This window comes from Oncorhynchus clarkii, unplaced genomic scaffold, assembly GCF_045791955.1.
Source record: "Oncorhynchus clarkii lewisi isolate Uvic-CL-2024 unplaced genomic scaffold, UVic_Ocla_1.0 unplaced_contig_13575_pilon_pilon, whole genome shotgun sequence".
Lineage (NCBI taxonomy): Eukaryota > Metazoa > Chordata > Actinopteri > Salmoniformes > Salmonidae > Oncorhynchus > Oncorhynchus clarkii.
Window position 1 is genome coordinate 4,965 of NW_027258335.1, and position 72,089 is coordinate 77,053.

At 42.0% G+C, this 72,089-nt stretch overlaps 2 protein-coding genes across 3 annotated transcripts in view; one reads left to right on the top strand and one right to left on the bottom strand.

Annotated features, from left to right (window-relative positions):
• LOC139396695 (uncharacterized) overlaps positions 1–6,888 on the bottom strand; it is a gene marked incomplete at its 3' end in the record, with an annotated part of 10,128 nt that extends 3,240 nt beyond the window's left edge. The window contains exons 1-14 of the mRNA XM_071143643.1: positions 6,883–6,888; positions 6,387–6,530; positions 5,711–5,872; positions 5,472–5,571; positions 5,124–5,344; positions 4,318–4,474; positions 3,906–4,117; positions 3,487–3,607; positions 2,970–3,166; positions 2,741–2,855; positions 2,364–2,533; positions 2,171–2,268; positions 1,879–2,009; positions 1,361–1,550 (exon numbers count right to left, since the gene is read on the bottom strand). Coding sequence (XP_070999744.1) covers positions 1,361–1,550; positions 1,879–2,009; positions 2,171–2,268; positions 2,364–2,533; positions 2,741–2,855; positions 2,970–3,166; positions 3,487–3,607; positions 3,906–4,117; positions 4,318–4,474; positions 5,124–5,344; positions 5,472–5,571; positions 5,711–5,872; positions 6,387–6,530; positions 6,883–6,888 — 2,024 coding nt within the window. The remainder of the gene's footprint in view (positions 1–1,360; positions 1,551–1,878; positions 2,010–2,170; positions 2,269–2,363; positions 2,534–2,740; positions 2,856–2,969; positions 3,167–3,486; positions 3,608–3,905; positions 4,118–4,317; positions 4,475–5,123; positions 5,345–5,471; positions 5,572–5,710; positions 5,873–6,386; positions 6,531–6,882) is intronic.
• A 29,891-nt stretch (positions 6,889–36,779) lies between these two features.
• Positions 36,780–49,230, top strand: LOC139396696 (TAR DNA-binding protein 43-like). Of its 2 annotated transcripts, XM_071143645.1 has the most exons (6): positions 37,063–37,799; positions 45,925–46,088; positions 46,197–46,337; positions 46,461–46,631; positions 46,735–46,850; positions 47,717–48,019. In XM_071143645.1, exons 1-6 carry the CDS (start codon positions 37,559–37,561, stop codon positions 47,778–47,780), a joined length of 897 nt encoding a protein of 298 aa, XP_070999746.1. In that variant the 5' UTR covers positions 37,063–37,558; the 3' UTR covers positions 47,781–48,019. The 2 variants fall into 2 exon arrangements, with proteins under 2 accessions (XP_070999745.1, XP_070999746.1); XM_071143644.1 differs by having other exon boundaries at positions 36,780–37,799; positions 46,735–49,230.
• Positions 49,231–72,089: the final 22,859 nt, after the last annotated feature.

Here is a 72,089-nt window from a genome sequence, read left to right on the forward strand (position 1 = left end):
TTCAACCCGCGCTGACCTCAGTCCAAGGCGATTTTTCTATAGGCCGTTTCAACATTAATTTTGCCTCATTCACAAAGGGCGCCCATTTCACTGTTGCAGACCATTTCGATTTGAGAATTTAATGAGCTGGACAAACTTTCCTTCAAAAGAAAGCCCAAGCACTTCCCCAGATCAAGTATACAGTCCTTGCACATTTATTGCCTTCATTACAATTAACTGTGAACATGCCTATCAAAGTGTCTTATTTTCTGTGTAACGTGTTGTCGTTTCTGCTGTAGCGTACCGTTAGTATAATGTACTCAGCGTTTTATTAATGCATTCTGATTCTTGCCTAGATTGTAATGGACACGTGTGTAAAACACTTGAAGTTGGTACTGAATATGAGCTAATGCCAACGCCATACAATGCAGTCAGGTTCATGTACACGCATGTCAGACTTATGGTGATCGCAACTGGAGTACCCCATTGTCTTGAATGCACTGAAATCGTTAGTTGATTTGAACACGGCATCAGAGTGTAAACTATGGTACCTCAGGGTTGCCAGATCAGACCCCCCCCTTTCCAGGGGTATATAGCTTAGAGAAACTGTCTTCCGCCATTTATTGTTGATAAATTCCCAGATCTTAGTAATATTTCCTGCATCATCCTCTTCACAATACCTTCCCCCAAGGACTTAACCCCCAATAATGGATTGTGCTATATCTTGCAACTCTGTTTAGCTTTCGTGCTACGGTTGTATTTGGGGAGGTGACAACAATTGGCTTTTGGAATAGTTACCTGTAAACTACTTGTCATGTGTACGCCGTAACAAGTACAAAGATTAGTCACATGCTGAAGTGGCCAAACTGAGTTAAGATCTCAGGCAACGGGCGCAGTGAACAGCATTCTAGGAGTTCTTGCTTGACAAACATGGACTCCATACTTTCTAAACTAGATTACTAGAAACTAGACAAGTCAACCTGTTATTTAGACTAGATAACGTTAACATTTATATGTTTTACAAGCAAAGGTGGAATAAAGTTGTGAAGACCTTTATTTCTCATCAGTACAAAACATTTCTTAGATGCTTTTCAGACAATGCGGTTTAGAGTCGTTTGATGCAGCTCCAATGATACACTGCAGGGATTACTCAGCGATAACACGCGCCAGATTCTCTCATAAGTGTTAAATTGGGTGGAGATCTGGTGACAGACCGCACATGGCTCACATCGTTTTTAAGCATTGTGACCACTCGACCTATGGATGGGGGCATAGCCACGGTAGCCAAAGTAAATGGCCTGCCAAGCATGATAGGTTGCTAATTACTCAGGAACCACACCTGTGTAATAACACTTGTTTAGGCCCAAAAACAACATGTTACCCATTAATGATGAGATTCCACCGGGGTCGGGAGTCGCGGTCTTCGTTGAGGGTGGCCCAGCAGTGGTCAAGCACCAGCGCTACCTTGGGATCAGAGGACGTGGTCAGCTCCACCTCAAAGTGCAGAGGCTGTCTCAGGTACCTCACCACTGGATAGTCCTCCTCCTGGTGGAACGTGTTATACGAGGCGTCTGGAACACAGAACAAGACAACCGGGGGTCGTGTTCAGTGGGCACCATCTGAACTTGTCCATTAAGAAATGCTCGTTTATCATATCCTGTTGTGCCCCGATGAACACAAGCCATTTATAGCAAACACTACCCACCCCCCACCAGAGGCTTCTAACAAATTCCCAAATCCGCACCTCACCGTTACTCCATAGCCACACCTGTAGATCTCAGAAAGCAAGAGGAATATCATAAGGCTTAGATTTTTGGGAATGGTTTTGTAAAGGAGACCTTCCAAGATACTTTTAGAGGCTAGGGGTCAAGTTGAAATTCTGAATTTGTGCACGCTTACCCTGAGCGAGTCTCATTCTGACCATTAGCCGACCCGTCCCAGTCGCGGCAAAAGGCTCGTTGTCACGCGGCCTGGTCAGGAAGGCCAATGTGCGAGTGATGTTGGCCACATAGTAGCAGGAAACCTTTAACCTAAAAAGAGGGATGTGAGCAACTTCAATAGGGGAAACTTCAAGCAGTGGAGTGGACACTGGTAGTAGAGGCCCATTTTCCCTGTATACAAAGTATTGAGCAATTGGTGAAGAAAAAAAATGCCCTATAACAGCTACAATTGTGATGCGTAATGCACTTACTGATATTCCTCCTCTGAAGACGTCGTGGCATTCCGCTTCACCTCAAGTTCATCTGGCAAGGAGATTTCGTTCTCATACAGCATGACATTGTTGATAAACTATGTAGTAGAGGGGAATTGCTTATTACAGCCTGCAGAAGCAAACAGTCCGTAAATACACAGTACCCATCACCTCAGGGTAATAGTCATTTTACCTTCCTGGTGGTGCCACAGGAGTTCACAGTGAAGTGGAAGTAGGCGACGCGATCGTCACTGTAGGTGGGACCACAGGCGGGGTCGCTCAGGGTCAGCTGACCGGGGTTCAGACCGGGAGCAGACTCCACCTTCACCGCCAGCGCAGTCATCGTTCCGTTAGAGAAACACTCTTGGAGGTAGGGGAGCAAAAGACCTGGGTTCTGTATTTGTTACACTTATTGAGCTTGCCGAGCACAGTAGAACCAATGGAATAGCACCAAAAGTGCAAACCATGCCCATCTGGCACTACTATTAGACTCACAGTATTTGCAAGGAACCCAGGTTTGGTAACCATGTTAAACGACTATTTATCAGAAGTAATTGTTTGAGAACCAACCAGTCAGCGTTTTGAGGAAGCTGCAAGCCAGGGAAAAGTATTTGATGGTCATGTTGTTGTAAGGATTCAACAGAGCCACATCCAGTCTGCTCCTGACAGAGGACGAGTGAACTGACTGGGAACCAATGGGAGAGTTCATTAGTCCAATATTGTATGCATGTACACAGGGTAAGGAAAGCGAGGCTAGCTGCAGCAATTTAGGTTAACATGTTTTGGGAGAGAGTCGTACCTCAAACACTGCGTCCGGCGAAGAGAAGGGCAACGTGATGGTGAAGTCTGTGTCGCCCTCTGTTAAATACTGTTGAGCAAACTCATGGTTAAGCAGCCGCTTGCCAACCAAGACCACAAAAAAGGGCTCTTGGTTCCTGTAGTCCACAGTGATGTGGAAGTTCTCCTGATCACAGTTGCCAGTGACTGAAGGTGGCACTACAAGGACAAACAGGGTTGTGTTCATTAATTAAGCACAAAAAACAGGAAGGTACTACTTGAACTTGTCCAAGACGAAACCCTTGTTTAGATTGCAAAATGTTTTGCTACGGTGGGACTGAATAAAAACGATCCTGGCAAATCAGGAACAGGACAACTGGGTCCAACTACTCTAAAGCTTAACATTTTCTTTGTAGAGAGACCGCATAGGAAAACCCTACAGTATGGCTAGTTGGGCTTTCACTGCCAATTTCCTTTCAGGGCAATCATTAACGAGAGGAAACCATTCAACAGTAGTTTGGAGTAGTCCAGAGACATACCAATGTCCAGCAGTACAGCGTCCACAACGGCAGAGTGAGAGAAAGGCGCGTACTCTGGAAAGATGACCAGGCCGTAGATCAGCTGAAGAGTGAAGGTTGTGACACCTTGTTCCGCCCTTCTCTGTAGTGAAGTTAAAAGCATCGGTCAATTGGGCAGCATTATTGTTGTAACAGAACGCTATTCAACATCAACTGACAACTAAGTACATATGGGTACTATTAAAACAAACTATTTACTTAAAGTAACGTTGCCCTCATTCCTCTACATCAAATGCACACAACTGCCAAAATAGTGGAAACACTTGAGTAAATGAGGGATACAAAATACATCTGTGCCATTATTTATATTTTGTTGGTGGCCCACTTATTAGGGCATGTACAAATCACTGCGTGTGGCTTTGCATTTAACAGAAACACACCTCCTTGAAGACCACCGGGTCTGAGAAGGGCACCTCCAGCCTGAAGGTCTTCAAGGTGTTGTCCGGGGATCTCTGCTCCCGAACATTGAAACCCCTGGCGTTGCACTCTGCAACAGTTAGCACCATGGTGGGAAAGGTGATGTTCAGCAGCTCCACATCAAGGTTGAAGGTCCCCAACTCAAGCACAAACACTGCCTGCTCAGGAACTGTGTCTAAGGGCGTGTCTGTTCATTGGCAAACAAAGGAAAACATTTTGAAATGCGGTACAATGGAAGTTGAACATTTACATTTGTTATTGGGTAAGTCCAGGTATTGCCTCCCCGTTTCAGTACATTTCCTTCTGTTTTGTGCCTAATGAACAACCCAGGCATCCCAAATTACCATAGGCACTATTTAACTAAACCAGACTCACAGTTGCGAACTTGTGGAGGCCTGGCCATCAGAGGTGTTGTGATAGGGAAGAGGACTTTATAGCTGGTGTCCTCGTGTGCGACCTCCTCGATCCACAGCAACTCAAGCATGGGCTCAATGGTGTAAGTGACAAAGTACTGGTCATCCTGAATATGGCTCTGTAAGGGAGACGAGTGATGCAGTCAGGCTGTAATACACAATTGGAGTGCAAAAAAAGGTAAATGTTCCTTATGAGCCAGACTGTTAAATACAATTATTCTACCGCTTGTCTTTTTGCCGCTCGTAATTTAAGACAAAATATCCAAAGGAAAGTATTGGTTACCAGACTTTAGAGAGCTGGTAGGTGTATGGTTGTCAACTTGCATTTCCGGCGGTGTGCATTTTCAGAGCAACTGACACGTAAAGTAAACACTTGCACAATATGTAAACAGCAGCCGAGTGTTCCTTGCATTCAGTTGACAGTGGCAAAGCTACCGGCTACCTAAAAAGTCAGGTAAACAATACTTTAGTGTGGATATTTGGTCTCAAATTTCAAGCGGCTAAAGGACAAACTGCAAAGACAAGCGGTAGAGTATGTTTAAATGTAATTTCATGCAAAATTCACACAATTCTGCAATCCATTGTAATCCATTGATTAAGCAGACAATTGCTCAATAAGAAACATTTTACACAAGACAACCTTTCTAGGAGTTTACCCATGAGAGATGGCAAAGGGTTACTGCAAAGCACTGACAACTGCTGTAGTAAAAAGGGCTCTACAAATAAGACAGAAATTAAACAGGAACATTTTACTAATCCAATGCGGACCTTGAAATAGCCGCCAACCGCCCCCACCGGAATTTCAACAATAATATGAGCCTCTGTGACTAAAACAGAGTAGTTTCTGGCAGCCATTTCCTCAGTGTCCAGCCTCTTAGCGTCAATTCCCATGTACACCTCCAACATGGTGAAGGCATCAGAGGAGAAAAGTGGGTCTATGTGCTTGGGCATGTACCAGGTGATCACTTCTGGAGTAAAGGCCACTGCCTCTGCAGTGAAACAAGAAGCCAAGGGCACATCAAAACAGAACATTTTCCCAACTGAACACTACATGAAAGTCTTGTCTGGAGCCAATTAAGAACTGGGCTTATAGGATCTTAAATTATTACACTCAACCTGGTGTTGGACAAACAGCTGTGGCATCTACTCGAGTAACCAGCCACTTCTGCTCAAAGAAGGTTGAGGTTGAGAGCACCCGCATCGGAACCCCAGCTACCTGTTCAGGGGGCAACCACATCAGGGCCATGTTCAGTAGGGCACACCGTATTAACAATATGTTGCAGAGTTCAGGTAGGGCCACCGTTTCCAAATGTTTGCTCTACTGAACATGACCCAGTTCATGGAGGTCAGCTTACATTCTGGAGGTATGTCTCCTCTGCATTATGAGGGCTTCTTAACACCAGCCGTGTGGGAGTGTTGGCTATTGCATAGCCCTTTCTTTGGACCTCATCCACATTCATGACATTCTTGCTAGGACTAAAGACGACTGCTGTCATTTTGTATCCTGAAGCAACAGCCTGTCTCAGGAAATGGAAACATGAATTAAACAAAATTGTCAACAAACGCACATTGTTTAGCGCCATCCTGTCATGTTGTAGTGAAATTACAGAAACTGAAATATGGCTACCTCAGCTCCTCTACGGAAGTTGCCGCCCTTTGCTTTCGGGCCCCCAGTGGTCTGTTCGGGGACGGTTTGGATGTCTGGAAGAGTCCTTCTGACAGACACCTAGAGAAGGCCATTATTCCCTATGCATTTTCTCCCTCCCATACAATAGGAAATCAAGGGCCAGTTCTCAATCTGTCCACTCCCCTCCTTAAATGCATTGAGAATAGGCCAAAATTCCTCACCTCTAAAGTTCTCCTATGTGCATTTTGAAGAGGCGAGTGGAATTGAGAGTCAAGACCTCTAGGTTGTGTTGCAGAAGAAGTGAAAACACTGGACAGTTGTAGCTCTAAGACAGATCATTTATACAGGCAGTACGACAAGCGCGACTGTAAACATGTCCATTGGGGCATGCTCTGCTCACTTGCCTCCATGTAGTTGCGGTCACACAGAATCTCTCGGGAGGTCCAGGGGGTGTAGCTACAAGTTTTTCCCACTCTATACACAGGGTCTTCAGTCATGTGGTTTCCTGGCAGCCTGAACTGCATGACCAAGCTGAACATCTTATCATCCTAAAATGAAGGGGGAAGAGAAAAAAGCCTTCACTATATTGCAAAAAACTAAATTCAGGTGACATTCATGCAAGTTATAGACTGTGGCAAAATTGGCTATATGAATGCAGCTGCCACTGTATTGAAGCCACACTACAGGAGAAGAGCTCAATAGTTCACATCACTGCAGTCTGTATCAGAAAGTTGGCTGGCCCTCTGAAAGCCCTCCATAAACTTCTGCGGTACCTTACGTCATCGTTAACTAAGAGGTAAGAGACCCAGACCCAGGGGTGGCTAACAATGGAGATCCTTTTGATATCCACAGAGTTAAGTCAAACTGCGTCGATGTTTCTGGAACCGTACTTCTAATAACCTCCATGCGCTAAATTGTATGTATTAGCACCTCTACGGCAACAACTCAGGCTTATTGAGGACCTTTTTACTGAAGAATGTGTTTAATTATTTCCATCTAGTGATGCAAATATTGACTTGTATCTTTGTGTATACAGGGCTCATCTGCAAAAGAGCCTGGTCTCAGCATGACTCCATGTCAAAGGTAAATAAAATTACATTGCTACAGTACGAGTTGCAAATGCAGTGACACGAAAGGCAAATGTCCATTTGAAGTACAAGCAAACGCTACAGTTCTTAGGGTTACCATGTTTTGGGAAAAGCAGTTTTGAAGAGAAGCAAAAAACATGGCATTCCCCATGGGGTCAAATTTAAAGCTGAATCCACACTGAGTAGCAAGGCCAGGCGTCAGGTTTATGATTTGTGTGTCATCTGGAAGGGATGGAGATGGTGTGAACACAATAGTTGACAAGCAATATCAAGCCATGAATTATGAAAGGAGAGAAAGAGAATCATAAAGAGGCAAACTCACTGAAGACAGCATCAACCTCTTCAAAAAGAGGAGCGACACTCAAACGAATAACGTTACCAAGGCATTCAGCGTTGAGGTCATCTGGAATAGGAAAGGTTAGTTAAAAATAAAATATTGTCAAACGCTTAGTGCTTAAATTTGCAGGGTGCAAAATGCATACTTATAGAATGTGGCTGGTGTGCTTGTATGCCCACAGCTGCCATCAATAGGCAAAACAACCTGTAAGGTATTTGACAAATTATGATTGATTAAAAAGGAGGAAGAACACAACTCAAATGTTTGCGTCGCATAAGACTCTCCTAGGCCTGCTACTACTTACCCTGAGCTAAGGAAAATACTCATTGTAGAACAGATTTGTTCCGATAAAATACACAGCTACAGAACCTGATATTTGACCCAAAGTGTGCAGCCTACAGCCCAGGGGTATGCAACTTCTACCCTATGACAAAGGCTTCCCACACTCAGTCACCTGAACCCCAAAGGGCTGCACATTTTCTTTTTATTCCCCTAGCCCTACAAATCTGATTCAAATAATCATCCAGCTTTGTTAATCTGAATCAGCTGTGTAGTGTTAGGACAAAACCCTAAATGTAAGGCTACTGTTCAATTTTAGAAGGGTGCTCCGCCCTCACCGCTTTTATCCATTCATGTCAGGGGCCATGGACCGGTGCATCTCGGCTCAGGTTAATAGAACTCCCTCATTAGCAGCACAACAGCCTTTCACAGGTGAAACGCATAATTACCCAACCGTCTACAATTGTAGCCCAGACAGAGAGAAAGATATTGGCCTCTAATGGCCAAAATGCTGCATTTGCATGCACTTTCACAATTTGAATGTAATCAACTGGGTGGGACTACCAACTTCATTGGCTGAGCCCTACTGGTGACCCTGTTGAAGTCATGTCCCATCAGGTCATCAGAAGGGCTCAGACAATTGTGAAGAAGAAATGTTACTACTTTAATATGAAGATAGCCTCAATGGCGCTGCCCATGCTGTCACAGACACTATATTGGCACAGATGCATAGATGAGTCTTTTATCTTCTTATGGCTGGGGGCAGTATTGAGTAGCTTGGCTGAATAAGTTGTCCAAAGGTGCCCAGAGTAAACTGCCTGCTACTCAGTCCCAGAAGCTAAGATATGCACACTCTGAAGTTTCTAAAACCGTTTGAATGATGTCTGTGAGTATAACAGAACACATATGGCAGGCAAAAACCTGAGAAAAAAATCCAACCAGGAAGTGGGAAATCTGAGGTTGGTCATTTTTCAACTGATTCCCTATTGAAGACACAGTGGGATATTGGTCATGTTGCACTTCCTAGATGTCAACAGGCTTCCACTAGATGTCAACAGTCTTTAGAACCTTGTGTGATGCTTCTACTGTGAGGTGATGGCGAATGAGAGGGGAATGAGTCAGAGGTCTGGCAGAATGCCTTGAGCTCGTGACGCTCGTTCACATGAGAGCGAGCTCTGTTCCATCGCAATTCTACAGACAAAGGAATTCTCCGGTTGGAACATTATTGAAGATTTATTTGAACAACATCCTAAAGATTGATTCTATACATCGTTTGACATGTTTCTACGGACTGTAACGGAACTTTTTGACATTTCGTCTGCTCCTAATGAACACACTTCGTGAGATTGGATTTGTTTACAAAGCTCGCTAACAAAAGTAGCTATTTGGACATAAATGATGGACATTATGGAACAAAACAAACATTTATTGTGGAACTGGGATTCCTGGGAGTGCATTCTGATGAAGATCATCAAAGGTAAGTGAATATTTATCATGTTATTTCTGACTTCTGTTGACTGCACAATATGGTGGATATCTTTTTGGCTTGTTTGGACTCTGAGCGCCGTACTCAGATTATTGCATGGTTTGTTTTTTACGTAAAGGTTTTTTGAAATCTGACACAGCGGTTACATTAAGCAGAAGTATATCTTTAATTCTGTGCATAACAATTTTATTTTCATCAACATTTATTATAAGTATTTCTGTAAATTGATGTGGCTCTCTGCAAAATCACCGGATGTTTTTGGAACTACTGAACATAACGCTCCAACGTATACTGAGATTCTTTTGACATAAATATTAACTTTATCGAACAAAACATGCATGTATTGTGTAACATGAAGTCCTACGAGTGTCATCTGATGAAGATCATCAAAGGTTAGTGATTCATTTTATCTCTATTTCTGATTTTTGTGACTCATCTCTTTGGCTGGAAAAATGACTGTGTTTTTCTGTGACTTGGCTCTGACCTAACATAATCATTTGTGGTGCTTTCGCCGTAAAGCCTATTTGAAATCGGGCACTGTGGTGGGATTAACAAGAAGTGTATCTTTAAAATGGTGTGAAATACTTGTATGTCTGAGGAATTTTAATTATGAGATTTCTGTTCTTTTGAATTTGGCGCCCTGCACTTTCACTGGCTGTTGTCATATCGATCAGCCCTAAGAAGATTTATCTATCTCTATGAGGCAAGACAATTGTCATTCAGGATTAAAAGGTGACTGCACTTCCTGATTTGGCCTTAGCTGTGTTCGAATACTCGCACTAACTGTACTGTTTGTGACATGAATTGAGTATTTAGTATGCTTATTGGTCATAGTATACCTGTAGAAATATATCATAGTATACCTGTATACCTCTGGCCCTTCTTTGGACACTGTGTTAACTAACCTCCAGGTGAGCTTCAATGCTATACAACTCTCCTTCCGTGGCCTCCAACTGCTCTTAAATGCAAGTAAAACTAAATGCATGCTCTTCAACCGATCGCTGCCCGCACCTGTCCGCCTGTCCAGCATCACTACTCTGGACGGTTCTGACTTGGAATATGTGGACTACAAATACCTAGGTGTCTGGTTAGACTGTAAACTCTCCTTCCAGACTCACATTAAGCATCTCCAATCCAAAAGCCCCATTTACTACCCACCACTGCAACCTATACATTCTCGTTGGCTGGCCCTCGCTTCATACTCGTCGCCAAACCCACTGGCTCCAGGTCATCTACAAGTCTCTGCTAGGTAAAGCCCCACCTTATGTCAGCTCACTGGTCACCATAGCAGCACCCACCCAGAGCACACGCTCCAACAGGTAAATAAATCTCACTGGTCACCCCCAAAGCCAATTTTTCCTTTTGCAGCCTTTACTTCCAGTTCTCTGCTTCCAATGACTGGAACGAACTGCAAAAATCACTGAAGCTGGAGACTCAGATCTCCCTCACTAAGCTTTAAGCACCAGCTGTCAGGGCAGCTCACTGATCACTGCACCTGTACACAGCCCATCTGTAAATAGCCCATCCAACTACCTCATCCCCTTGCTGTATTTATTTATTTATCTTGCTCCTTTGCGCCCCAGTATCTCTACTTGCACATTCATCTTCTGCACATCTATCATTCTAGTGTTTAATTGCTATATTGTAATTACTTCGCCACCATGGCCTATTTATTGCCTTACCTCCCTTATCCTTTCCTTATTTGCACACACTGTATATAGACTTTTTCTACTGTATTATTGACTGTATGTTTGTTTATTCCATCTGTAACTCTGTGTTGTTGTATGTGTCGAACTGCTTTGCTTTATCTTGGCCAGGTTGCAGTTGTAAATGAGAGCTTGTTCTCAACTAGCCTAACTGGTTAAATGAAGGTGAAATAAAATAGAAATAAAAAAATACTATGGATATATTTAGTATGCCAAATGTTCCAGGATGTCGTACTAAATTCACCAAAATATGAGGAATACACGAAGAGGACACTATTTCCGTACTTTAGGGCCAATAATGCAATTCTTCAGAAAATGGGCGTGGCTTCACATCGTTTCGAAGTACAACGAAGTATCAGTCGAAGTACAACGAGAGCGGATACAAATTCATTGCTTTAACTAATTATGACAAATATTAAGAAAATGTTGAGCAATGTAATAAAGTAATTACTTTTTAAATAAGTTGACTTACACGTTATATTGGATAACAATTTGTTAGCTACACTGGTCTTACGAACCACATAGCTTTATCAGTACAGCAGTATGTACCGGTATGTTGTTAGCTAGATACCTAACGTTAGTTGGCTACTTCTAGATCAAACTTGACAATATAATAACTATAGGCTATCTAACTAACTACCCAATGTTTGACGTGATTATTCCCGTCATTCTGAGCTTAGCTAAATGGTATAGTCATTGTGCGTTCTCAATGGACATTCGGGTGCTTTCGTAAATTCGCTCTGGCTGTCTACTCTGCTCTGAATTTACAAACAGACAATCTGACAACGCTCTGAATTCATGAGCGCATTCTGGAACTCCTAATTAAATTTAAGAACACACCTGAAGTCGTATAATGTCTAACTAGTAATTTGTTATGCTAGATAGCTAGCAAGAGGTTGCATAGCAACAGCATCAACTTCCAGTAGACAGGTGAAAAGCTAGTACGCGCAATTGAAAGCATACTGTTTGTTTACAGTATACTAAAATGAACTAATAATATATAGTATGCAGTATATACTCATTAGGTATGTAGTATACAGTATGTTAGTAGGGGTATTCGAGCACAGCTCTTGTTTTTCATCAATGCTCATTAAAACTTCTTAGAGATAGGGGGCAGCATTTCCACTTTTTGATAAATAGCGTGCAAAATTTCAACTTCCTGCTACTCATTCCAGGAATATATTATATGCATATGATTAGTAGGTGTGGATAGAAAACACTCTGAAGTCAAACTGGTTCAATCATGTCTGTGACTATAACATAACTTATGTAGCAGGCAAAACCCCAAGGAAAAACTGTTCAGATTAAAAAAAATGTTTCCCTCTGACAGTTCCCCCAGTTGTCTTTGCCAAGGGAAATTAGATAGCGCCCATTTTACAGTTCCTATGACTTGGAATTGGGTTGAAGTTAATCATTGGCGAAACGAAGAAGAGGCACTTCCTGGAACAACGTTACACTTTTGATAGTTACGCAAGAGGGAAAAAGGAGCATGTTTTGTTTACTTTCTCTATCGAATACAGTTTGCCCCGTCTACAATTTGATCGATTATTAATGTTTAAAAATACCTAAAGTTGTATTACAAAAGTAGTTTGAAATATTTTGGCAAAGTTTATAGGCAACTTTTGAAATGTTTTGTAGTGACGTTGTGTTTTGGAAAGCTGTTTTTTTCCGGATCAAACCTGCTTTATAAATGGACATTTTGGGTATACATGGACGGAATTAATCGAAAAAAAGGACCAATTGTGATGTTTATGGGACATATTGGAGTGCCAACAAAGAAGCTCGTCAAAGGTAATGCATGTTTTATATTTTATTTCAGCGTTTTGTGTAGCGCCGGCTACGCTAATTATTTTGTTTACAACTCGTTCAGGTGGTTCAGGGGGGGTGCATGCTATCAGATAATAGCTTCTCATGCTTTCGCCGAAAAGCATTTTTTAAATCTGACATGTTGGCTGGATTCACAACGAGTGTAGCTTTAATTGAGTACCCTGCATGTGTGATTTAATGAAAGTTTGAGTTTTATCGCGTTTTATTTGAATTTGGCGCTATGCATTTCCCGAGGCTATTGGCCACTTGAGACGCTAGCGTTTCACTATCCCTAAGAGGTTATTAAGAAATTTTAGCAGCCATGACTGAAGACAAACAAGAATTGTCTTGGGTTTGTGGTTTGATGTGGGTGTTTCTTGGATGTGTTTTTACCATTCAATTGCAATAAACAAGTGCAGTAGTGAATACGTAAGGTAAGCCAGCTTTGCTGTAGAAAACAATTGGACATTGAATTATTATTATTTTTTAAATGTTGTGTTCGATCAAAACATTCGGTTTCGGGAGTGAATGTAGTGGTGCGTTTGGTTGGTGGATCTGCACATCTGTACTGAGGTAGGCTGTGCAGGTAGCCCAGATGAGAGTACGTCTGAGATGGATGAAGGTGAAAGGATCAGTGATGAGTCTACCTACAAGACTGTACACATTTTTTGGTGGAAAATGTTCGGAAAAGGAGACATGGGTGGATTTGCCACAGATGGGGACATAGATGGAAGGGGAGAATCTAGAAGAACAAACAGGCAGGGAGAAGAGGTACAGGAGAACAAAGTAGTAGTATTTTTTTTATCTGAGACAACCAGTAAAATGTTACATCTGATAACGTTGTCAGATGTACAGTGGTTCTTACTTTTGAAAGTTTTGAGCTTATGCAGCCACCGTTTGTGGTAGATGGTGGCAGATTGTGGTAAATTGCGTCTTGGCTGACACTTAAATAACGTGCCATAGAATTATGCGGAACCACGCAAGATGTGCTGCAGGATGCCGCAACATTTAAGCTTATAGGGTTCCAAAAAAGGACCGCAAAAACATACGAAATACGTTGTTCCAACCTGTAAACGAACAGTATTCTTTCAGTCGCGTGTACTATCTCTTCACCTGTCAACCGGAAGTTGATGCTGTTGCTATGCAACCTCTTGCTAGATAGTTAGCATAACAAATTACTAGTTAGACATTTTACGACTTCAGGTGTATTCATCAATTCAATCTGGAGAACCAGATGGGCATGGTTTGCACATTTGGTGCTATTCCATTGGTTCTACTGTGCTCGGCAAGCTCAATTAAGTGTAACAAATACAGAACCCAGGTCTGATGGCTACCTCAAATCAAATTTCAAATCAAATCAAATTTATTTATATAGCCCTTCGTACATCAGCTGATATCTCAAAGTGCTGTACAGATACCCAGCCTAAAACCCCAAACAGCAAGCAATACAGGTGTAGAAGCACGGTGGCTAGAAAAAAAACTCCCTAGAAAGGCCAAAATCTAGGAAGAAACCTAGAGAGGAACCAGGCTATGAGGGGTGGCCAGTCCTCTTCTGGCTGTGCCGGGTGGAGATTATAGCAGAACATGGCCAAGATGTTCAAATGTTCATAAATGACCATGGTCAAATAATAATAATCACAGTAGTTGTCGGGTGTGCAACAGGTCAGCACCTCAGGAGTAAATGTCAGTTGGCTTTTCATAGCCGATCATTAAGAGTATCTCTACCACTCCTGCTGTCTCTAGAGAGTTGAAAACAGCAGGTCTGGGACAGGTAGCACGTCCGTGGAACAGGTCAGGGTTCCATAGCCGCAGGCAGAACAGTTGAAACTGGAGCAGCAGCACGGCCACGTGGACTGGGGACAGCAAGGAGTCATCATGCCAGGTAGTCCTGAGGCATGGTCCTAGGGCTCAGGTCCCCCGAGAGAGAGAAAGAAAGAAAGAATTAGAGAGATCATACTTAAATTCACACAGGACACTGGAGAAATACTCCAGATATAACAGACTGATCCGAGCCCCCCCACACATAAACTACTGCAGCATAAATACTGGAGGCTGAGACAGGAGGGGTCAGGAGACACTGTGGCCCCATCCGATGATACCCCCGGACAGGGCCAAACAGGCAGGATATAACCCCACCCACTTTGCCAAAGCACAGCCCCCACACAACTAGAGGGATATCTTCAACCACCAACTTACCATCCTGAGACAAGGCCGAGAAGAGCCCACAAAGATCTCTGCCACGGCACAACCGAAGGAGGGGGGGCCAACCCAGACAGGAAGACCACATCAGTGACTCAACCCACTCAAGTGACGCACCCCTCCCAAGGACGTCATGGAAGAGCACCAGTAAGCCAGTGACTCGGCCCCTGTAATAGGGAGGCAGAGAATCCCAGTGGAGAGAGGGGAACCGGCTAGGCAGAGACAGCAAGGGCAGTTCGTTGCTCCAGTGCCTTTCCCGTTCACCTTCACACTCCTGGGCCAGACTACACTCAATCATAAGACCTACTGAAGAGATGAGTCTTCAATAAAGACTTAAAGGTTGAGACCGAGTCTGTGTCTCTCACATGGGTAGGCAGACCTTCCGACTCGCTGCTTAATGGGGAGAACCGGTTGAATGTTTCTGTCGGCTGAATGAGCGACACCGGTTGAGCATTCCTACAGCATTTCCCTCCAGAAGCCATGAGAAAGTTGTCCGGCTGCGGGGACCATGTGAGGGGATTTATACTAACGTTACTATCTGTACTTACTGGTGACACAGACACTGTTTCATCCTTTCCTACACTGAAATTACCCTTGCCTAACGATTGCATCTGAAGCTGGGCTTGCAGCACAGCTATCCTCGCCGTAAGGCGATCGTTCTCCTGTATATTATGAGTACAGCGACTGCAATTAGAAGGCATCATGTTAATGTTACTACTTAGCTTCGGCTGTTGGAGGTCTTGACGAACCATGTCCAGATAAAGCGTCCGGAGTGAAAAAGTTGAATGAAAAAAAGTTGAGTGAGGGAAAAACTAAAAATATAAACGGAAATTAAAAAGTAAAAACCTTAAAGTTGTCAGGGAGCAGAGTAAGGTTAGCAACAAAACGCACAGCAGCACGTAAACAAGTCTGCAAGTTGTGACCGGAAATGTCACAAAACAAGCTCTGTCTCCTTCAAGACTTATTCAGAGCCACCATGAATTGAAAGCAGCTTCTGATGGATTTTAAACCAATCAACAAATAGTTTTATAATGAAGAGTAGACCCAACTAAACACCATGGATTCTTTACACACACATTGAAAGGCAAAAATCTCAAATTTGGACTCATCAGACCAAAGGACAGATTTCCACCAGTCTAAGGTCCATTGCTCATGTATCTTGGCCCAAGCAAGTATCTTCTTATTATTGGTGTCCGTCCTTTAGTAGTGGTTTCAATGGAGCAATTCGACCATGAAGGCCTAATTCACTCACAGGCTCCAATCTGTGGTGCAGTTAACTCTACTGAACTTATCCTCTGCAGCAGAGGTAACTCTGGGTCTTCTTTTCCTGTGGCAGTCCTCATGAGAGCCAGTTTCATCAGAGAGCTTCATGGTTTTTGCAACTACACTAGAAGAAACTTTAAAAGTTCTTGAAATGTTCCGTATTGACTGACCTTCATGTCTTAAGTAACGATGGACTGTTGTTTCTCTTTGCTTATTTGAGCTGTTCTTGTCATAATATGAACTTGGTATTTTACCAAATAGGGATATCTTCTGTAAACCATCCCTACCTTGTCACAACACAACCTATTGGCTCAAACCCTTTAAGAAGGAAAGAAATTCCACACATTAACTTTTTAGAAGGTACACCTGTTAATTGAAATGCATTCCAGATGACTACCTCATCTGGAGTTTGCAAAGCGGTCACCAAGGAACAGGATGGCTACTTCGAAGAATCTCAAATCTCAAATATAAAATATATGGGGGATCACGTGACCCTTGAACGAGATGGCCGCATGAACTAAGAGCTCCTCACAAGTAGTTTCCAATTCTTAATCTTACCTCCACTTCAAGTTTAAACTCCTTGAGGGGGCGCTAGAGAGCGTGCTATGGAGTAGACGTGCTTTGCTAGAGCTCCGCTCCATTTTGAAACAAATTCGTATTTATCTTAACCTCTCACGACCTATAATTTCAAACAAATATGACAAAGTGAAAAGGCACCAAAAAAGGGAGCGCTAAACAAGATAATTTGAATGAGATAGACAACGAACCAATTTTAACGTCGCCAACCCACAAGGAGTTAGCTGAAGAGGCTAGCTTCCAAGAGTTCCCCACAGAGCTTACGCAAAGTGACATACTGGCTGCCATAAACTCACTAAGCAAGAAGGTGGACACAAGGCTGGCTGATATCTCAAAGAGTATTGGGACTTTGGCTGAAACTGTGAAGGCAACTCAGAGAAGGGTGCATGAGGTTGAGCAGACAACAGTCGATCACGAGGCCAGGCTACAGGACATAGAGAAACAGTGCGCAATGTTAAAAAATGACAACAAAACCCTGAAAGCCCGACTGGAAATGCTCGAGACGCATTCAAGACGCCAGAACATCCGAATATGTGGCATCCAGGACGACACTGGGAAAGGGAAACCCACTGAATTTGTCTCGGAGCTGATACAGGCATTGCTGGGGAGTGAACACTTCAAAACGGCCATCCTGATCGACCGTGCACACAGATCTCAGGCAATGAAGCCGGCCAAGGGCGGGCCACCAAGGCCATTCATTGTATGGCTGCACTATCCCCAGACCAGTGATCTCATCCTCAAGCTGGCTAGTCAAAAGTTCCCCCTTAACTTCAACGGAGCCAGTGTGGCTTTCTACCCAGATCTTACCTTGGAGGTGAGGAACCAACGGAAAGAGTATGATGAGGTACGCAACAAATGCAGGGCGGCCAACATCCGATATGGATTCCTCTTCCCAGCCCGGTTTAAGGTGACAGTCGAAGGATCAACACGTACGTTTGACAACCCAAAAGAGGCCGATCTGTTCTTGACAAGCAAGCTCCCTGGCTGAGGATACAGAACGGCTGTGTCAGATGACCAAATACAGGCCAGGAATGTGTTTGGATTTCCGGCCTATGTCTTTTCGATTAGAAGATCAGAAATTGGGACTTATGATTGGTGAGATGTTGTGGCTAATATAGCATTGTTTGGCACATCATGTTTTAGCGCCACTCACCCCCTAACGTGAGAGATAAGTGTTAAGTGTTATTTAATATTAGCGTGTATCTATAGCATCTATAGACGACGAGTTAGTTCAAGCTGTATGTCTAGACACCCTAAGGTTTGTGTGTTAGTCAAGGAGTGCTTCGTTTGGGGAAGTCACTCAGTAAAGGGACGGGAGGGGGGATGGGGTATGTGTTTTATGTTCACGTTTATTATTAGTACAGGTGGCATGACAAGCTCCCGCACAATTTGCTCTAAAATAAGAAATGCCACATAGTGACAGAGCACAGAGTAGACCAGGTGGAATAAAGATAGTCAGCTGGAACTGTAATGGCTTAGGGCATGTGGTGAAACGAGCTAAGGTTTTTTCTCATCTTAAATCACTGGGTGCTGACATAGTGTTTCTTCAAGAAACTCATATTAAACGCTCCACTCAGGCCAAGCTACGAGTCGGCTGGATCGGTCAGATATACCAGTCTAACTTTGATGCAAAGGCGAGAGGGGTAGCAATCCTGATTAAGGAAAAACATTCCTTTTGTTTACTCATCCTCGATTTCAGATCCTAATGGTCCGTATATTATTGTGGCTGGTACACTGAATTCGAAACCAGTAACCTTGGTCAATTTATATGGACCAGACTTCGATGATCCATTATTTTTTCAAAGGGTATTTAAGGACATACCAAATATCTCGGATACAAGTGTTACTGTTGGAGGGGACTTTAACTGTACGTTAGATCCTCTTTTAGATAAACAGCTATCAAGATCACTTCAACAATCAAATGCCAGTGTCTGTCTAAATACATTGATGACAAACCTTAACATTGTCGGTATTTGGAGACTGACGCACCCAACAGACAGGGATTACTCTTTCTTTTCATCAGTTCATAAATCATATTCCAGAATTGACTATTTTTTGTTGAACTCCAAACTAATTTCAGCAGCTGAGTCTGTTACCTATCACCCTATTCTAATTACGGACCACTCTCCTGTATCCATGGTGCTGAAACTCGACAATATGTCGAATATGTCGATAGGTCGGCGACCGTGGCGCTTAGACGCATACCTGCTGAAAGATGAGGCTTTTTGTCAGTATTTGAAGGAGAAGATTGCCTTTTTCCTCGGAACTAACGACACGGGGGATGTTGACGACTCCACCCTTTGGGAATCTCTAAAGGCTGTGATTAGAGGTTACATTATTTCTTATACATCAGAGAGGAAGAAACACGCCAATACTAGGCTGAGAGAAATTGAAAGAGAGTTAGGGGAACAGGAGAACGTTTCTAGGACGAATTCCTAAGAAGATCACAAAGTTAAAATATGAATACAATACCATCCTTTCGAAACGGGTGGGCTCTTTACTTGCTAGAATGCAAAACAGTTATTTTGAACTGGGTGACAAACCACATAAATTATTAGCAAGACAGTTAATTAAGGCATGTACAGGCATCTAGAGCTATTCACAAAATAAAAGACAAGAAGGGTAAAATAGTAACAGATCCGCAAGATATTAATAAATGCTTTGCGCAGTTTTACTCAGAGCTAGAACAATCAAAATGCGATGCTACTGATCCACAAACTATGGAACGCTTTCTCGCTGAATGTGAACTTCCTAAACTAGACAGTGGGGCAGCTGCTGCACTTGATGCAGGGATAACTTTAGAGGAAATTAACACAGCGACGGCACAATTTCCAAACAGCAAGGCCCCTGGGCCCGATGGATATGTAATAGACTGGCGCAGTACTTCTTATAGAATTCTATCTCCACTTACTGTATGTTGCGAATGTTTAAACAATCCAGAGAAAATGCCAAACTCCCGCTAACACTGTATGAGGCTACAATAGCACTGATCTTGAAAAAAGATAGAGATTCCATGGAGATGTCGTCTTATCGCCCCGTGTCGTTACTCCCCATAGAAAACAAGGTGTTGACAAAGATATTGGCAAACCGATTGAAAACATACATTTCCGACATCATACACCCTGACCAGACAGGTTTTATCCCGGGCCGACATATATACTACAATTTGAGACGCCTTTTCAACGTAATGTATCACGATCATAAGGTTGAGGCAGTGGTAATAGCTCTTGATGCAGAGAAGGCGTTTGACCGGATTGAGTGGAAGTATATGATGTCGGTTCTGGAGCACTTCGGGTTCGGAAAGGAATTTATTAATTGGATAAGAATTATTTATGCACACCCAATGGCGTCCGTGGTAACCAATCAAGAAATGTAGCAGTCATTCCGCTTGTTCAAGGGGTGCCGACAGGGGTGCCCTATTTTGCCTGCTCTCCATGGAACCCCTTGCTACTCGCATTCGGGCATGTGCCGATATAGCTTCTGTTAAAATAAAGGACACACAGCACAAAATGTCCCTATATGCAGACGATGTTCTTTTGTTTTTGTCCAAGCCTAAAACTTCTATTCCACCCTTACTTAACTTGATCAACACATTTGGCTCCTTCTCTGGCAACAAGATAAACTGGCCAAAAAGTGAGTTGATGCCAATATCACGGCCTGTGGATATGCAATTTCTGCAATCTACCCCGTTTAGAACAGTGATGGACAAGTTCACAAGCCTTGGCATTGTAGTGACAAGAGACCTTGATCAGCTATTGAAAGCGAATTGGGACATGAAAATATATCAGCTTAAACAAAATAGCGATTTTTGGAAAACTCTGCCTATCTCCTTGGTTGGTCGTATAAACGCTATTAAAATGGTTGTCCTACCCAGGTTTCTTTACCTCTTCCAATGTCTACCCAATTTCATACCACAAAGTTATTTTAAGAAACTGGATTCAATAGTAACTCAATTTTTATGGGATAACAAGGCAGCCAGAATGTCAAAGAAGCATTTATGCAAGAACAAAATAGAGGGGGGCTTTGGCCTTCCTCACTTTAAACTGTTATTGAGCTGCTAATCTGAACATTGTGTCTTTCTGGAGGGAAAGTTTACCTGCGATGAGACAGAAGGATATGCCTGCATGGCTTTTGATTGAGCAGGCCTCCTGTCAACGTTCCTCACTCCCTGCACTTGTTAATAGGCCACCATATGTGAAAAAATCTACTTATGACTCTAACCCAGTCATTTGTCATATGCTTAGGATCTGGAAACAGATTAGGTATTTTCTTAACATAACCACTGTATACATTGACAGCCCGATTTGCCTAAATCATGCTTTCCACCCCGCATTGGATGATGTGGTGTTTTCATAGTGGAGGGAGAAGGGGCTCACAACAATTGGTAATCTATACATAGATGGTCAGTTAGCTTCATATCAACAATTACAGGGAAAGTTCAACATGCCAACAACACATTTTTTCAGATACCTCCAAATCAGGAATTTCGTAAGGACACATGTCCCACAGTATGGCATGAAGCCAAATAGTCCTACATTAGATAGTTTGATCCTTGTCAAACCCCATTCAAAAGGGTCGGTCTCTAGACTGTATGATGTGCTACAGGCCCACATAGAGGTATCCACAGACACCATTAAAAAGGCTTGGGAACAAGAACTTGGGTCAGAAATTTCAGATGAAGACTGGGTAGAAGCTCTCAGGAATATAAACCACAGTTCAGTGAATGCCAGACACAACCTTGTACAGTTTAAGGTGATACACAGGTTACATTACTCAAAAGTAAAACTGCATAAAATATTCCCAGACACCTCACCACTGTGTGAGAGGTGCAAGCAGGATGAGGGGACGTTGACCCACTTATTCTGGACATGTCCTAAGTTACATGTTTACTGGGCTCTCATTTTTGTTTACTTATCTAGAGCCTTTGATAGAGTTCTAGCCCCAGACCCATTGACCGCTCTGTTTGGTACAGTTGATGGGAATAACCACGAAGGGTTATCTCTCTTTGTACTCTATTAGCAAAAAGGCTCATATTGCAATTTTGGAAACTGGAGACTGTACCTACCTTTGAAATGTGGTTACGGGATTTAGGGAATGTAATACATATGGAAAAGATTCGATACAATACCTCCAATAGAAGTCCAATGTTTTACAAAATATGGCAGCCGATACTGGATAAATGGTCTAGTCCCGCTTCATAACTGGGTTGACGATCTGCTGCTACTCTGTGCTGTACTCCACTCAATATTTATTTTTGGCTTAACTACACTGCTTGTAATGATTAGATGCTGTCTTCTTATACATGTACCACCTAATAGGATTTTGTTTTATTTTGTGTATGTGTGAGTTAAGTTTTGTCCTCTAAATTGGCCATCCCATTCAACAGTACAATGAATGACATTGTTAGTATTGCTGTCTTTTTTATTTGATTTTTTATTGTAAAATAATAAACATATTATAAAAAATAAAATAAAAGTTTAAACTCCTTTAGCTTTAGTCAAAAGGTCATGGCGGCTACAAAAGGCAACATTACAGGTGACATTTTTACCCAGACTTGAGCACTAGCTGTGGAAAAAGCCCCCAAGAAGCAGCTAGCTTCAGAGAAAGCTAGCGCCATTAGCCAGGAGCAAGATGACCCGTCCCCCTCCGAGGCCCAACAAATGCCAACCTCGCACTCTGTCGAAGACATCCTTTCTGAGCTGAGATCCCAACGTATGGAACTCAACACTAAATTAGATGCCATTAACTCTCAGCTCAGTGCGATAGGGGGCAAGGTGACAATTCTGGAAAACGCTTTGCCTGACATCAACAACAAGATAACCATAAACGCGGGGCGCCTGGATGAGGCAGAGGGGCGAATCCTATCCATGGAAAACTTACTGACAGACGCCATGGAAACAATAGCATATGCTAAAAAGAAAATAGAGCATCTGGAAGAGAAAACAGAGGACCTGGAAAACAGGGGATGAAGTAATAATTTTATTCCATTAAATCTGGGTGAAAAAGAAGAGGGAAACATGCCACTGATCCGCTACCTGCAAGACAAACTTCCCGAGTGGCTCCACCTGTCCGCCGACAGGACCATAGAACTCGAGAGAGCCCACTGAGCACTGAAGCCCCCACCAGCAGCCAGACAACCACCGCACCCAATCACCATACGTTTCCTGAGATTCACCAACAAGGAACGAGTCCTACAGGCGGTGAAAAACAACACCATCACAGTGGGAAACGCCAAACTCACTTTACACCAGGACCTGTCAGCTGGAATACGCCGAGAGTTTGACGAGGTGAGGAAACACTTCATTAACCGAGGCATCTTCAGGGGATTAAAATACCGAAACGAGCTCTGGATTCTTCACCAAGGAGCCCTGCGACACTTCAAAACTCCCGAAGAGGCAAAATGTTTTTTGAAAAACAATCCTGGTCAATGAGAAATGGACCAATGACTAAATGCGATTACTGTTATTACTAAAGTAGGTAAGACAACATATAGCCGACATCCAAAGACCCACCCGCCCCGCTAAATGTCAATATAGCCGTCTAATCTATATTTATTTTCCTTTAGCTGAGCGGGATCGGCTCTATAGCCTAACCTAGGTCTATTAAGGTTTTAGCCTACTTTTATTTCCCTCTTTTTGTGTTGCTATTATAACTTGTGGTTCCCAATGTCCCTTGGGGGAGGTATTTGTAGGCTGGGCTATTGATTTTATTTTCTGCCTCTTTTAATGTGGTCTGGACAGGGGCTACGTTGACATTTACTCAATGGGGGGCAGAGAGGAGAGGATGAGGCATTTCTTTGGTGGGGAGAGGGAAACGTGCGTTGCTAACTGTTCCCGTTTTTTTTTTTTTTTTTTCGGAAGGCAGAATTGAACGCAGACTGAGGGGGGGGGGGGTAATAGATCCAATGGGATATGTTGAGTTGTTTGGGAACTCGGCTGGGGTGTTCAGAGATTGTTATTTTATGTACACCATTTATTTTCCTTTTATGTGAACGCAGCTGCAACTATTATCTACCTTTACCCAGAGATTACTTGCACTAAAGTTTGATTACTGTTCGATGACAATGACTAGTACCTTAAATCTATTGACATGGAACTGCCATGGTCTAGGTCATGCAAAAAAACAGAAAAAGATACTATGTGCTCTAAAAAAAGAACAAGACACACCTCTGTGATGCCGAACATGCTAGACTCCCCAGAGCTTGGGTGGGACAGGTGTATTTCTCATCTTTCAAATCAAACAGTAGAGGTACAGCCATACTTATCCATAAGCATGTTCCATTCATAATTGACAAAAACATATCTGATCTGAAGGGGAGATTTATTTTGATAACTGGGTCACTGTATGGGAAACCAATTACTATCTTTAACATATACGCCCCTAACACAGATACTCCTGCTTTCATGTCAAAAATGATAACCCTGTTCAATGAGCATTGTGTTTCCTTTGGAGTACTGGCTGGAGATTTTAATTGTACCCTCAACCCAACCCTAGACAAATCATCTCAAGTCCCCACCACAAATCCTAGATCTGCAAAGATGTTGAACTCTCTTACTAAAGAGATGGGACTGATAGATATCTGGAGAGACTAATAGCTCATCTATGGACTATACATACTACTCTAATGTCCATAACACCTACTCTCGTATAGATTACATTTTTATCACAAAGATTTTCATAAATTCAGCCACATGTACAATCGGACCCATAGCACTTTCAGATCACGCCTTTGTCCACCTCCGCTTTGACCTCTGCAAAAACATCCCGAGGTCAAAGAGTTGGAAATTCAACACCTCCATGTTATCAAACGAAGTGTTCCATACATTGGTAACTACATGGATAGACAACTACACACAAGATAACAAAGATTCTCCTGTTTCTCCGGCCACAATGTGGGACGCTGCCAAAGCCACACTAAGAGGTCATCTAATTGCATATGCTTCCTCTAAGAAAAAAGCAATGTTAGCACCCAGGCTAGATCTTGAAAGGGAGCTGGAATGCTGTGAAAAAGTACATAAACAATCCCCAGACAGCACCTCCTGGAGTCATCTTAAAGCAGCCAAAGCTGAACTTGCACTATACTCGGGAGATAAAAAAAAAGTTTATTTACTAACCAGAAATACCATGAGTATAGCAATAGGCCTAGTAGATTGCTTTCTTACCAATTAAAAAAAGATGGCTCTCCGAACAGCAGAGGACGAGGTCACATATGACCCAAAAAAGATACATTTAACTTTTCATTATTTTTACTGCAAACTATATACAGTGCCTTGCGAAAGTATTTGGCCCCCTTGAACTTTGCAACCTTTTGCCACATTTCAGGCTTCAAACATAAAGATATAAAACTGTATTTTTTTGTGAAGAATCAACAACAAGTGGGACACAATCATGAAGTGGAACGACATTTATTGGATATTTCAAACTTTTTTAACAAATCAAAAACTGAAAAATTGGGCGTGCAAAATTATTCAGCCCCCTTAAGTTAATACTTTCTAGCGCCACCTTTTGCTGCGATTACAGCTGTAAGTCGCTTGGGGTATGTCTCTATCAGTTTTGCACATCGAGAGACTGACATTTTTTCCCATTCCTCCTTGCAAAACAGCTCGAGCTCAGTGAGGTTGGATGGAGAGCATTTGTGAACAGCAGTTTTCAGTTCTTTCCACAGATTCTCGATTGGATTCAGGTCTGGACTTTGACTTGGCCATTCTAACACCTGGATATGTTTATTTTTGAACCATTCCATTGTAGATTTTGCTTTATGTTTTGGATCATTGTCTTGTTGGAAGACAAATCTCCGTCCCAGTCTCAGGTCTTTTGCAGACTCCATCAGGTTTTCTTCCAGAATGGTCCTGTATTTGGCTCCATCCATCTTCCCATAAATTTTAACCATCTTCCCTGTCCCTGCTGAAGAAAAGCAGGCCCAAACCATGATGCTGCCACCACCTTGTTTGACAGTGGGGATGGTGTGTTCAGCTGTGTTGTTTTTACGCCAAACATAACGTTTTGCATTGTTGCCAAAAAGTTCAATTTTGGTTTCATCTGACCAGAGCACCTTCTTCCACATGTTTGGTTTGGCAAAATTATTCAGCCCCTTTACTTTCAGTGCAGCAAACTCTCTCCAGAAGTTCAGTGAGGATCTCTGAATGATCCAATGTTGACCTAAATGACTAATGATGATAAATACAATCCACCTGTGTGTAATCAAGTCTCCGTATAAATGCACCTGCACTGTGATAGTCTCAGAGGTCCGTTAAAAGCGCAGAGAGCATCATGAAGAACAAGGAACACACCAGGCAGGTCCGAGATACTGTTGTGAAGAAGTTTAAAGCCGGATTTGGATACAAAAAGATTTCCCAAGCTTTAAACATCTCAAGGAGGACAACAATCAGTCGTATATTGCACAAATCTGGCCTTTATGGAAGAGTGGCAAGAAGAAAGCCATTTCTTAAAGATATCCATAAAAAGTGTTGTTTAAAGTTTGCCACAAGCCACCTGGGAGACACACCAAACATGTGGAAGAAGGTGCTCTGGTCAGATGAAACCAAAATTGAACTTTTTGGCAACAATGCAAAACGTTATGTTTGGCGTAAAAGCAACACAGCTGAACACACCATCCCCACTGTCAAACATGGTGGTGGCAGCATCATGGTTTGGGCCTGCTTTTCTTCAGCAGGGACAGGGAAGATGGTTAAAATTGATGGGAAGATGGATGGAGCCAAATACAGGACCATTCTGGAAGAAAACCTGATGGAGTCTGCAAAAGACCTGAGACTGGGACGGAGATTTGTCTTCCAACAAGACAATGATCCAAAACATAAAGCAAAATCTACAATGGAATGGTTCAAAAATAAACATATCCAGGTGTTAGAATGGCCAAGTCAAAGTCCAGACCTGAATCCAATCGAGAATCTGTGGAAAGAACTGAAAACTGCTGTTCACAAATGCTCTCCATCCAACCTCACTGAGCTCGAGCTGTTTTGCAAGGAGGAATGGGAAAAAATGTCAGTCTCTCGATGTGCAAAACTGATAGAGACATACCCCAAGCGACTTACAGCTGTAATCGCAGCAAAAGGTGGCGCTAGAAAGTATTAACTTAAGGGGGCTGAATAATTTTGCACGCCCAATTTTTCAGTTTTTGATTTGTTAAAAAAGTTTGAAATATCCAATAAATGTCGTTCCACTTCATGATTGTGTCCCACTTGTTGTTGATTCTTCACAAAAAAATACAGTTGTATATCTTTATGTTTGAAGCCTGAAATGTGGCAAAAGGTCGCAAAGTTCAAGGGGGCCGAATACTTTCGCAAGGCACTGTACCTCTGAGAGAAAACACATGGAGGCAGAACTCCATTCCTTCCTAGAGGGAATCTCGCTACCTAAACTATCAGAGGCCGACCAAGAAGATCTCAACTCCCCCTTCACTCCTGAGGAGATCCTGGAGGCAAATACCTCCATGCCACCTAGTAAGTCCCCAGGCCCAGATGGATTCAGAGAGTTCTACAAAGCTTTTTGGCCACAGCTTAGCCCTATTTTCATGCCAATGCTGGAGGATTTTAGCAAAAATGGAGTTCTTCCAGACTTAATGTACACAGCTCGCATTACAGTGTTGCTCAAAAAAGACAAGGACCCTCTATCCTGCTCTTCCTTCCGGCCCATAAGCTTGTTGGATTTCGACTACAAAATAATTACCAAATTGCTTGCTAAAAGACTAAACACTCTTCTTCCCAAAATAATAAAAGCAGACCAAACTGGGTTTATTAGGGACAGGTACTCTTCTGATAACATTCACCGGCTTTTTGATATTATTGATCAAGTAAACGCACAGAAGACCCCTGTCCTGCTGGCTTTACTGGATGCTGAAAAGGCGTTCAACAGGATGGAGTGGAGCTTTCTGTTCTCAGTCTTAGAAAAGTTCAATATGGGCCCAAACTTTATTAAATGGATTACGTCCCTATACTCTCATCCAAATGCCATGGTGACTACTAACAGACTGAACTCTGATAGATTCCCTTTGGGACGGGGCACAAGACAAGGGTGCTCGCTGTCCCCCCTGCTCTACTTGTTGGGGGTGGAGCCTCTGGCAGAGTTGATAAGGAGCAATCCAAGTATTATGGGTGTTTCTGCCGGCGGCCTGCAGCACAAGATTTCGCACTACGCAGATGATGTCTTGCTCTACATATCCAACCCTGAGAAATCCCTCCCATTTTTAGACACAATTGCTCAGTATGGCAAGTTTTCAGGATATAAGATAAATGTTAACAAATCCACTGTTTGCCCTCTCAATCACTCACCAGCTCTATGAAGACACTATGTATGTTCCAATGGAAGACACAGGGGTTTCAATACCTTGGGATCTTCGTAACACCAGATCTGAATAGCCTTTTCAAGGAAAATTATCTTCCACTCCTGGATCGAATAAAGAACGATCTCCAAACCTGGATCTCCCTCCCAATTAGCTTAGTAGGAAGAATTTATGTCACCCGTATGAACATCCTCCCTAGATTGAACTATTTATTTCAGATGCTCCCATGCTATCTCCCAGTTTCTTTTTGCAAAACAACTAACCAAAGCATCACCAAATGTATATGGGGCAATAAAAAACCTAGGATCAAGTTTTCCACTCTATCGAAACCTGAATCTAAGGGTGGTCTTGCCCTTCCCTTCCTTCAATTGTATTACTGGTCTGCCCAAATCCGCAACATGCTAACATGGATCACAAACAGACAAGAGTCAACGTGGATTCAGAAAGAAGCCCAATCCTGTGGTTCATTGCCCCATAGCTCAATTATATTCATTAATAACTTTAGTGAAGTGGGCAACATAGCCAAAACCTTTGTGATTTACAGCACCCTACTAACGTGGAGGGACTGTAAGAAATACCTGGGTATTTCCTCCCAAATATGTTCTCACTCGCCTATAGTATGCAACCCAGACTTGCCAAAAGCAACTTTTATCTTTGGCATACTCTAGGAATCAGGACCTTTTCAGACCTATTTCATCAGAACACCACTACACAGAAATCCTTTCAAGAGCACTGCAGTGAATTCAAATATATCTTCAAATTAGATATATAATTTCCTCATTTACTTCCAAGAGGAGGTTTAGAACTCAATTGAATGAAGTTGAAACCCTGCTTGTCACAGCACAATCCATTAAAGGCAAAATATCTTATATCTATAGACTCCTTTCTGAGAAAGGAGGCTCCTCCTTTACTCCTTTGAAAATAATTTGGGAAAAGGACCTTGGTCTGACTATCAGTGATGAGTTATGGGCGGAGGTTTGCGACAGGGTATACTGCTCCTCTACTAATGTAAAAATGAAAGAATCTAATTACACATTTTTGTACAAATGTTATTACACTCCAATGAGACTCCATAGAATGAAAACAGACATGTCTCCTAACTGTAAAAGATGTACCTCTGAAAGTGGAACCTATATGCATGTATTTTGGAGCTGTAGAGAGATCTATACATACTGCTGCACAGAAAATACTAGATGTACAGTTTGATATGACCCCGTGTATCTAACTTCTTAATGCCCAGCAGGACTTTGTTCTTGATCCTGACAGAGAAAATGTGTTTATGACTATTACATACTTTACTAAGAAATGTATTCTTCTATTGTGGGCCTCTAATACTTCTACATTTAAAATGTGATTTGACCAGATTGACCTTCTCCCTCTTGAAAAGCTCACCTATGACCTCCACAAGAGACAGCCCAGGTTTGATAGACGCTGGTCTCCACTATTCAACTATATTTCAAACTGGACAGAGTGAATGGGGTGATTAGGGAAATGAGCAGATACATGTTGTGTAAGGTGCTGTAAACACTAATTATTTGCTCGTCGTCTCAGCTAAGGCTGGAAATAGCTAATAAGAACCTTGAAAGTGCTGCTGCAAGTTTTTAGATATATATTTAATTTTTAATTTTGTAATAATAATTTTTCATGTTTTTTTTTCATTTTTATTATTATTGTTAGTTATTTAAAAAAAAATGTTTTTTAGTCTGTCACATCTGTGAATGTGGAATGTGTTTTGTTGGTTGATTGAAAAACAAGAAAACTTAATTAAAAAATTAACATTTAAAAAAATAAATAATAATAATTATGTTAAACAACATTCTACAGGTTGAATGATCTAGTGTTTCCAGCTGATCCCATTCCTCACTTGAACCCCATGTAAAGCGATGTGTTCGACAGTACATGTCTTGTTTGTCTTCCTGCCAGCAGATTATGTCTTTCCACTCTCAGCCTCTCTGATGGACTGTCTCCACCTTCCACCACCGTGCGCCCAATACCCAAAATGTGAATTTGAAGGCTGGCACCCTGAGCCCGAGCTGGTGTGGCTGGATAGTAAAGGAGTCCATCTCAAATGTGAAAACTGTTCAAGGGTGTGTAGATTTTAACTAGGCACTGTATACCCATTGCTTCTTGAAGAAAACAAGCACACACTGGTAAAAATGAAGTTGTCATTGAGATGTTTATTTTGATAAGTAAATTCATACTATTTCATCCTTCCACTAAACCTGGTTGTTAGTTCCATCAGTTAGGTTTCTAGAGAAGCAGACTTGTTGTTCATTCTATTTGCAAATAAATTCATTAAAAATCCTACAATGTGATTTTCTGGATTTTTTTTCTCATTTTGTCTGTCATAGTTGAAGTGTACCTATGATGAAAATTACAGGCCTCTCTCATCTTTTTAAGTAGGAGAACTTGCACAATTGGTGGCTGACTAAATACTTTTTTGCCCCACTGTATTTACCATATCATATGGAGACAGAAACAAACCTTTTACCTTATAAGTAGACGTAATTGCAAATGATTGATTAAATCCTTCCAATAGAAATAAAAATGTAGTTAAGAATTTAACTTTAAATAAATGAGCTGACTCTTCACATGGGATGATTTTGCTGAACAACAAAAGAAAGGGAACATTGAATAATCCCCAATGAGCCATCACATCTCCCAAAAACATTTTCAACATACATCTGTAAAATGATAGTCTAGAAACTAAAGCATTGATTGTCTTCCTCTCAAGCTTCCATGTCTTCTCCCTGGACCTCCTCAATGTGCAGCTCTTGAACATCAGACTCTGAGCCCTCATTTTCACTTGCTGAGGATGGCTTGTTGTCAGGCTCAAAAAGCCTCAAATTTGCCCGGATGGCCACCCATTTTTCAACCCTTGGCCAGTCTGTTGTGTGCTTTGGTGTGTGTGTTTCCAAACAAGGACCAGTGGCTGAGGTGGCTGATGTTGGTGGGATTTGGAGGATGATGGAGGCAACAGGGGAAAGAGCCTCAGATCCACAAAGTCCCTTCCACCAGGTGGCTGATGAGATATGTTGGCACGCCTTAGTGAAGTGGGAGTATTGCATTTCCATCTCAAAGCCCTTGCTTGGAAGTGTACTTCGCCAGACTGCCAAGAACCTTGCCCTCATCCAGGCCAAGGTGGCGAGACACGTTAGTGATGACACCATAGGTCTTGTTGATCTCTGCACCAGACAGGATGCTCTTGCCAGCATACTTGGGGTCCAACATGTACGCTGTGGTGTGTATGGGCTTCAGGCAGAAGTCTTCACGCTTTTTGATGTATTTCAGAACTGCAGTTTCCTCTGCTTGGAGCAACAGTGAAGTGGGCAGGGCAGTACGGGTTTCTTCTCTTACACCTGCAAGCAGAGTCTGAACATCAGACAGGGTGACATGGTCTCCCTCAATCCGTGCAATGGCTACTGCTATAGGTTTCATGAGTTTCAGGCTGCTTACCACTGTGGTAAACCGTTTTGGTGCTGGGTTGAGCGTGCAGAGATTAATACAGACACTGGGAGGTTTTAGTCAGCAAACACGACTTTACTTGACCATAAAATAAACATTACAAAGAAAATCACGTAGGTTTGACTCAGTCGTTCTTTTCAGCGTTAGCTCTGTGTCGTTCTCGCCCGGTTCTCTCCCACGGTGTGCCACAGTGCTCCTTTGATGTGGCACTTTCCCCTAATTACCTCCACTTGGAGACATCCGTGTCGGGGTGCCCAGCTCATGTACTCCCAGTAGAGGGAGCCAATGTTGCAGTACGTACCTCCCCTCTATTACCACCCCCCGGGGAAGACCTCCCAAGGTACCACACCACTCTCCCCCAAAATACATCATCCAGGAGGATCCTCTTGATGGGGCTGTCCATATGCAGACTGTTATATGGACATTTCTTGGAGAGACTCCTTCCCCTCCAGGAGACTGTCAAACATGATCACAACACCACCCCAACAGGTGTTGCTGGGCAGCTTAAATGTGGTGCTCTTATTCTTCTCACTTTGCTTGGTGAGGTAGATTGCTGCTATAACTTGATGACCCTTCACATACCTAACCATTTCCTTGGCTCTCTTGTAGAGTGTATCCATTGTTTTCAGTGCCATGATGTCCTTGAGGAGCAGATTCAATGCATGAGCAGCACAGCCAATGGGTGTGATGTGAGGGTAGGACTCCTCCACTTTCGACCAAGCAGCCTTCATGTTCGCAACATTGTCTGTCACCAGTGCATAGACCTTCTGTGGTCCAAGGTCATTGACTGCCTTCAGCTCATCTGCAATGTAGAGACTGGTGTGTCTGTTGTCCTTTGTGTCTGTGCTCTTGTAGAATACTGGTTGGGGGGTGGAGATGATGTAGTTAATTATTCCTTGCCCACAAACATTCAACCACCCATCAGAGATGATTGCAATACAGTCTGCTTTCTCTATGATTTGCTTGACCTTCACTAGAACTAGAACATTCAGAAATCTCTTCCCATACACATTGCCTGTGAGCATCAGAGGTGAACCAGTTCCATACACAGCTCGAGCAAGACATTCATCAGCATTTCTCTGACTACGTTCCTCCATCGAGTCAAAAAAACTTCTGATTCCAAGAGGACCATGAGCTGTTGCTATCGATAAGGTGTTTGATGCGTCATTTTCACCTCGAAATAGAAGTAGAGGGACTTTTGTCAGAGGTTGCTTGTTGTGAGCGCTGAGGGAACTTTATGTACTTGGCCAGATTATTCTGCATCTTTGTAGCATTCTTCACATATGATTTGGCACAGTATTTGCAAATAGACACAACTTTTCCTTATACATTTGCTGCAGTGAAATGTCTCCACACATCAGATAGTGCCCGTGGCATTTTCCTGTAAAGATTATAAAAACCCAAATACAATTCCATGTACATATAAATAGTTCAGCAGTTAGATTAAACAACTCCTTTGTAAGATAAATGTTTTAAAATGAAACAGGTGAATAAACACTCCTGGGTTAGCAGGCTCAAGCAAGCTAAAACCCACATGGTAGCAAAAACAAACTAACAGAAATTGTTAACAAGTTAGAAATTATTTCAACACACTTTGCTGTAGGCTACTATTTACTAGTTTAAAAAAAAGAATTAATGTCATATAAAATATGTTCCCCCCCACCCAGTATTGTAATCAAAACTTACCAGGAATCATGTAGTCCTTGGCTCAGACAGTGTAGTAGTGTGGGCTCAATAGCATCTCATTAGTGTGCAAGATCTTGAGAATCAGCTGTACATGTGATGGAAGAATGCACTGTGCATGCAGAAGGTTGCAATTCCATTGAATTGGGGATAGTTTAACCAAAATATGCCACAAGTATTGCCTTATGTGTATCCCACAAAAAAAGGTTCACTGTTATAAGCTAACTTTTTGATGAATTTAAGCAAAATTCCCCAAATTTCCAGGCTTAACTTCCCATGAAAAAGTAGAATCGAGTGGATTTGGGCCATTGCTGGGATGATTATGGCCCTAAAATGGCAGCTTTGGCTCAGTTCAGGCTGCCTTATCAGGGCCAAATGACTCGGGCCTAGTCTATACTGTCATTAATTTTGGATTTGGGTCGGATCAGGCTGCCAGACCTGGGTCAGCAGTTTAGACCTGGCATGCTAGAATCAGGCCAGATGTGGGCAAGACGTTTGTGCTACCTGGGTAGAGATGACGTGCAGGATTTTGCAGGGATGTGTAGTCTTGCATGATATCTACTTTTCTAATATGAGAGTAAATTAAGCCGAATACAGGAATAAAAGTCATTTTGACCGAGAGATTTACACGGTTATCAAGACGTCACTCCTACATAAACACAGATCTTCCCCTATGGGAAAAATGAATGTTGGAAAAAACATTTGAGCCATTTCTGTGTTTGACTACTGGGTTTGATGGGTATTAAGACTCATCCACTGTGGGCTGAATTCAATTTACGGTACAAACTTTAATTGAGGAAACATCGTTCCCTCACCTACAAAAAAATTGCACTAAACCACTCACTGGCAGTCTGTATGGATATTTTTACCCCCACCCACAATGTTCCTTTTGGGGATATTTTTGTTTTCATCCCGCTCAGTAGGTGGCGGCAATACACCTTTTTGGGTGTAGTCTACCAATGGCAGCTTTGGAAGAAGAAGAAGAAGAAGCAAGCAAAATTGACATTTTATCTGATTTATGATGTACTACAAACCCATGGCAGGATTAGACAGATGGGTATACAGATAAGATTTGTGGCGGTTGAGGGGAAGGTGGAGGAGAACGAGGCAGTTGTTGTAGGGTACTAGGGGTAAATAGCCCCTGCCTCCCCTGTAATTCACATTAAGACCACAAGATGTCATCTAATTATTTTCCCAACAGTGAGGCTGAGATCATGAGAGAGAAGGACACAGCTAGCACAGTGGATCTGGGCCGATTCCGGCTGAGAGTCAGGGCACTCAGCTGAGAGTCAGACTCGGTCAACGTCATGTAGCCCGAGTCTGGGCCGCCTTCAGCAGTACTACTTATGGCTAGGATGTGGGGATTGAGCTTGGGACGATTCTGTTGTGAGTTATCTGTCCCAAATGCATTACTTGGGGCTCGGGACGATTCTGTTGTGAGTTATCTGGCCCATTGTATTACTTGGGGCTCGGGACGATTCTGTTGTGAGTTATCTGGCCCATTGTATTACTTGGGGCTCGGGACGATTCTGTTGTGAGTTATCTGGCCCAAATGTATTACTTGGGGCTCGGGACGATTCTGTTGTGAGTTATCTGGCCCAAATGTATTACTTGGGGCTCGGGACGATTCTGTTGTGAGTTATCTGGCCCAAATGTATTACTTGGGGCTCGGGCTGATTGTGGCTAATCTCTGGAAGATGATTACACGGGTTGCTTGATATAATTAACATTTATTTATTTATTTTCCCATATTTTCTCATTGTTTCTGTGATATTTCTTTATTTAAGAGTCCTGTTTAAGTAGTATTTTAGTATTTTGATACTTTGTGCATATTGATAAGCATTAAAAATAGGGCCTCCGGAGTGGCGCAGCGGTCTAAGACACTGCAGCAAACTGAGTTGCTACAGATGCTGGTTCGATACCTGTGCCAGCCGTGACCAGGAGACGCATAATTGGCCCAGCATTGTCCGGGTTAGGGGAGAGCCCCGCCGGGCAGGATGTCCCTGTCCCATCACGCTGCCGGAGCAGCTCCTGTGGTGGGCCAGGCGCACGCCGACACGGTCACAAAGGCTGCATTCCAGACACTTGAAAGACACACCTTCAGCCCTCAAATTAAGTGGATACTTCTGATGATGTATCATGACATCTGACAAGTTTACACTTGCAGGGTGAGGGAGGAAGGAATGAATTTTAAATAGACTCCCCTTGCCCGGAAATTCATAACTCGTTGACAATTGTGTTTTCAGCCACCGGGTGCTTTATGTGTGCTACAGTCAATCATGATTGCATGTTTACTTATATTAACTATATAATTATTCATATACACATACTGTATGATAGGTAGCAAATTAATTTGCTAACTAACATTAGCCTGTCTAGCTACTTCTGAAGAAGGAAAATGTTTTATTTCTACAATTTCCAAAAGCTAAACAAACAAAAACATTATTTTTATGAGATGTGTCTGTGCATTAGTAGCACAATTTCTAACTTATTTACATTCGTTTTTACTTGCACTTGTTTGTTGACTACAATGACTGGAACAAACTGCAAAAATCACTGAAGCTGGAGACTCATCTCCCTCACTAACTTTAAGCACCAGCTGTCAGAGCAGCTCACAGATCACTGCACCTGTACATAACCCATCTGTAAATAGCCCAGCTAACTACATTATCACCATACTGTTATTTATTTTGCTCCTTTGCACCCCAGTATTTCTACTTGCACATTCATCTTCTGCATCTATCACTCCAGTGTTTAATTGCTAAATTGTAATTATTTCGCCACTATGGCCTATTTATTGCCTTATCTTCCTTATCCTACCTCATTTGCACACACTGTATATAGACTTAAAAAAAATATTTTATAATTTTTATTATTGACTATATGTTTGTTTATTCCATGTGTAACTCTGTGTTGTTGTTTGTGTTGTACTGCTTTGCTTTATCTTGGCCAGGTTGCAGTTGTAAATGGGAACTTGTTCTCAACTAGCCTACCTGGTTAAATAAAGGTGAAATTTAAAAATGTAAAATATAAAAATATTGAAGTTGATGTTTTAAAGTTGTTTTTAAGTTTTCGCAGACTTTTCTTGGCGGATGTTACAATCGTCACAAATTGAATTATGGATAGTTTCAGGACCCGGAGTGGACATTATTGTACACTCGCAAACTCAACTAAAAACAAGGGCTGAGGGGCTTACTTTGCAAACTTCCCTTGCTTAGCTAATCATTTGGACCACCCTCCATGATGGCGACGGGGATTCCCCCAAGGGCATAAGGCGAGGGTAAGTGGACAAGGGTGTCTTTTAAGTGTTTGGACCGCAGCCGGGAGTTGCAGCGATGGGACAAGACAATTTGGATATGACAAAAAGGGTGTCAAAAAAATTAATTCAATTATAAAAATAAAAAAATGTGGATTGGTATAATTTGTATGTAATAAAATGTATACAAAATGTAAATGAATGTATACAAAATTGTATGTAACTTTGTATACTTTTATTTAAAAATGCATCGGGCGCTTATGGGGGGATTCTGGTAAAATGCCGGCAAAGTCTGCTGAATTCCGGTAGACTGAAACTGTCTGAGGTACTTGTGCCGATTCTGGTCAGTCATTCATTTTGATTCCGGGCCGATTCTGGTCAGTCATTCATTTTGATTCCAGGCCGATTCCTCGTTGTTGGGGAGATACAGGATATTCGTTTAAAGAGTATATTAAGCAGAACGTAATTAGATACAGGCTAAAATATGTAATATTTTTAAAGAGAAACGGCGCTGGCAGACAAGATTTAGTTCATCCCGGTCTCTGGCCCACACTCCAGTACAGGAGGGTGCGGTAATGCACCATACCGTTGGACGCCAACCACCGATGAACCCCACCGAAGAAGCGGCCATTTTGTTAGACGTTTGACGGCTAGGGAGATTAGCTGACGCCTTTCGTATTGTTTTTTTTTTTACCTTACCCTCACAAATTGGAGGTGTAATTACACGGGTTCTTATAATTGATCAAGTATAATTTATTTTGCGAACAGGGTCGACCTCGTTTTTAAAACCGTAAAGAAGATAGGACAATATTTTGTGTATCATATTCGTGCGAGATCCTGCTAACCATTCATGTTGCAAGCGTGTGCGGTGTTTATTAGCCAGGAACACAGGGCCTTTTCAGCTCTCATGGCCACCATCTATCGATTTTTTTAAACAACTGTCTGCCCCGTGAACGCACAAATTAGCAAAACTTTTATCTTTCACCCAATTTGTATTACCCAAATTAGATTAGAGACTCCTTGGAATATCGCTTTGCTAGCTGGTTTTGCTAGCTAATCGACAGAACCCCGCGTGCGCCATTAGCTGTGAATTAGCTAGCTTGCTAACTACTTCCTAATCTAACTTCGAGACCATGGCAGAGTTGTACATTCGCGTGGCAGAGGACGAAAACGAAGAGCCAATGGAGATCCCATCGGAGGATGATGGGACTGTTTTGCTGTCAACGGTTGCAGCCCAGTTTCCCGGAGCGTGCGGCCTACGTTACAGGAACCCTGTGTCTCAGTGCATGCGAGGCGTCCGTCTAGTTGAGGGTATCTTGCATGCACCTGAGAATGACTGGGGTAGTCTGGTGTACGTCGTCAACTACCCAAAAGGTAAGGTGTGTTTTCGTTTAGAGGCAACGTTGGTAGTTAACGTTAACTCGCCAAATGTAGCTGCATGGTTGCTGGTACCCGTACTATCTAGCTAGTTAACGTTACTTGCTAATGTTAGCTAACAACTAGACCAATATGTACTCGTAAGGAGTCTAACTTTACCCCCTTGGTCCACTGACCTTGTTATTTTCAGAGGTAGACTCGATCTGGCAGCCAAATACATCTGCATGAGTCGATTCTCAATTGTGATACGGTTCTAGAAATACAAAGCCCTTTACTTTAATTTTTACAAAAGCAAAATACACACTCATAACTGGATTTATCACAATTGTACCCGACAGTATTTTTCAGTGACAACACGTTTATGGCGTCGTCCTTCCTTGACACGCAGGTATTTGGAACGCTAGGTAGCCAATTGGCACAGGTGGTCCCGCTATGTTCGGTCTTCCGTAACACGCGCTGTAATGGAACATGGCCATGTTGGAACACTCGCATGTTGATTTGAACCAATTATATTAATTTGGCGCCAGGTCGAAAATCATTAAACATTTATGGCAATTTAGCTTTCTGTTGGTGGCTAATTTGTCCTGGGATAAAACATATTGGGTTGTTATTTTGCCTGAAATGCCACAACTGACTGGAGTGTAAAAAAAAAAAAGACCCTGTCTTTAAAAGATACTTTGTAAAAATACAAATAACTTCACAGATCTTCGTTGTCAAGGGTTTAAACACTGTTTCCCATGCTTGTTCAATTTATTTGTATTTTTTATTTTACCTTTATTTAACCACGTAGGCAATTTGAGAACAAGTTCTCATTTACAATTACGACCTGACCAAGATAAAGTAAAGCAGTTCGACACATACAACAGCAGAGTTACACATGGCGTAAAACAAACATACAGTCAATAATACAGTAGAAAAATAAGTCTATATACAATGTGAGCAAGTGAGGTGAGATAAGGGAGGTAAAGGTAAAAAAAAAAGGCCATGGTGGTGAAGTAAATACAATATAACAAGTAAAACACTGGAACGGTAGATTTGCAGTGGAAGAATGTGTGAAGTAGAAATAGAAATAATGGAGCAAAATAAATAAATACAGTAGGGGAAGAGGTAGTTGTTTGGGCTAAATTATAGGTGGGCTATGTACAGGTGCAGTAATATGTGAGCTGCTCTGACAGCTGGTGCTTAAAGCTAGTGAGGGAGAAGTGTTTCCAGTTTGAGATTTTTGTAGTTCGTTCCAGTCATTGGCAGCAGAGAACTGGAAGGAGAGGCGGCCACTGGAAGAATTGGTTTTGGGGGTGACCAGAGAGCTATACCTGCTGGAGTGAGTGCCACAGGTGGGTGCTGCTATGGTGACCAGCGAGCTGAGATAAGGGGGGACTTTACCTAGCGGGGTCTTGCAGATGACCTGAAGCCAGTGGGTTTGGCGACAAGTATGAAGCGAGGGCCAGCCAACGAGAGCATACAGGTCGCAGTGGTGGGTAGTATATAGGGCTATATGTTACTGTGATAGACTGCATCCAATTTATTGAGTAGGGTATTGGAGGCTATTTTCTAAATGACATCGCCGAAGTCGAGGATCGGTAGGATGGTCAGTTTTTCGAGGGTATATTTGGCAGCATGAGGGAAGGATATTTTGTTGCCAAATAGGAAGCCAATTCTAGATTTAATTTTGGTTTGGAGATGTTTGATGTTAGTCTAGGAGAGTTTACAGTCTAACCAGACACCTAGGTATTTGTAGTTGTCCACATATTCTAAGTCAGAACTGTCCAGAGTAGTGATGCAGGCAGCGATCGGTTGAAGAGCATGTATTTGGTTTTACTTGTGTTTACGACCAGTTGGAGGCCACGGAAGGAGAATTGTAATGGCATTAAAGCTCGTCTGGAGGGTTGTTAACAGTGTCCAAAGAAGGGAAGGAACCATGAACAATTAATGAACATGCACCTGTGGAAAGTCGTTAAGGTACTAACAGCTTACAGACAGTAGGCAATTAAGGTCACAGTTATGAAAACTTAAGACACTAAAGAGGCCATTCTACTGACTGGAAAACACCAAAAGAAAGATGCCCAGGGTCCCTGCTCATCTTCCTGAACGTGCCTTAGGAATGCTGCAAGGAGGCATGAGGACTGCAGATGTGGCCAGGGTAATAAATTGCAATGTCCGTACTGTGAGACGCCTGAGACAGGATGGACAGCTGATCGTCCTCGCAGTGGCAGACCACGTATAACAACTGCACAGAATCGGTACATCCGAACATCACGCCTGCGGGACAGGTACAGGATGGCAACAACAACTACCTGAGTTACACCGGGAACGCACAATCCCTCCCATCAGTGCTCAGACTGTCCGCAGTAGGCTGAGAGAGGTTGGACTGAGGGCTTGTAGGCCTGTTGTAAGGCAGGTCCTCACCAGACATCACCGGCAACAACGTCGCCTATGGGCATAAACACACCGTCACCGGACCAGACAGGACTGGCAAAAAGTGCTCTTCACTGACGAGTCGCGGTTTTGTCTCACCAGGTGTGATGGTCGTATTCGCGTTTATCGTCGATGGAATGAGCGTTACACCGAGGCCTGTACTCTGGAGCGAGATCGATTTGGAGGTGGAGGGTCCGTCATGGAGGTGGAGGGTCCGTCTCGCACAGTGTGCCACAGCATCATCGGACTAAGCTTGTTGTCATTGCAGGCAGTCTCAACGCTGTGCGTTACAGGGACGACATCCTCCCTCATGTGGTACCCTTCCTGCAGGCTCATCCTGACATGACCCTTCAGCATTACAATGCCACCATCTTTGTTCAGGGACACATTATTCCATTTTTGTTAGTCACATGTCTGTGGAACTTGTTCAGTTTATGTCTCAGTTGTTGAATGTTATGTTTATACAAATATTTACACGTTAAATCAGCTGGAAATAAATGCAGTTGACAGTTAGAGGACGTTTCTTTTTTTGGTTTATGTAAATGTATTTTGCATCATGTCTGGTATGGTCAACATGTAACGCAAACCCTATAAAGGTGTATCAATTTAACGTTTTCAAAATCATTTCTGTAACTTCTGTAATAATGAAAGATGATGTCCTTTAAAGGCCTGATTGGTGGAGTGCTGCCGAAATGGTTGTCCTTCTGAAAGGTTCTCCCATCTCCGCAAAGGAACTCCGGAGCTCTGTCAAGAGTGACTGTCGGGTTCTTGGTCAGTTCCCTGACCAAGGCCCTTTTCCTCCGATTGCGCAGTTTGGCTGAGATGAGGATGAGTCTTGGTGACTCTTAATTTAAGAATGTTGGAGGCCACTGTGTTCTTGGGGTCCTTCAATGCTGCAGCAAGTTGTAGAAACATATCAAGGATGATCAATGGAAACAGGATGCACCTGAGCTCAATTTCGAGTCTTATAGCGAGGGTCTGAATACTTAAAAATAATTTTTTGCTTTGTCATTATGGGATAACATCTGTAGATTTGTATTTATCAATTTTAGGACAAGGCTGTAACGTTAAAGTCAAGGGATCTGAATGCTTTCAGAATGCACACTGTACATCTGAAATATCTGTCTCATTGTTCTTTCTGTGACAGGTCTGCGGCCTACGGTACAGTAACCCTGTGTCTCAGTGAATGCGTCAGATCTTTGCTTGCGCTGGGTGAAGTCTGTTTTTTTGGGGAGCAACGTGCACCTTCTAGTAACATGTTACAAATGCAGACTCGAAAATAGCAATATTTATTCTTGACTTTTAATTGTAAAAGTAAGTCTAGTCTCGTCTTCCCTTGCTAGAAAGTTGGCTAAACACTAGTCTATTAGCTTCCCACATTACCGTGTGAAATAATCTGATTTGTAATGAAATAATATGCCCTGACAATTTTTTATACTTGCCTGTGTAACTGTTATCCCGATTTGATATGCTGCAATGTTTTCGCATATCAGATAGTGTCCATTTTTAGCCACAGAGGAGGGGGGGCATAACAATTTCAGTCACAGTTCATATAAGGAAGTCAGTCAATTGAAGTAAATGAATTAGTCCCTAATCTATAGATTTCACTTGACTGGGATTACACACATGGATCTGTTGGTCACAGATACCTTTAAAAAATGTAGGTGCGTGGATCAGAAAACCTGTCAGTGTCTGGTGTGAACACCATTTTCCTCATGCAGTGTGACAAATCTCCTTCGCATAGAGTTGATCAGACTGTTGATTGTGGAACGTTGTCCCACTCCTTCAATGACTATGCACATTTTGGGGATATTTCCGGGAATTGGAACACGCTGCCGTATGCATCGATACAGAGCATCCCAAACATGCTCAATGGGTGACATGTCTGGTGTGTATGCAGGCCATGGAAGAACTGGGATATTTTCAGCTTCCAGAAATTGTGTTCAGCTCCTTGTGACATTGGGCCGGGCATTATCATGCTGGAACATGAGGTGATGGTGGCAGATGAATGGCACGACAATGGGCCTCAGGATCCCGTCACGGTATCTCTGTGCATTCAAATTGCCATCAATAAAGTGCAATTGTGTGTTGTCTATCTTATGCCTGCCCCTACCATAATCCCACCGCCACCGTGGGGCACTCTTTTCACAACGTTGAAGTCAGCAAGCTGCTCGTCCACACAATGCCATACATGTCTGCGGTTGTGAAGCGGGTTGGGTGTACTGCCAAATCAAATTACATTGGAGGCGGCTTATGGTAGAGAATAGAGGTCGACCAATTATGATTTTTTTCAACGCCGATACCAATTATTGGAGGACCAAAAAAAGCCGATACCGGTTAATCAGCCGTAAAAAGAAAAAAGTATTATTTTTCAATTTATTTATATATTTTTTTTGTAATAATGACAATTACAACAATACTGAATGAACACTTTTAACTTAATATAATATATCAAAAAAATCTATTTAGCCTCAAATAAATAATGAAACATGTTCAATTTGGTTTAAATAATGCAAAAACAATGTGTTGGAGAAAAAAGTAAAAGTGCAATATGTGCCATGTAAGAAAGCTAATGAAAGCAAGTTCCTTGCTCAGAACATGAGAACATAAGAAAGCTGGTGGTTCCTTTTAACATGAGTCTTCAATATTCCCAGGTAAGAAGTTTTAGGTTGTAGTTATTATAGGAGTTATAGGACTATTTCTCTCTATACGATTTGTATTTCATATATACCTTTGACTATTGGATGTTCTTATAGGCACTTTAGTGTTGCCAGTGTAACAGTATAGCTTCCATCCCTTTCCTCGCCGCTACCTGGGCTCGAACCAGGAACACATCGACAACAGCCACCCTCGATTCAGCGTTACCCATGCAGAGCAAGGGGAACAACTACTCCAAAGTCTCAGAGCAAAAATAGTTTGAAACACTATTAGCGCACACCCTGCTAACTAGCTACCCATTTCACATCGGTTACACCAGCCTAATCTTGGGAGTTGATGCGCTGTTTATGACTTCAAGCCTAATGTTTGAAGCACAGTGTAGAGCTGCTGGCAAAACGCACGGAAGTGCTGTTTGAATGAATGCTTACGAGCCTGCTGGTGCCTACAATCGCTCAGTCAGACTGCTCTATCAAATCATAGACTTAATTATAACATAATAACACACAGAAATACGAGCCTTAGGTCATTAATATGGTCGAATCCGGAAACTATAATTTCGAAAACAAGACGTTTATTCTTTCAGTGAAATATGGAACCGTTCTGTATTTTATCTAACGGATGGCATCCCTAAGTCTAAAAATTGCTGTTACGTTGCACAACCTTCAATGTTATGTCATAATTACGTCAAATTCTGGCAAATTAGGCGGCCCAAACTGTTGCATGTACCCTGACTCTGCGTGCAATGAACGCAAGAGAAGTGACACAATTTCACCTGGTTAAAACCTTTCTAGGACACACGTTCCGCTAGCGGAACCCCTCGACATTTTCATATGCCGCTGCAATACATATTAGCAATTCAATGTCACATCGATCTTACTCTGGTAGGAGGAATGTCTTCTGCCAAAAGCAAATATGAAGACTCCTATTTTCCCGGTTTTCACAAAAAAGGCTGTCCCACGGAGTTGAATGCTCTGAGCACGGCACTTGCTTTACATTTGGGCTCATATCGCGTATACTTACGGTATTGTTATTTTTAGACATGGAAAATCGATTTGTTTACTGCTGATTTTTGTAGGTTTCTCATATAGTGTCCATTGTATGTCGCATCACCTACCACCCTACAAATAGCCTAGAATAACATGATCACTTGTAAAAAAAATAAAAAAAATAAAGTAAACTTTTTAGGGGATACACAGTGGGTGAAAATGGGCTTTGGTGATGACATTTCACTTATGTTATAAAGTACATTTTACTAAGAAAAATGTGATTCTTAATGTTCTGAATCGTTCAGTTGGATCTTTCTCTAACATATCAAAAAGTTAGATTTCGTAACCTAATGCATCTGATAATAAGCACCAAGCTCTCTTGACAGCGGTGCTGCTTTCTCACACTTTTGAGGATTTGACATGTTATGGTGGTCATCAGCAAAGTTGTTAAAGCGGGTCTCAAAAAGCTACATTCACACGACACGAGCTGAATTAAATATAAAAGGCTTTGAAAATAAAAAAGCTTGCAGTGTGCTCTGTTGACATTTCAGAGATATGCTTGTTTATGTGAGATCTTCTAAAAAAATAATAGGAATTTTGCACTATATGAAGTGTATACTAAAATATGAAAATGTCTATCTTACCTCTGTTTTATGGCCTCGAAGAAGGATAAGTTCAACTGTGATTTCTGTTAGATTTGCCTTAATTCTCGCACAGCCTAGCTGACGCAATGCTATTTTCCAGATTTTTCGGCCTCCCGTTGATTTAGTCACCCTAATTGTGGCCATCCTACATGGGTAAAAATTAGATTTGGACCACTGGTTTTCTTGGAGTATCTAAACATATCAGTCAAAATGTTTTTGGGGCCTCCCGAGTGGCGCAGCGGTCTAATGCGGAGCTTGTGGCGTCGCTATAGACCCAGATTCAATCCCATGAGGCAGCGCACAATTGGCCCAGCTTCGTCCGGGTTAGGGGAGGGTTTGGCCAGCCGGATTTTCTTGTCCCATCGCCCTTGAACGGCTCCTTGTGGCAGGCTTGGGCGCCTGCAAGCTGAGTTCGGTCATCAACGGCTGGCTTCCGTGTTAAGCAAGCAGTGCACCTTGGTAGAGTTGTGTTTCGGAGGACGCATGGCTCTCGACCTTCGCCTCTCCCAAGTCCATACGGGAGTTGCAGCAATGGGACATGACTGTAACTACCTTTTTGGATATCACGAAATTGGGGAGAAAAAGGGGTAAAGACAGCCAAAAATAAGGTTATAATGTTTGTTTGAACAGTCACTGAGATTTTATATATTATAGCAATGCGATTTTATATATTATAGCAATGCCAAAAAAGTATTAAATATTATTTAATGCCAAGCTAAACCGAGACAGCAATCTTGAAGTCTGTGATTTTGAAGTTGATTAGCTTCCCACATTGCCATTTGAAATATTCAGATTTATAATGAAATAATATGCCCTGGCAAATATTCATATACTTGCCGGTGTAATCTACAACATCCCAATTTGATAAGCTGCTTCAATATATCCCCCCCATCAGCTAAAATAGAATATTCTCATGATTTGGTTGCAGAGAAAGCGCAAGCTGTTTTTACCAATAGCCTGGAATCTATAGTGTACTTTTTTTGTACTTTTGGAGGGATTCTAAATAAGGCTACAATGTTTGGTTTATTGTTTGAACAGTCACTGAGATAAAATGTATTTATCAACGCAAAATAGTTTACTCTGATGCATAGCCTATAGTTCAGATCAAGGAACCAAGTGAGCTTCATTGCCTACACAATACTGCCATGGCTACGCAAGGAATGAGATTTTACAATTTTCATGTGGTATGTGAGTACGTAGAATGTCGGAGCACACTACAGCGACATTGCTACGCGTTAGGCGTAGCTCCGTAGGGTTTGTCTCCATAGGGTATACTAGCTAGATCTACCTAACATTTATATTTCTTAGCTAGTTAGTTTGTTTAGGCCAATGACCAAGTATTTTAACATTGTTCCTTCTCCTGATTTTGTCTTATCACCTTATCATAATGTCATACAACATTTTGCATTCCTGTGTCAGATAACAAAAGGAAAATGGATGAAATGGATGCTGCCTCTGCGGTTAAAATGAAGAGGAGTATCGAGAAAACATCAGACCTCATTATCCTTGGTTTGCCTTGGAAAACGTCTGAGCAAGATTTGAAAGACTACTTCGCCACTTTTGGAGAAGTCATCATGGTGCAGGTAACCCAACCTAATCAACATTTTGTTGAATGGTTGATGTACTTCATGGAGGTAGCATGCATGTCAATAATCATACCTCTCTCTCGCTCTCTCTGTCTCTCTCTGCAGGTCAAAAGAGATGTTAAGACTGGGAACTCAAAGGGTTTTGGTTTTGTTCGGTTCACTGAGTACGAGACTCAATCCAAAGTGATTTCTCAGCGACACATGATTGACGGAAGATGGTGTGACTGCAAACTACCCAACTCTAAGGTATTTAATCAATGTTTAGGAGTACCTGCTTATTTAAATCCTATCCTCTAAAGTCTCAATTGTGTTCTATTCCCAGTTCAGGTAAAATATTTAAGTGCTTTCACTCTTTTATTGTCATGGTAGGCAGGTCCCGATGAGCCCATGCGCAGCCGTAAAATCTTTGTTGGCCGCTGCACAGAGGACATAACCACTGATGAGCTCCGGCAGTTCTTCATGCAGTATGGCGAGGTCACTGATGTCTTCATTCCCAAACCCTTCCGGGCTTTCGCCTTTGTGACTTTCGCAGATGACCAGGTATGTTTTTCGATGGCTGTTGCTCAACCTGTGGTGCGCAGATTATATTCTGGTTGGTTTGCTTGTTGAATCATCTCCTACACCCACCCCCCTCTCTGTCTAGGTTGCTTCAGCCCTGTGCGGAGAGGACCTGATCATCAAGGGTGTCAGCGTGCACATCTCTAACGCTGAGCCTAAGCACAATAATAGTAGGCAAATGATGGATCGTGGGGCTGGTGCGTTCGGGGGCCAGGGCTATGGCGGTGGTCGTGGAGGGATAGGGAGCAGTGGCAGTAGCGGGGTGAATTTTGGGGGGCTTAGCCTTAACCCAGCCATGATGGCCGCCGCTCTGCAGAGCAGCTGGGGCATGATGGGTATGCTTGCTAACCAGCAGGGTCAGACCAATTCGGCAGGCACCGCCGCTGCCGGGCAGACCAGTGCCACCCGAGATCAGAGCCAGGCCTATAGTTCTAATAGCACCAGTTACAGCAGCCCCAGCTCAGCTAGCCTAGGGTGGGCTGCAGGCACCAACTCTGCCTCCGGCAGTGGGTTCAGCTCCGGATTTGGCACCTCTATGGAGTCAAAATCATCAGGTTGGGGAATGTAGAAAACTTTGATTTAAAGTCCTATTTCTAGATTAATCTGGTAAGTATTTTGAGGGGCAAGAAAGAGTTAGTCATATCTTATGTCCCTGCTATTTAAAACTATATTGCCTTTCATTTTGTTAAAGAAGACATTTGACTATTCATATGTTTGTGTGTGTGACTAATTCTGTAGGAAATGAGTGCACAGAGTGGTTGAAGTGTATAGTTCTTTAGGGGTAAACTGCTACACTACATGTCTTTTTTTTTTTCCTTGAGAAAAAGTTATTTAGTTTAAGACGTGACATGATGACTCTGCATGCTAAGTAGATATTTCTGAGATGCACGAGTATCACGAAAGCCCCCCCTAAACCACCTGTATATGGTCTTGAATTGGGCTTGAGGTTTAATCTCTGTATGCAGTTGATTGTCTTTTTTGTTTGCCGTTTTATGGAAAGCCTTCATGAAAATCTCTTCAACAGTTAACTCTTCTTCTTTCATTTTTTTGTTGAATTTCCTGGAAAGAAGCCCCTCATTGGCAGCAATGTTCGACCAAACTCAGTATCAGTACCCCTCTTCCCATGTATAAATGCTTTGCCATCGAAAGACACAGCTTCACTCTGCATATACTGTGTTAGACGGTGGGTGTTGTCTTTATCTCCCCTTGAGAACAAAGTGATTGGTAGTGGCCAAAGAGTGAGAGACTGAGTGGGAAAAGCAGTGTGTAAAGGACTGGTTGTGCGATGCTGAAGAGACCGATGTCTGCGAGAGTTGAGAAGAACCTGTGGCTTTGTGCGAGTGTGTTCCATATGACCATCAAAAGGACATTCATCGTATCTTGAGATCCCGAAGGTCTCCTTTCTCTATTTCTATCAAGCTTAATCTTGAACACAATGGAATGTTTAGCGCTATGAATATTTGTATTCTTTCTTGCTGTCTGATTTGATGTGGATGCTGTATGGTGTGTGTGCTTCATTTTCTTCTTGTTCCTACCCCTTTCCGTGTGAAAATGTGACCTGCTGTTGGTGATTGTCTGTGTTGAGAGCACTGGGGGAGCTTGGAGGATTGTGAACTCGGTGTGTCTTAAGAGGGTGAAGTGGCAAGCGTTAGACGAGCTATTGACATTTTGTGTTATAGTGTTTTTGAATGCATTTTATATGTTTTGTGAATCAAAGGGAATTCTCAAATAAAACAAAATTTGACCAGGTATGTTGCCTACCTGACAGTAATTTAGTTTAAACATTTTGGACTGTTAACATTAATTGAACTGCGAACACTTTAATTCGCATGTATAGGAACCTTGGACACTGCCGGCTCAGGTTTACATCAAAACCCCAGAGTGAAGTCAATTTTCGGGAAGCTGAAGACTGGAGTTTGATGCACTGTTGGTTGGGGGCAGGCAACAAGCCAATAGTGGAGATGCTGCAGAATGCCTTATGTTTGAAAAGGGACTTCTTCGCCCCACTAACAAGACCCTTTGGACCACCCCATTGAAATTTAAAACAGACCATTCTCAATTGGGCTGAGGTATTCGGTTTATACTGTCAAATTAGTCAATCTTAAAAGCAGTGCTAAAATGTAATCTATTTAACTAATTGCCTGCAATTAAGTGACGATCATGTTTTTGTTTTATTTCAGTCCGTTTTTTGAAGACATGGCCTGATTTTTATATTTTTAAAATAATAATTCAATCTGGCTTTTGAAAGATTAATTTGGTCAAATTATGCTTTGTCTCAATACAGCCATTGGTTATGGTAAATGAAAGTGCAAAGATTTAAGTAAAGGCTTATATTTCAAGTATTCTGTAGATTTCTTTTGATTTGCTTTAAAATGTAAAATTTCAGTCGGATTGACAGAATATTCCTGAATTATTTTACGCCGTAAAGGGGAATGACTTGTTTGACTTGAGTCAATTCTACGGGGTTTTGGATCATTTATGATTGAACTCGCCAGCGGGAATCATATCACTTGTGTACTGATATTGACCTCTTTATTTTTAGTTCTCTAAAATGTAAAATAAAGTTTAACATTTTGAATCATTTGTTGTATTTGTCCATTTAGACAAGCTTTAAAAGTTTATCAGCAGCCAGCACCATATTTAGTGTCTGGTCAGAAATTACTGTTGCCATGTTCACATTTTATGTTGAGTCAGTGTGGCAACCTTATGCTAATATTAGATCAACATCTTTTATAGATCAACTTCGCAATTTGTTTAATTTAGATTTAGGCTCGACTCAATCCATATCGTGGAAGTTAAGTGCGATTGCAATTTAAAGGCAATGTTCTCGCGTTCGCAGCGACTGCGTTCATGGTAAACACTGCATAAATCATCTCAATCGGAAATTACCTTTACATGTCAATCGTGCTTGAATCCTTAGCCTTGCTGTCACACTCCAATTCTCTCCTTTTAGATTGGGAGCAACTTGCTTATTAACTGGCTCACAGCCTCGTACCCAATAACTTCTTTCATACAGCCAACATAACATTTTAACCTCCAGGGGGTGCCAAATCATAATAGAAGACCCTGATAGAATATAAGGCCCTAGGGGCACGACTTCATGTGGCCCCAGAGGATCATTCATTTAATATATTTTCATAGAACTTTTGAACATGCATAAATCATATTGAAATATGTTTCAAAAGTTGCTAAATATGGTGGATAAATAATTTCAAAAAGCAGTAACTGACACATGGTTTATTACTATAATTGCCCATGGTTGATTCAAGTTGCTGATTTAATTTCCATTTTGGCCGATGTCCACAAAAACCCAATTGCCAAACTGAGTATCATGCTAAAGGCGGTGTTTATTTAATGTAATGGGTACATTTGATAGACACTTGTCTAAATTTAGCTGCCCAGGAATTGTTTTAACAGGCTTACAACCAAATGATTCTATCACTACTGGTATTATGATTTAACTACTTGGCGCACCCATCCCGTTAGCGGGATTATTTTCGTCAACATCCGCTGAATTGCAGAGAATTAAATTACTACAAATATTGAATTTTCATGAAATCACAAGTGCAATATAGCAAAACACAGCTTAGCTTGTTATTCCACCTGGCGTGTCAGATTTCAAAAAAGCTTTACAGCAAAAGCAAACCAAGCGTTTATGTAAGGACATCTCTCAGCAGACAACATTTCAAACAGCTAGCAGCAAAGTAGATTGGTCACGAAAGTCAAAAGCAATAAAAATGAATCGCTTACCTTTGATCTTCAGATGTTTGCACTCATGAGACTCCCAGTTACACAAATCTTCCTTTTGTTCCATAAAGATTATTTTTATATCCAAAATACCTCCATTTGGTTGGCTCGTTATGTTCAGTAATCCACAGGCTCGAGCGGTCATGACAGGGCAGACACAAATTCCAAATAGTATCCGTAAAGTTTTTAGAAACATGTCAAATGTTTTTTATAATCCTCAGGTTGTTTTTACAATAAATAATCGATAACATTTCAACTGGACCGTTGCTTTTTCAATAGCAGAGAGAGAGAGAAAATGTCTTCTCCAAGCTGTTGCGCATTCAAAACTCTGCTGGCACCCAGCCATCCACTGACGCGATGTGATTGTTCTCGGTCATTTTTCAGAATAAATGGCTGAAACTATGTCTAAAGACTGTTCACACCATGTGGAAGCCATAGGGAAAGGAATCTGGTTGATATCCCTTTAAATGGAGGGAAAGCATGCAATGGAACAGGGAGGTTTCAAAATAAAAGGCACTTCCTAGTTGGATTTTCCTCAGGTTTTCGCCTGCAATATCAGTTCTGTTATACTCACAGACAATACTTTAGAGTGTTTTCTATCTATGCATATTCTAGCTTCTGGGCCTGAGAAATAGGCAGTTTCATTTGGGTATGTTTTTCATCCAAACATCAAAATACTGCCCCCTACACTCAACAGTTTTTTAAGTATGCCTAAATACCTTTTAAAAAAATATTGTATTATTACTTTCACTCTAATGGCTGCCTAAAGGCTTTTCTAGGTTGGTAAAATAACCTCCACTGCATTTGCCTAAAGCTTTGTATATATTGGAAGAGCTGGAGGGGCACCAAAATGGCTGAAAGATGCCCTGATCTCCTAACCCCCTCTCCTTTCATGGAGTAAAGAGCAGTGAATTTGTTAGTCTAGTTCAGTGTACCTCTTTCTTGCCTAATGGGAAACAGTGAACATTGTCATCCCTACTTGTGCGATAACTACTCAATAAGACTGCACTTGGATAAATTGAGTGAAGGAAGTATTGGTTATGACAACATGCACTAAATCAGAGCATAGTTATTGTGAACGATAACAGAAGGATATGTAAATTGAATTGTGATTAGTGCACTTAACATGTATTGTACATTGATGATCTGTGTTTTAGGTTTCCATCCATGCTAACCTTTTTGCATAATTTGCGCTCCTGGCTGATGAACCGTCTCCAGAGCTGATAGAAATGGTATCATTGAGGATGATATTCCTTGATTTCTAGCTGTACTGATGAGGAAGGCGGGCTTGTCCCTGAACTGCTTGAAGTGTTGAGTTCAAATTACAGCACATTCAATAAGATGTTCTGCAAAAATAATAATACAGAAATGTTCTTGCTCTTCAATGAGGTTCTGCCCATCATGTTGGAAACCGTTATCAAGGAAACCTAGTGTAGTTGGAACACTGTCGATAGTAATTTGTTTGTTGAACACCAGTGATTCGAAGAAAAAGAGTAACTTATCTGTAGGACAGTGTCTCTATCACAGTTTACCAAGGGTACAGTAAGGTATATGCTTAATATAAAAAAAACAAAGTATTAGTTTGTGCAAACCTTTTTGATTTTTCAGTCACTATGGAACAACTTCCTATGCACTATAGTCTTGGTGTACTTGGACCATGTTAGTTTGTTAGTGATGTGGACGCCAAGGAACTTGAAGCTCTCAACCTGCTCCACTACAGCCCCGTCGATGAGCATGGGGGCGTGCTCGGGTCCTCCTTCTCCTGTAGTCCCCAATCATCTCCTTTGTCTTGATCGCATTGAGGGAGGGGTTGTTGTCCTTGCACCACGCGGTCAGATCTCTAACCTCCTTCCTATAGGCTGTCTGATCGCTGTCGGTGATCAGGCCTAGCACTGTTGTGTCATTGGCAAACTTAATGATGGTGATGGAGTCGTGCCTGGCCGTGCAGTCATGACTGAACAGGGAGTACAGGAGGGGACTGCGCACGCACCCCTGCGGGGCCCCTGTCAGCGTGGCACAAGTGTTACCTACCCTTACCACCTGGGGTCGGCCATTAGGAAGTCCAGGATCCAGTTGCAGAGGGAGGTGTTTAGTCCCAGGGTCCTTAGTTTAGTGATGAGCTTTGAGGGCACTATTGTGTTGAACGCTGAGCTGTAGTCAATGAATAGCATTCTCACATAGGTGTTCCTTTTTTCCAGGTGGGAATCCACAGTGTGGAGTGCAATAGCGATTGCATCTGTGGATCTGTTGGGGTGGTATGCAAATTGCAGTGGGTCTAGGGTTTCTGGGATAATGGTGTTGATGTGAGCCATGACCAGCCTTTCAAAGCATTTCATGGCTAGAGATGTGAGTGCTACGGGTTGGTCATTTAGGCAGGTTACCTTAGTGTTCTTGGGCACAGGGACTATGGTGGTCTGCTTGAAACATGTTGGTGTTACTGACTCCGACAGGGAGAGGTAAAAAATGTCAGTGAAGACACTTGCCAGTTGGTCAGCGCATGCTCGGAGTACACATCCTGGTAATCCGTCTGGCCTTGTGTATGTTGACCTGTTTAAGGGTCTTACTCACATGGGCTGCAGCTTCCCTGTGCTTCCCTTTGTAGTTTGTAATAGTTTGCAAGCCCTGCCACAGCCGGTGTAGTACGATTAGATCTTAGTCCTGTATTGACGCTTTGCCTGTTTGATGATTCGTCAGAGGGCATAGCGGGATTTTTTTATTAGCTTCCGGGTTAGTCCCGCTCCTTGAAAGCGGCAGCGCTACCCTTTAGCTCAGTGCGGATGTTGCCTGTAATCCATGGCTTCTGGTTGGGGTATGTGCATACAGTCACTTGGGGACAAAGTCATCGATGCACGTATTGATGAAGCCAGTGACTGATGTGGTGTACTCTAGAGGTCGACCGATTAATCGGAATGGCCAATTTAATTAGGGCCGATTTCAAGTTTTCAATCGGTATTTTTGGAGAACGATTTGGCCGATTCTTTTATTTTTTTATTTAATTTTTTACACCTTTTATTTAATCTTTATTTAACTAGGCAAGTCAGTTAAGAACACATTCTTATTTTCAATGATGGCCTAGGAACGGTGGGTTAACTGCCTTGTTCAGGGGCAGAACGACAGATTTTTACCTTGTCAGCTCAGGGATTCAATCTTGCAACCTTACAGTTAATTAGTCCACGCTCTAACCACCTGCCTCTCATTGCACTCCACGAGGAGCCTGCCTGTTACGCGAATGCAGTAAGCCAGCTAGCATTAAACTTATCTTATAAAAAACAATAAATCAATCATAATCACTAGTTAACTACACATGGTGGTTGATATTACTAGTTTATCTAGCGTGTCCTGCATTGCATATAATTGATGCGTATCGTTGCTCCAATGTGTACCTAACCATAAACATCAATGCCTTTCTTAAAATCAATACACATAAGTAGATATTTTTAAACCTGCTATTTAGCTAAAAGAAATCCAGGCTAGCAGGCAATATTAACCAGGTGAAATTGTGTCACTTCTCTTGCGTTCATTGCACGCAGAGTCAGTGTATATGCAACAGTTTGGGCCGCCTAATTTGCCAGAATTTTGCGTAATTATGACATAACATTGAAGGTTGTGCAATGTAACAGCAATATTTAGACTTATGGATGCCACCCGTTAGATAAAATATGGAATGGTTCCGTATTTCACTCAAAGAATAAACGTCTTGTTTTCGAGATGATAGTTTCCGGATTCGACCATATGACCTAAGGCTCGTATTTCTGTGTGTTGTTATATAACTAAGTCTATGATTTGATAGAGCATTCTGACTGAGCTGTGGTAGGCACCAGCAGGCTCATAAGCATTCATTCAAATAGCACTTTCGTGCGTTTGCCAGCGGCTGTTTATGACTTCAAGCCTATCAACTCCCGAGATTAGGCTGGTGTAACGGATGTGAAATGGCTAGCTAGTTAGCGGGGTGCGCGCTAATAGCGTTTTAAATGTCACTCGCTCTGAGACTTTGAGTGATTGTTCCCCTTGCTCTGCATGGGTAACGCTGCTTCGAGCCCAGGTAGGAGCGAGGAGAGGGACGGAAGCTATACTGTTACACTGGCAATACTAAAGTGCCTATAAGAACATCCAATAGTCAAAGGTTAATGAAATACAAATGGTATAGTTCCTATAATTCCTATAATAACTACAACCTAAAACTTCTTACCTGGGAATATTGAAGACTCATGTTAATAGGAACCACCAGCTTTCATATGTTCTCATGTTCTGAGCAAGGAACTTAAACGTTAGCTTTCTTACATGGCACATATTGCACTTTTACTTTCTTCTCCAACACTGTTTTTGCATTGTTTAAACCAAATTGAACATGTTTAATTATTTATTTGAGGCTAAATTGATTTTATTGATGTATTATATTAAGTTAAAATAAGTGTTAATTCAGTATTATTGTCATTACAAATACATTAAAAAAAAATCGTTATTGGATTTTTTGGTCCTCCAATAATCGGTATCGGCGTTGAAAAATCATAATCGGTCGACCTCTAGTGTACTCCTCAATGCCATCGGAAGAATATTCCAATCTGTGGGACATATTCCAGTCTGTGTTAGCAATCACCGGTGCTTACAGCTTTAATTTTAGCTTGTAAGCAAGAATCAGGAGGATAGACATATGGTCAGATTTGGGGGGCAAATGGAGGGCGAGGGAGCGCTTTGTAAGCGTCTGTGTGTGGAGTAAAGCTGGTCTTTTTTTTCTTCTTTTTTCTCACCCCTCGGGTTGCACATTTTAACATGCTGGTAAAAACAGATTTGTTTCCCTGCATTAAAGTCTCAGGCCATTAGGAGCGCTGCCCCTGGATGAGCGTTTTCCTGTTTTCTTATGGCGATATACAACTCATTGAGTGTGGTCTTAGTGCCAGCATCGGTCTGTGGTGGTATGTAGACAGCTACGAAAAATACAGATAAACTCTCTAGGTATATAGTGTGGTCTACGGCTAATCATGAGATACTCTACCTCAGGTGAGCAAAACCTTGAGACTTCCTTAGATATCATGCACCAGCTGTTGTTACAAATATGCATAGACCGCCACCCCTTGTCTTACCAGAGGCTGCTGTTCTATCCTGCCGAAACAGTGTATAACCCACCAGCTGTATGCTATTCATGTCGTCATTCAGCCACGACTTGGTGGAACATAAGATATTCGTTTTTAATGTCCTGTTGTTAGTTTAATCTTGCTCGTAGGTCATCGATTTTGTTGGCCAATAGAACGGATTGCAGTGGGGGTTTAATCTTTCGCCTACGAATTCTCAGAAGGCAGCCTAAATTCTGCCCCCTTTTTCTCCGCCTTCTCTCACTCAAATTACGGGTTTTAGGCCTGTTCCCGGGAAAGCAGTATATCCTTCACGTCGGACTCGTTAAAGGAAACATCTTCTTCCAGTTCGTGGTGAGTAATCGCTGTTCTGATGTCCAGAAGTTATTTTCTGTCATAAGAGACGGTAGCAGCAACATTACAAACAACTCAAAAAAAGGAACGAAATAACAGTTGGTTTGGAGCATGTAAAACATCAGTCATCCTATCCGGCGCCATTCTACATAAGCTAGTGGCATGTCTTTAGTGAAGATTGAAAAAAGCAAGGGGCCTAAACAGCTACCCTGGGGAATTCCTGCTTCTACCTGGATTATGTTTGAAATGCTTCTATTTAAGAAGACCCTGTGTGTTCTATTACTTGTCTAACTCTTTGTCCACATTATAGCAGGGGGTCTAAAGCCATAACACACATGGTTTTCCAGCAGCAGACTATGATTGAAGCTGCACTGAAGTCTAATTAGACAGCCCCCACAATAATTGTATCATCAATTTCTCTCAGCCAATCAGTCATTTGTGTAAGTGCTGTCCGTGCTTGTTGAGTGTCCTTCCCTATATGCTTGCTGGAAGTCTGTCAATTTGTTTTCTGTGAAATGGCATTGTTTCTGGTCAAACACAATTTTATTAAGAAATTTACTAATGGTTGGTAACAGGCTGATTAGTCGGCTATTTGAGCCAGTAAAGGGGACTTTACTATTCTTTGGTAGCGGAATAACTTTAGCTTCCCTCCAGGCCTGAGGGTGCACACTTTAGTAGGCTTAAATTGAAGATGTGGCAATATCGTCCGTTATTATTCAGTGATTTTCCATCCAGATTATCAACAATGACAAGCCACCGGGGTATGATAGACAATATTGCCACCTCTTCCACCTCTTTAATTTCGGTTTTCCTAGATATGGCTATTATATTATATATATGGATTTGGATACTGCTTTAAAGCAAATTTCTGCAGCATTAGTAATGATGTGATCAATACATACAATACACAATTTCATTCCTGTGTTTGTAAATACCCTGCTAGGTTGACTTACAAACTGAACCAGGTTGCAGGCACTGGTTACAGTTTGAAGCATTTTCTTGAGTGGGCAGCTAGATGAGAGCTAGTCATTATTTAAATCACACAGAAAATGCACTTCTCTGATATCACGTACATTACAGAGAATTTCACATGTTATCCAGATACTGACTGTTAGGACTTGGTGGTCTATAGCAGCTTCCCACCAGAATGGGCTTTAGGTGAGGCAGATGAACCTGTAGCCATATTACTTCAACTTTAGATCTTCTCTATGCTTTACTGGAATGTGGTTTTGAATATAGACCGCAACACCTCCCCAGTTGGCACTCATCTTTTCTGTAAATGTTATAACCATGTATTTCTACCACTAAGTGAGTTTCAGAATATGAATGTCGTCTGTTACAAGCAAGTTATTGACTTCATGAACCTTGTTTCTCATGCTGCTAATATGGGCAATTTTTTTGTTGCACTTTACTGGGTGGCTTGGTTGTTTTACTGGGAAGCTTATCAGAAGTAGACTCGATAGTGCAGGGTAAGCTGCACAAAGTGGTCTTCCTACTAGGGCATATACATGTAGTTATTACCACGAATGAGAGCCTGTACATTGAAAATATTCACTGATTATGCTTCCTTGGCAAATAAAGGTGTGGTTCAGGTATGAATCTCTGATACATTCTTTTTCAGTCATTTCCAATACCAGGTGTATCAAACTCCATTATTTGAATGATGCTGTGTCTGCATGTAGGTACAATTATACACTTCAACAGTGTTTACTGCTCCTGGGACATCAATGATTAACCCTTGTAACTATGCAATAGACTAGAAACAACATGATTTAACTAGTTAAAGGCTGACCTGTAATTCATATATACAGAAATAGAATTAAACAGTACACTGCACTTCCTATGCATCATGTAAATACTCTGAAACCGGTTCATCTCAATATCTAATGCCCTTCATCTGCATTGATCTGATAAACACAGGACAGGTGTAGTATTTCATCAAATGAGACTTAATTTCAACCAGTAAATAATGTGAAACGCTTTATTGAAAAAAAATCATTATCCAAGAGTTATAAATACATATTACATACAGTGGGGCAAAAAAGTATTTAGTCAGCCACCAATTGTGCAAGTTCTCCCACTTAAAAAGATGAGAGGCCTGTATTTTCATCATGGGTACACTTCAACTATGACAGACAAAATTAGGAAAAAAAATCCAGAAAATCACATAGTAGGATTTTTAATTAATTTATTTGCCAATTATGGTGGAAAATAAGTATTTGGTCACCTACAAACAAGCAAGATTTCTGTCTCTCACATACCTGCAACTTCTTTTTTTAAGAGGCTCCTCTGTCCTCCACTCGTTACCTGTATTAATGGCACCTGTTTGAACTTGTTATCAGTATAAAAGACACCTGTCCACAAATTCAAACAGTCACACTCCAAACCATTATGGCCAAGACCAAAGAGCTGTCAAAGGACACCAGAAACAAAATTGTAGACCTGCACCAGGCTGGGAAGACAATCTGCAATAGGTAAGCAGCTTGGTTTGAAAAAATCAACTGTGGGAGCAATTATTAGGAAATGGAAGACATACAAGACCACTGATGATCTCCCTCGATCTGGGGCTCCACGCAAGATCTCACCCCGTGGGGTCAAAATGATCACAAGAACGGTGAGCAAAAATCCCAGAACCACACGGGGGGACCTAGTGAATGACCTGCAGAGAGCTGGGACCAAAGTAACAAAGCCTACCATCGGTAACACACTAGGGACTCAAATCCTGCAGTGCCAGTACATGTCCAGGCCCGTCTGAAGTTTGCTAGAGAGCATTTGGATTATCCAGAAGAAGATTGGGAGAATGTCAGATGAAACCAAAATATAACTTTTTGGTAAAAACTCAACTCGTCGGGTTTGGAAGACAAAGAATGCTGAGTTGCATCCAAAGAACATCATACCTACTGTGAAGCATGGGGGTGGAAACATCATGCTTTGGGGCTGTTTTTCTGCCAAGGGACCAGGACGACTGATCCGTGTAAAGGAAAGAAATGGGGCCATGTATCGTGAGATTTTGAGTGAAAACCTCCTTCCATTAGCAAGGGCATTGAAGATGAAACGTGGCTGGGTCTTTCAGCATGACAATGATCCCAAACACACCGCCCGGGCAACGGAGTGGCTTCGTAAGAAGCATTTCAAGGTCCTGGAGTGGCCTAGCCAGTCTCCAGATCTCAACCCCATAGAAAATCTTTGGAGGGAGTTGAAAGTCCATGTTGCCCAGCAACAGCCCCAAAACATCACTGCTCTAGAGGAGATCTGCATGGAGGAATGGGCCAAAAAACCAGCAACAGTGTGTGAAAACCTTGTGAAGACTTAAAGAAAACGTTTGACCTCTGTCATTGCCAACAAAGGGTATATAACAAAGTATTGAGAAACTTTTGTTATTGACCAAATACTTATTTTCCACCATAATTTGTAGGATTTTAATGAATTTATTTGCAATGTGATTTGCAAAGGATTTTTTATTTTGTCTGTCATAGTTGAAGTGTACATATGATGAAAATTACAGGCCTCTCTCATCTTTTTAAGTGGGAGAACTTGCACAATTGGTGGCTGAGTAAATACTTTTTTTGCCCCACTGTACAAGTTCAATCTGTACTTCAATGCACATCTGGTGTGCCTTATAAAAACGGGAATCAATGAGGTGACGAGAGACATATAAAAGGGAAAGAGGTAAGAACAGAGGAGCAGGGAATACAGCATATGATAGATGAATACTCTCTCTGTTCATCACAATTACATAAGGGTGTCTCCTAGCCAGCCTTGGGCTCCCAGTCGGCCCGAAGGATATCTTAAGAGTTGGTGAGGTGGCGATGACAGGACTGGGGTTTGGCATCCTCTCTCACAACAAAACATACCTGCAGACGAGAGAGAGCATGTTTAAGTGTTGCTGTTTTTTCTATTCTAACACTCAATCATCAGGAGGTGAAATGCAAAACTGACCTTGGATCATTAACTCTGGGACTACTACATCTCTATCTGTATTTCAATATAAAGCATCTCTTTAATAATACTTCCTGGTGACCTGACCAAGTGACCTCTCACCTCTGATCATGCTGTGCCCTCTATGTAGTCATTTCAGATGCGGGAGGGGTTCACCGACACAGCTGATGTAACCGAGAGGATTTAGGGAGAAGGGGAGAGGGGGATGAAGTGAAGGAGAGAGACTGTTACTGAGAAAATAAGGTAGTTAAAGAGACTGTTCAACCGGGATCTGAACGGACACACGAGGACAAACAATATAGCGTAGTTGTGGAAATAATGAAGTGTCTTACTCTTCTCTATGGTTGGCCCTCTTGCTTATTTTTTATAGGTGGAGGGAGCCACAGTTATAAACCTGAGCCTGCTCATGGCACAACACAATCCATCAATCAAATTGATACACGAGTGTGTGGGTTATAGGGTGTCTAATTGTTCCAAAAAATGGACCCTATCCTTGAAACGTCCTGCAGAGCAGCAGACTTCTCCTCTGGCACACGATGGAGAGGTACAGATCCCCTCCTGGTCCTCGTGTCCATCCTCATGAAGTTAATCAGGACACAGGTAGCCTTCACATGCCTGAATTCCTCCAGGAGGCAGTGCTAGATGGCCCTGGTCACCCAACCTTGCAGTGCCCCCTACACAGTAATTGTAGGCAATCGTTTTTGAAGGGATCTCCAGTTACAAGGTATCTGTAGGAATATGGAAGACAATGTAATTATTAGACTGTTACATCACCAGGTCATTGTGGATTACTGAAGTATAATATCACATTTCCAGTGGGTCAGAAGTTTACTAAGTTGACTGTGCCTTTAAACAGCTTGGAAAATTACATAAAATGTCATGCTTTAGAAGCTTCTGATAGGCTAACTGACATCATTTGAGTCAATTGGAGGTGTACCTGTGGATGTATTTCAAGGCCTACCTTCAAACTCAGTGCCTCTTTGCTTGACATCATGGGAAAATCCAAAGAAATCAGCCAAGACCTCAGGAAAAAAGTGTAGACCTCCACAAATCTGGTTCATCCTTGGGAGCAAAAACGCCTGAAGGTACCACGTTCATCTGTACAAACAATAGTACGCAAGTATAAACACCATGGGACCACGCAGCCATCATACCGCTCAAGAAGGAGACGCGTTCTGTCTCCTAGAGATTAACGTATTTTGGTGAGAAAAGTGCAAATCAATCCCAGAACAGCAAAATACCTTGTGAAGATGCTGGAGGAAACAGGTACAAAAATATCTATTTCCACAGTAAAACGAGTCCTATCTCGACAAAACCTGAAAGGCCGCACAGCAAGGAAGAAGCCACTGCTCCAAAACCGCCATAAAAAAGCCAGACTACGGTTTGCAACTGCACATGGGGAAAAATATCATACTTTTTAGTTAAATGTCCTCTGGTCTGATGAAACAAAAATAGAACTGTTTGGCCATGATGACCATTAATATGTTTGGAGGAAAAAGGTGGAGGCTTTCAAGCCGAAGAACACCATCCCAACCGTGAAGCACGGGGGTGGGCAGCATCAAGTTGTGGGGGTGGCAGCATCACGTTGTGGGGGAGCTTTGCTGCAGGAGGGACTGGTGCACTTCACAAAATAGATGGCATCATGAGGAGGAAAATTATGTGGATATATTGCTGCAACATCTCAAGACTTCCAGGAAGTTAAAGCTTGGTCGCAAATGGGTCTTCTAAATCGACAATGACCCCAAACATACTTCCAAAGTTGTGGCAAAATGGCTTAAGGACAACAAAGTGAAGTTATTGGAGTGGCCATCACAAAGCCCTGACCTCAAACCTACAGAACATTTGTGGGCAGAACTGAAAAAGTGTGTGCGAGCAAGGAGGCCTACAAACCTGACTCAATGACACCAGCTCTGTCAGGATGATTGGACCAAAATTCACCCAACTTATTGTGGGAAGCTTGTGGAAGGCCAACCGAAACATTTGACCCAAGTTAAACAATTTAAAGGCAATGCTACCGAATACTAATTGAGTGTATGTAAACTTCTGACCCACTGGGAATGTGATGAAAGAAATTCAAGCTGAAATAAATAATTCTCTCTACTGTTATTCTGACATCTCACATTCTTAAAATGGAGTGGTGATCCTACCTGACCTAAAACAGGGACTTTTTACTAGGATTAAATGTTAGGAATTGTGAAAAACTGAGTTTAAATGTATTTAGCTAAGGTGTATGTAATCTTCTGACTTCAACTGTACTTGTCCTCTTGCTCAGTTGTGCACCGGGGTCTCCCACCCCTCTTGCTATTCTGGTTAGTGCCAGTTTGCGATTTAAAATTTTGGAAATTTCTCGCATGAAATAGCCTTCATTTCTCAGAACAAGAATAGACTGATGAGTTTCAGAAGAAAGTTCTTTGTTTCTGGCCATTTTGAGCCTGTAATCGAACCCACAAATGTTGATGCTCCAGATACTCAACTAGTCTAAAGAAGGCCAGTTTTATTGCTTCTTTAAACAGAACTACAGTTTTCATCTGTGCTAACATAACTGCAAAATGGTTTTATAATGATCAATTAGCCTTTTAAAATGATCAACTTGGATTAGCTAACTAAATAAGTGCAGCGAAATGCTTGTGCTTCTAGTTTCCGACAGTGCAGTAATATCTAACAAGTAATCTAAAAATTCCCCAACAACTACCTAATACACACAAATCTAAAGAGGTAAATGAGAATATGTACAGTGGGGAGAACAAGTATTTGATACACTGCCTATTTTGCAGGTTTTCCTACTTACAAAGCATGTAGAGGTCTGTAATTGTTATCATAGGTACACTTCAACTGTGAGAGACGGAATCTAAAACAAAAATCCAGAAAATCACATTGTATGATTTTTAAGTAATTAATTTGCATTTTATTGCATGACATAAGTATTTGATCACCTACCAACCAGTAAGAATTCCGTCTCTCACACACCAGTTAGTTTTTATTTAAGAAGCCCTTCTGTTCTCCACTCATTACCTGTAATAACTGCACCTGTTTGAACTCGTTACCTGTATACAAGACACCTGTCCACACACTCAATCAAACAGACTCCAACCTCTCCACAATGTCCAAGACCAGAGAGCTGTGTAAGGACATCAGGGATAAAATTGTGGACCTGCACAAGGCTGGGATGGGCGACAGGACCAATAGGCAAGCAGCTTGGTGAGAAGGCAACAACTGTTGGCGCAATTATTAGAAAATGGAAGAAGTTCAAGATGACGGTCAATCACCCTCGGTCTGGGGCTCCATGCAAGATCTCACCTCGTGGGGCATAAATTATCATGAGGAAGGTGAGGGATCAGCCCAGAACTACACGGCAGGACCTGGTCAATGACCTGAAGAGAGCTGGGACCACAGTCTCAAAGAAAACCATTACGCCGTCATGGATTAAAATCCTGCAGCGCACGCAAGGTCCCCCTGCTCAAGCCAGCGCATGTCCAGGCCCATTCGAAGTTTGCCAATGACCATCTGGATGATCCAGAGGAGGAATGGGAGAAGGTCATGTGGTCTGATGAGACAAAAATAGAGCTTTTTGGTCTAAATTCCACTCACCGTCTTTGGAGGAAGAAGAAGGATGAGTACAACCCCAAGAACACCATCCTAACCGTGAAGCATGGAGGTGGAAACATCATTCTTTGGGGATGCTTTTCTGCAAAGGGGACAGGACGACTGCACCATATTGAGGGGAGGATGGATGGGGCCATGTATCACGAGATCTTAGCCAACAACCTCCTTCCCTCAGTAAGAGCATTGAAGATGGGTCGTGGCTGGGTCTTCCAGCATGACAACTACCTGAAACACACAGCCAGGGCAACTAAGGAGTGGCTCCGTAAGAAGCATCTCAAGGTCCTGGAGTGGTCTAGCCAGTCTCCAGACCTGAACCCAATAGAAAATAGGTAGCTGAAAGTCCGTATTGCCCAGCGACAGCCCCGAAACCTGAAGGATCTGGAGAAGGTCTGTATGGAGGAGTGGGCCAAAATCCCTGCTGCAGTGTGTGCAAACCTGGTCAAGAACTACAGGAAACGTATGATCTCTGTAATTGCAAACAAATGTTTCTGTACCAAATATTAAGTTCTGCTTTTCTGATGTATCAAATACTAATGTCATGCAATAACATGCAAATTAATTACTTAAAATCATACAATTTGATTTTCTGGATTTTTGTTTTAGATTCTGTCTCTCACAGTTGAAGTGTACCTATGATAAAAAAATTACAGACCTTTACATGTTTTGTAAGTGGGAAAACCTGCAAAATCGGCAGTGTATCAAATACTTGTTCTCCCCACTAAGTATTCAGACTCTTTTCTCAGTACTTTGTTGAAGCACCTTTGGTAGCAATTACAGCATAGAGTCTTCTTGTGTATGACGCTACAATTTTGGCAGACATGTATTTGAGGAGTTTCTCCCATTCTTCTCTGCAGATCCTCTCAAGCTCTGTCAGGTTGGATGGGAGAGTTGCTGCACAGATATTTTCAGGTCTTTCTTCAGAGATGTTCGATCTGGTTCAAGTCTGGGCTCTGGCTCGGCCACTCAAGGACGTTCAGAGACTCTTTCATGCCGTCCCTAGGAGGGGTGCGTCACTTGAGTGGGTTGAGTCACTGACCTGATCTTCCTGTCTGGGTTGGCGTCCCCCCCCCTTGGCTTGTGCCGTGGCGGAGATCTTTGTGGGCTATACTCGGCCTTGTCTCAAGATGGTAAGTTGGTTGTTGAAGATATCCCTCTAGTGGTGTGGGGGCTGTGCTTTGGCAAAGTGGGTGGGATTATATCCTTCCTGTTTGGCCTTGTCCGGGGGTATCATCGGATGGGGCCACAGTGTCTCCTGACCCCTCCTGTCTCAGCCTCCAGTATTTATGCTGCAGTAGTTTATGTGTCGGGGGGCTAGGGTCAGTTTGTTATATCTGGAGTACTTCTCCTGTCTTATCCGGTGTCCTGTCTGAATTTAAGTATGCTCTCTCTAATTCTCTCTTTCTTTCTCTCTCTCGGAGGACCTGAGCCCTAGGACCATGCCTCAGGACTACCTGGCAGGATGACTCCTTGCTGCCCCCCATCCACCTGGCCATGCTGCTTCTCCAGTTTTAACTGTTCTACCTGCGGCTATGGAATCTTGACCTGTTCACCGGACGTGCTACCTGTCCCAGACCTGCTGTTTTCAACTCTCTAGAGACCGCAGGAGTGGTAGAGATACTCTTAATGATCGGCTATGAAAAGCCAACTGACATTTACTCCTGAGGTGCTGACTTGCTGCACCCTCGACAACAACTGTGATTATTATTATTTGACCATTCTGGTCATTTATGAACATTTGAACATCTTGGCCATGTTCTGTTATAATCTCCAACCGGCACAGCCAGAAGAGGACTGGCCACCCCTCATAGCCTGGTTCCTCTCTAGGTTTCATCCTAGGTTTTGGCCTTTCTAGGGAGTTTTTCCTAGCCACCGTGCTTCTACACCTGCATTGCTTGCTGTTTGGGGTTTTAGGCTGGGTTTCTGTACAGCACTTTGACATATCAGCTGATGTACGAAGGGCTATATAAATACATTTGATTTGACTTGTCCCAAAGCCACTCCTGCGTTGTCTTGGCTGTGTGCTTAGGGTCGTTGTCCTGTTGGAAGGTGAACATTCATAAGGTGAACCAGTCAGAGGTCCTGAGCGCTCTGGAGCAGGTTTTCATCAAGGATCTCTCCGTTCATCTTTCCCTCGATCCTAACTAGTCTCCCAGTTCCTGACACTAAAAAAACATCCTTTTGGCAAACTCCAAGTGGGCTGTCATGTGCCTTAGAGTTCTGAGGAGTGGCTTACATCAGGCCCCTCTACCATAAAGGCCTGATTGGTGGAATGCTGCAGAGATGGGAGAACCTTCCAGAAGGACAACCATCTCCACAGAGGAACTCCAGAGCTCTGCCAGAGTGACCATCGGGTTCTTGGTAGCCTCGCTGACCAAGGCCCTTCTGCCCCGATTACTCAGTTTGTCTGGGTGGCCAGTTCTAGGAAGAGTCTTGATGGTTCCAAACCTCTTCCATTTAAGAATGAGGGAGGCCACTGTGTTCTTGGGGACCTTCAATGCTGCCGACATTTTTTGGTACCCATCCCCAGATTTGTGCCTCGACACAATCTTGTCTCGGCGCTCGACGGACAATTCCTTCGACCTCATGGCTTGGTTTTTGCTGTGACATGCACTGTCAACTGTGGGAACTTATATAGACAGGTGTCTGCCTTTACAAATCATGTCCAATCAATTGAATTTACCAAAGGTGGACTCCAAGTTGAAGAAACATCTCAAGGATGATCAATGGAAACGGGATGCACCTGAGCTCAATTTCAAGTCTCATAGCAAAGGGTCTAAATACTTATGTAAATAAGGTATTCCCGTTTGTTTTTTTATTCATTTGCAAACATTTCTAAAAACGTTTTTTTGCTTTGTCATTATGGGGTATTTTGTGTAGATTGATGAGGGGGGGAACTATTTAATACATTTTAGAATGCCTTTAAAAAAAACATAGCTGATATAGCTGACTTGCTTAAACAAATGTGGTTTGTACTCACAATTGAGATGTACAAACTATGGCATAAGGGGACGACAACCGGATAAGAGGCATTCTGTAATTTCGATTAAGACATTAATGAGTGAGTTAGGACAGACGTAGTCAATATAACTATTTGTTCAGCACTTTTGAAATGTACAGCAACAGAATTCAGAACATGGGCAGTTCTTACAGTGTTCTCCCTGTACAACAAGTCAGAACCATAGGATAAATAAAGGGGCCATATAAGCAGACAATGAAAGCTCTTAAAATATTTGATGATTACATTTCTCAAAAACAGGCTACATGTGCACTACCAAGTCAGAACAGTAGTCGAAATGAATAGGTGAAAATAGACCAAATTATTATGGCGAGTCACATGGGATACTAACAGCGTACAACTCAACATACACTTAGTATTACTTTCTTAGCTACAGTATACATATCTCCCTGGCATATTACATCATTTATGCAGCAGCATATAGCACATTTTTGTGGGCAAACTTTGTCATCAAAGACTGGCATTGTCTGGATTGATGGTGCTTTCAAGACAACTGGAAACTGAAAAAAAGATTGACTCGTGATGACGTCAGTGATCTTCAGGTAGTAGCTCTAGAAAGAGGCCCAAGTTCCGAATTTACAATTCCGAGTTGGATGAAAGTTCAAAACATATCTTCCTAGTCGCAGCTCGTTTTTCCCGAGTTCCCAGTTGTCTTGAACTCACTAAAGTCAGATTTTGCAGTTCCGAGTTAACGATTGTTTTGAGCACGGCACAAATCATGCTTCATTAACCTGTTGCGACGACCAAACCCGGATCCGGGATTCTATTTATAGACCTAAGCTCATTACCATAACGCAACGTTAACTATTCATGAAAATCGCAAATGAAATGAAATAAATATGCTAGCTCTCAAGCTTAGCCTTTTGTTAACAACACTGTCATCTCAGATTTTCAAAATATGCTTTTCAACCATAGGAAAACAATCATTTGTGTAACAGTAGCTAGCTAGCGTAGCATTTAGCGTTAGCATTAGCGTTAGCATTAGCGTTAGCATTTAGCAGGCAACTATCACAAAAACAAGTAAAGCCTTCAAATAAAATAACTTACCTTTGAAGAACTTCTGATGTTTTCAATGAGGAGACTCTCAGTTAGATAGCAGATGCTCCGTTTTTCCAAAAAGATTCTTTGTGTATTAGAAATAGCTCCGTTTTGTACATCACATTTGGCTACCAAAAAAAAAAAAAAAAAAAAAAAAAAAAACGAAAATTCAGCCCTCAAAACGCGAACTTTTTTCCAAATTAAATCCATAATATCGACTGAAACATGGCAAACGTGGTTTAGAATCAATCCTCAAGGTGTTTTTCCACATATCTCTTCAATGATATATCCTTCGTGGAAGCCTGGTTTCTCCTTGCTCTCAAATGGAAAAATAATTGCACCTGGCTTTACGCTCCAATTTCGACGCAGGGACACCAGGAGGACACTTGGAAAATGTAGTCTCTTATGGTCAATCTTCCAATGATATGCCTACAAATACGTCACAATGCTGCTAACACTTTGGGGGAACGACAGAAAGTGTAGGCTCATTCCTTGCGCAATCACAGCCATATAAGGAGACAATGGAAAACAGAGCTTCAGAAATTCTGCTCATTTCCTGGTTGATGCATCATCTTGGTTTCGCCTGTAGAATGAGTTCTGGGGCACTTACAGACAATATCTTTGCAGATTCTGAAACTTCAGAGTGTTTTCTTTCAAAAACTGTCAAGAATATGCATAGTCGAGCATCTTTTCGTGACAAAATATCGCGCTTAAAACGGGAACGTTTTTTATCCAAAAATGAAATAGCGCCCCTAGAGATCAAAGAGGTTAACAGCATGGCCAATGTTGAATGTTATAATTTTTAACAAGGAAAAGAGACCCTTAATCTTAGACTTGGGACCACACAGACACTCCACTGAATAGCAGGCTAATGATTGCTTTGCAATGCTTGCAGTTAGCAACAATGTAGATGTGTGATTGGATGTAATTTTATCTGTGGCCAATGACCTTGAGCCTTCTTGGATGGGCACTTCTAATGTAAGTCTATGGCACTTTCTAGCTCTACCCTTAGACTTGGCGGTGACGTAGTGTCCCCATGAGTGACAGAACACTGAGCCAATCACGGCGCAATGCTCTGTATTTTCCGCTGGCTTGCCCCACCACCACAGAAAGCACTGAGCTAGGCTGAAACACCTGCATTTTGGAGCTGCCTTACTCAAGAAAATAAAAAAAGAGACCATGTTTTAATGCGGCTTTATTACCTCAAATTATATATATTTCACTTTCCAGCATGTCAACTTAGCCAGGATCACAGTCAAAAGTATTTTGCCGATTCAGTCAGTCATCTGTAGAATTGTTTTGTATTTCCCCTGCATGCTTACATTCAGTTTGTTCACATTGGCAAGGAGAAACATTTTCTTTTCATAAACACAGAACATTTTTAAAATCCATTACACCACCGCCACCAGCCTGTAACGTTGACACCAGGCATGACTTGGCCAGGTGGGTTGGGCCTCTTTGTATATAAGGAGAGAGCAGCATTTTCTTGTGTTTATCTACAAAGCACTCATGCAGAAACTTCCTTTGCATCTATCATCATTAATTAAATTTAGACATAAGAAATGATCCAACCCGGTCTCAGGCTTGGATAACACTGTAGGCCCCTTTGGTCTCCAGAGTTGGGTAAAGCTGCTTTTAGTTTTTTTGCACCCTTTATGTGGAACAACTCTGATGAGGTGTTCTGGTCCCCCTTGATCAGTTCAGAGTAATGATCAGAGACCTCTGTTGATAAATGTGTCTGGTTTTCTGAATATGTTTTGTAATTGTGTTTGTAAAAGAGACCCTAGTGTCAGTAATACTTCCCTGTCAAAATAAAGGTTAAAGAAAACAGAAAAATGGACTGCATACGCCAAGTCCTGACACAACAGGAACCGGGATTCGTCAGACCAGGTCATGTTTTTCTAGTCTTGGTCCAGTCTTGGTGATGGCGTGCCCACTGGTGCCGCTTCTTCTTGTTGTTAGCTGATGGGAGTGGTTGTCTGCTGCAATAGTCCAAAAATATTTCCACTTGTCATTGTTCTTTATTGTAGTAACGCTAATGTTAGAGATTGAAGATATTTGCCATGCAATTCAGCTGAAGTAACGTAGCAAACGCTTTTATTGCTTATTGTGTAGTGGTGGAGGATAAAAAGACCTGTATGGATGTGTATAGCCAATCTGTGTATGGACCCTAAAACGTTTGGTATTTATATAGTTCAGAACAGTGGTTTTAATTGTTCTACAATGCTTCCACTGGTTAATCATTAATCCTCAAGAAATTGCAGAAAAAGTGAAGGAAACGCGACTGTTACATGTCAAGCTGCTATTATGGTATGAAAGTCCTGCTTCAAGAGTATTACTCCACATTGAACCACAGCCAGAGGATGGGTATATTACAAGCACATAGTTGTTTTTCTGTTCTCATGGATCATCCTCATATGGTATGTATTTGTTGCATGATAAATATAAGGAAAGCCATTACTAGTGATGGGACGACTGATATCAGAGCTCCGACACAGTTTTCAAAGCACTACTGATTCGATACAACATCGTGATGCTTGTATCAAAGTAACATCCGCACCTCAATATTGTCAACAGGGGTTATGTCTGCATAATGAGACAGTAGGGAAAAAATGAAAACTATTTCTGGTCTAGTGATCGATAGAAAACGAGCTCGCTTCCCAGACTTACATAATTACAAAGAGGAGATTCTCCTGATTAAAATAGTGTCTGACTTGAAAAAATCTAAATATACACATTGTGAGATACTTGGTGAAATAGACCGGCATGCCTCTCAATAGGAAAACAATGGGGGGGAGCTCAGCGTTCCAAGGGCAAAAGGTATTTTGGGGCTAACATTTGATGACATCTAAGCTCACTCACCAGACTTACATAATTAGAAAGATAGGATTATCATGATTAAAATGGCATCTGAAAAATCCAAATATACACATTGCGAGATATTTGGCGAAATAGACAGACATGCCAATATTTGCCCAATAGGAAACAATAGGCCGACCTCAGAGTTCCATCAGTAGATTTTTGTCGTTATTTACATTTGAACTATAAACAATGTGAGCAGGTCTCATTGCCAGCAATAGCGAAGCAGGTATTGGGAACTAGAATAATGGGCTGGGAATAGAACGATCGGAAGGCGAGTTGGTGCCACGGTACTCAATAGAACTAATAGGAGCTGGCAAGGTGAAAAATGCACTAAAATAAGGCCTGTTTTTTCGTGATTACTTCAAAACGACGGCAAGCAGTTGGGAAATATGGTCATATTATGAAACTGGGCTTCACGGCGGATGCCGTGGCTTTGTTAAAAATGTAATGTGTCCAGCCTACTAGTGTATGACAACTAGCAAATTAATTAGCTAACTAACGTTAGCCTGCCTAGCTACTTCTGAAGAAGGAACATTTCTACAATTTCCAAAAGCTGATCAAACAAAAGCATAATTATTTTTACAAGACGTGTTTGTGTAGTAGTAGCACACTTCCTAACTTATTTACATTCGTTTTTACTTACACTTTTATGTTGACTCCATGTTTAGGTTTTAAGTTTTAGTGGACTTTTATTAGCGGATATACAATCATCGCTAATTAAAAAGTTGGGGCATTTCAGGCTCCGAAGTGAACATAATTGTACACTCGCAAACTCCACATTTAAAACAAGGGCTGAGGGGCTTACGTTGCAAACTTCCCTTGCTTGGCTCATCAATTGGACTGACAACAAATATGGCCGCGGTGATTCCCAAAAGGACATAAGGCGAGGACCAGGGTGTGTCTTTTATGACTTTGAAACGCAGCCACTGAGTTAGCAAGCTAGATAGTGTGTCACAGAAATGTAAGTTCAGCCTACCGAGGTAAAGACAGTTTCAGGTTGGATATTCAACGGATATTCGCCTGTAGTTTTCCTTATGTCCACCAACAGCAGTTAGGGACCGTCAACATAGTGACAAATCCATTTTTTCAAATGTCAATAGCTCTTTAACCATTACCCCTAAAACGTTCGAAACTGGTTGCAGCTAACCCAATGGCATAGACACACATTGCACATACTTTTTTTTGTCGATTTACATCTCGCACTATTTTAAATTATTGTGTTCATGGAAAACTGTTTAAAACTATATTTCACAGTTGCAGCATGCTATAAATTGGCTCATGGTGTCCTTATCATCTCTCCTACCAGTAATGTACAAGATTTTGCTTTCAAATTGCGTCAAACATGATTTTTGACTATGTTCATGGAAAACTGTTAAAAATGTTTGAATTTCAATTGCTCTTTAGTCATATGACCTACTGACTTCAAGCAAGGTTCAGAATGTCCACTGACTACCCTTATAGTCAGTTGACCATTGTACTGGATCTAATACATATTAGCATTTTACATACATTCATAAGTGTAATAATTTTTTAGGACATACTGTGAAAAACTCTTGGCTGCTGGCTCTATCACTTTCAGACATGCGCAGAGCAGACTGAAAGGGGAAGGGTAGCTCTTGACTTGAACCACAGGGGTTCTCTGTAAAGAGAGAGTAATCCAAAAGGCACAGACAAAACCCTTGACTTTCAATTGGCACTGTTGACCTGTGCGTATTCTCTCCTGATTGGCTCTGTGGTGCACAGTCTGTCAGTCTGACTAAATTGCCAGAGGTATGAGGAGAGACATCCTCCTTTGTATTTATGGGAACAAAT

Bases quoted from the DNA above. Each gene is read 5' to 3' on its own strand.
- LOC139396696 (XM_071143644.1), top strand. From the start codon at position 37,559: ATGGCAGAGTTGTACATTCGCGTGGCAGAGGACGAAAACGAAGAGCCA. The intron at 37,800-45,924 runs GTAAGGTGTGTT...TTCCTGTGTCAG, and splicing joins CGTCGTCAACTACCCAAAAG to ATAACAAAAGGAAAATGGAT. The intron at 46,089-46,196 runs GTAACCCAACCT...CTCTCTCTGCAG, and splicing joins GAGAAGTCATCATGGTGCAG to GTCAAAAGAGATGTTAAGAC.